General features: G+C 34.4%; 8 protein-coding genes and 1 non-coding gene across 14 annotated transcripts in view; 7 read left to right on the top strand and 2 right to left on the bottom strand.

The window, feature by feature from the left end:
* The first annotated feature begins 10,948 nt into the window (after window positions 1–10,948).
* On the top strand, window positions 10,949–13,364 carry LOC122282734. The gene is made up of 3 exons (XM_043094736.1): window positions 10,949–11,166; window positions 12,120–12,271; window positions 13,113–13,364. The coding sequence occupies exons 1-3, from the start codon at window positions 11,097–11,099 to the stop codon at window positions 13,128–13,130; spliced, it is 240 nt and encodes a 79-aa protein (XP_042950670.1). The 5' UTR covers window positions 10,949–11,096; the 3' UTR covers window positions 13,131–13,364.
* LOC122282733 (NAD(P)H-quinone oxidoreductase subunit S, chloroplastic-like) lies at window positions 13,287–14,406 on the bottom strand. Its single transcript, XM_043094735.1, has one exon. It carries the CDS (start codon window positions 14,162–14,164, stop codon window positions 13,448–13,450), a length of 717 nt encoding a protein of 238 aa, XP_042950669.1. The 5' UTR covers window positions 14,165–14,406; the 3' UTR covers window positions 13,287–13,447.
* Window positions 14,407–16,773: 2,367 nt separating this feature from the next.
* Window positions 16,774–23,271, top strand: LOC122281720. 4 transcript variants are annotated; one of them, XM_043093465.1, is made up of 8 exons: window positions 16,774–16,907; window positions 18,474–18,610; window positions 18,795–18,891; window positions 18,978–19,060; window positions 19,431–19,494; window positions 19,594–19,711; window positions 21,614–21,768; window positions 22,854–23,271. In XM_043093465.1, the coding sequence occupies exons 2-8, from the start codon at window positions 18,486–18,488 to the stop codon at window positions 22,935–22,937; spliced, it is 726 nt and encodes a 241-aa protein (XP_042949399.1). In that variant the 5' UTR covers window positions 16,774–16,907; window positions 18,474–18,485; the 3' UTR covers window positions 22,938–23,271. The 4 variants fall into 4 exon arrangements, with proteins under 4 accessions (XP_042949399.1, XP_042949398.1, XP_042949400.1 ...); XM_043093464.1 differs by having other exon boundaries at window positions 16,834–16,997; XM_043093466.1 differs by lacking the exon at window positions 16,774–16,907 and adding an exon at window positions 17,051–17,070.
* Window positions 23,272–25,256: 1,985 nt separating this feature from the next.
* Window positions 25,257–28,074, top strand: LOC122281722 (nucleoside diphosphate kinase 3). The gene is made up of 7 exons (XM_043093468.1): window positions 25,257–25,502; window positions 25,999–26,136; window positions 26,626–26,663; window positions 26,749–26,799; window positions 26,986–27,153; window positions 27,237–27,349; window positions 27,665–28,074. Exons 1-7 carry the CDS (start codon window positions 25,421–25,423, stop codon window positions 27,786–27,788), a joined length of 714 nt encoding a protein of 237 aa, XP_042949402.1. The 5' UTR covers window positions 25,257–25,420; the 3' UTR covers window positions 27,789–28,074.
* Window positions 28,075–30,870: 2,796 nt separating this feature from the next.
* On the top strand, window positions 30,871–35,112 carry LOC122281729. Its single transcript, XM_043093479.1, has 6 exons — window positions 30,871–31,065; window positions 31,758–31,886; window positions 31,984–32,073; window positions 32,166–32,305; window positions 34,094–34,148; window positions 34,606–35,112. The coding sequence occupies exons 1-6, from the start codon at window positions 31,051–31,053 to the stop codon at window positions 34,786–34,788; spliced, it is 612 nt and encodes a 203-aa protein (XP_042949413.1). The 5' UTR covers window positions 30,871–31,050; the 3' UTR covers window positions 34,789–35,112.
* Window positions 35,113–35,488: 376 nt separating this feature from the next.
* On the top strand, window positions 35,489–35,561 carry TRNAA-CGC. Its single transcript has one exon. It is a non-coding gene; the product is annotated as a tRNA-Ala (tRNA).
* Window positions 35,562–35,616: 55 nt separating this feature from the next.
* LOC122281727 lies at window positions 35,617–41,708 on the top strand. Of its 2 annotated transcripts, XM_043093476.1 has the most exons (13): window positions 35,617–36,184; window positions 36,770–36,933; window positions 37,162–37,239; window positions 37,416–37,495; window positions 37,879–37,963; window positions 38,374–38,793; window positions 39,481–39,588; window positions 40,257–40,324; window positions 40,481–40,568; window positions 40,687–40,758; window positions 40,840–40,893; window positions 41,062–41,142; window positions 41,251–41,708. In XM_043093476.1, exons 1-12 carry the CDS (start codon window positions 35,752–35,754, stop codon window positions 41,131–41,133), a joined length of 1,722 nt encoding a protein of 573 aa, XP_042949410.1. In that variant the 5' UTR covers window positions 35,617–35,751; the 3' UTR covers window positions 41,134–41,142; window positions 41,251–41,708. The 2 variants fall into 2 exon arrangements, with proteins under 2 accessions (XP_042949410.1, XP_042949409.1); XM_043093475.1 differs by having other exon boundaries at window positions 35,618–36,184; window positions 41,062–41,708.
* A 295-nt stretch (window positions 41,709–42,003) lies between these two features.
* On the bottom strand, window positions 42,004–47,541 carry LOC122281728 (RNA pseudouridine synthase 3, mitochondrial). 2 transcript variants are annotated; one of them, XM_043093477.1, is made up of 9 exons: window positions 46,923–47,541; window positions 46,455–46,526; window positions 46,018–46,176; window positions 45,651–45,698; window positions 45,477–45,557; window positions 44,168–44,284; window positions 43,930–44,031; window positions 43,667–43,825; window positions 42,004–42,517 (listed from the first exon to the last, which is right to left on the bottom strand). In XM_043093477.1, exons 1-9 carry the CDS (start codon window positions 47,223–47,225, stop codon window positions 42,143–42,145), a joined length of 1,416 nt encoding a protein of 471 aa, XP_042949411.1. In that variant the 5' UTR covers window positions 47,226–47,541; the 3' UTR covers window positions 42,004–42,142. The 2 variants fall into 2 exon arrangements, with proteins under 2 accessions (XP_042949411.1, XP_042949412.1); XM_043093478.1 differs by having other exon boundaries at window positions 46,018–46,187; window positions 46,923–46,993.
* Window positions 47,542–70,058: 22,517 nt separating this feature from the next.
* LOC122281745 (UDP-glucose 4-epimerase GEPI48-like) overlaps window positions 70,059–70,466 on the top strand; it is a 5,266-nt gene continuing 4,858 nt past the window's right edge. Inside the window, exon 1 of the mRNA XM_043093502.1 lies at window positions 70,059–70,357. Within this exon, the coding sequence (XP_042949436.1) occupies window positions 70,175–70,357 (183 nt within the window). The 5' untranslated portion in view covers window positions 70,059–70,174. The remainder of the gene's footprint in view (window positions 70,358–70,466) is intronic.

The following is a 70,466-nucleotide window of genomic DNA, read 5'->3' as shown; positions in this document are numbered from 1 at the left end:
TCACATTTTGTAGTTCTACCAATTAAATGTTAATAATAATTATATTTGTTGAAGTGAGAAAGTATTATTTTAATATTTGTTGAAGTTACTATAATCTTCCATATTTGATGAATAATTGTAGTTAATATCCAAATCCTTTTAGCAATACTCAATCTAATGCGGCCTTTTTTGGGTACATATTAACTAAATTTTAGTTGAAAAAATCTAGTTACAAGCATAAATATGCATTAATATATGCATCAATCTAATGTGATTGATTAAAAAATAAATTTTATTGAAAACAGTACAAATTTAAATTTTGAATATGAAAAAATTAATATTGATATATAGATTAATATATAACTTTACTTGTATGTAGAAAAACTCATTTTAGTTTTTTTTTTTTTTTTTTTTTTTTCTAATCAAGCTTGTTATATTATAGATAAAGGAAGTTACAAAGTTTAAGGAGGATCAAAAAGAATGTAAAGAAAAGAATTATCTAAGGGTATGTTTCCAAAAACATGATTGGTTGCTGCCTATTGCGATACAGAGTGCGCACATTGATTTGCAGTTCGATGTATTTTGACTAGGACCCACTGTTCATGAAGATCGAAGTAGTGTTGGATATCACTTATGATGGGAATGATTTGCCAATTTGGATAAAATGAAGCGTCTTCTACTACTGTAATTACTTGTTGAGAGTCTCCTTCAAAGATGACCCGAGTGTTGTGAGATGATTCAACCATTTTTGTAGCCAGGAAAGTTGCTCTTGCTTCTGCCACTAGAGGATGTGTTGAATTGATTTTTTCAGTCTATATTTTTAAGACTTTACCTGAGTGGTCTCTACAGACTACAGATATAGTGGAGAAGTTGTCTCTAACTGTAGCATCAAAAGTGTAGCTTAGGAAGCTTCTGAGTGGTGGTTACCATTTTTCAAACTTCTTGTTTTGCTTTAATTCCCAAGCGAATTGATAGTTGAGGTAGATTTTGTACAGTTGATTTTTGGCTGTCTCTAATGAGAAGTTGAGCTAGTTGTGCACAATGTCATTTCGTTGTTTCCAGATGAAGTCTAGAGTTATGAGTGCAAAGAGTTGAAAATGGTGGATCTCTGTGTTATGAAGGCCTAACTCTTCATTTGGATGGAGAATCATTCTAATCCAATCTGTAATTGAGTGAATTGGCAAGTTTTCGAAGTTTAGAGGCCATGAGCTTTGACTCCATAATATTCTCACTATAGGGCATTTAACGAAGAGGTGGAGTAATGTTTCCTTAGCTTGGTTGCATAATGAGCATTCATTTGAAATTATTCTTGAAATAACTTTATTCACTCTTGTCTTGGTTGGGAGAATGTTCCATTGCAGCTTTCATAGTAGTAATTTGTGTTTTTCATGAATTTTCAAGTTCCAAATTGACTTGAAGAGGTGTTGTGTTTGGGCTGCATTTGGGTTTGTCTCTGATTTTCCGTTGATGATCACTTGGTATGCCGATTTAACTATGAATTTTCCATTCTTGGATGGGGTCCAGATCATTTTGTCTTGAAGTTGAGAGAAGGTTGGAATATGGATTTTCTGGATTTCATTATTGCTCTCTCGGTCAAATAAAGTCTGCATTTTTCTTAGATCCCATTGTTTTGGATTACCTGTGATGATATCCGAGACTTTCATTTTTGGGTGTGCTTGATCCATTCCCTGTAGTGGATTTGGTCTGAAACTTGACAATGTTAGTATCCATGGTGAATCTCATATACTAGTATTGGTGCCATTGTTGATTTGGATGCATCTTCCTTTTCTAAGTGTTTCTTTTGTTTGTAGAATACATTTCCAAAAGTACGAGTCTGACTGCTTTTGTGTTGCCTGCCAGAAGTTTGTGTTTTTGAGATATTTTGCTACTAGGATTTTATACTAAAGGCTGTTATTTTGTTCACTCACGTCCCATCCTGTTTTTGTAAGTAGTGCCTTATTCACATCCGTCATTTGCTTGATTCCAAGACCTCCTAGTATTTTTGGTTGGCATATGGATTTTTAGGACTTGAGGGTGAAGTTATGAGACTTGTCTTTTGGGAACCCTCACAAAAAATTTTTGAATTTTGTATCTAAGGTCTTGCACAACATTTTAGGGAGCTGGAAGGTTGACATAGTATAGGTGGGGATGGTGCTGGCTTCAGTTCTGATCAACATTGTTCGTACCGCTTGTGAAAGTATTTTTAATTTCCACCCTTCTGATTTTTTCTCCACTTGACCTAGTAGGTCCCGAAAATTTTCTTTCATATTTCTGCCAATAGATGTTGGGAGACCCAGATATTACATTTGTTCCGTAGATACCTTATAAGGAAGTAGATGATGGATTTTTGTTTTGACAGCGGGGTTCACGTTCCGCGTGATAAAGATGGTAGATTTATGCATATTGATCTTTTGGCTGGACTACTGTTGGAATGTTTCAATGCTTTCTTTGATTACTTGTGCACTGTTTGTTGTAGCTTTAGCAAAAATAATCGTGTCATCTATAAATAGAAGGTGTGATACTGGCAGGCTGTGCCTACTGATTTTTATTCCTTCCGATTGTCCTCTCGCTTCCTCTTTTAAAAGAATCCTTGATAGCACCTCTGTTACTAAAATAAAGGGAAAATGGGATATTGGGTCTCCTTGTCTTAATCCCTTTGTACTTTGAAGAAACCACAAGGCTTGCCGTTAATGAGAATCGAAAAGGTAGTTGTGGTAATACATTCTCGAATCAAGTTTATCCAACCTGTGCTATATCCCACTAACTTCATGACCAAGAATAAGAAATCTCACTCAACCATATCGAAGGCTTTTTCCAAGTCTAACTTTATTGCCATCTGACATTTTTTCCCACCTTTCTTTTTAAGATGATGGAATAATTCGTGAGCAATAATAATAGGGAATAACTTAAAACCAGACAATCCTACAACTCGTATTTATCGGAGGCCAATAGGTGATAGACACGTTAGTGAGACAGAAACAGGTTCTGACTGCCGCAATGCAGGGAAACAAGTCCCCCTTCTCAACCTCTCTCTTTACGCGATTCAGCTGCCATCACTCTTCTCTGTTTCCCCAGGCTTCCCTTCCGAACCTTTCTCCTTTCCGAAACAAGTCCCCCTTCTCTCTTCCGAACCCAGGCTTCCCTTCCGAACCCAGTCTTCTTTGTTTCGAACCATCTTCTACGTTTGATCGAAGACGAGTTCCATCTTCTACTTTGCAGCCATCTTCTATTTTTCTTTGCTTTTTCTACTTTGCAGTACACATCTTTCTCTGGCCACCGAAACCCATCCATGAAATCATTTCCCATAAAAGTAGTTTTACCCTAACCCCTAACCCTCCCCCTCCCTCACGATCTGTATAAAAACGAAACCCAAAAAAAGCACTCCCTCCCGATCTCCATAAAATCGAAACCCGGAAATCACCTCCCTCTCGATCTCAATAAAACCGAAGAAGAAATCATGAAAAACATAATGAAGGTAAGTTTACTATTTTTTAGCTTTTTGTGGGTTATTTCCGGATTGTTTGCGTTGGAGTTGCTCATTGAATTATTTTTTTCCAATTGCTTGTGGAATATGGTTAACTTAAATATAGGATGAATACATACGGCATAAATATTTCCTGTCCAATATTCATTTACTTTAAACGCTTTGAATTTTGGAGATAATTTATTTTTAATTTTTATTTGTAATTATTATACTTCCTTCTTTGAATCTCAACTAAAAGGATTCAATATTCTGGATGAATGATGGCATATGATGGTAGGGAACAACAGTACGTAGTAATGTACTCCATCCGAAACAAATTCTTATATTGCACGACTTGTATGTTGCATTTAAATCAATATTGGCAAGAAATTGTGATAAGTATTTTGTCTCGTTTGACACTAAGAAACACTAGCCTATGCACAATCTTAAACAATTCTCATTTGACTAGCTTCCTATCTCACCCAGAAAATATTGCATGCCCCTTATCAGCTTTGCATTCTGTAAGATAGTAAAGATATTGGAGTTAGCACTCGCTAGCTAGGTTACGACTTATAATTCTGAGTAGAGGAAACATACAAGGTTAAAATGATGACACCAATAAACAAGTTTTCTCTCAAAATACATATTAGCATTATTAGCTTAAGTTAGCACTAAAAATACATAATCAGTCCTTGCCTTTTACTGATTCAGTCCTTGTCAAATGCAGTATGATTATGACAGCAATGTTAGTTCAAGTTCTTGTACTTGAAGAGCAAAACATGAAGCTACTATTTTGGAGAGACCATTTTGCCATTGTGGAATTCCTTCAAAGCTAAGGATTTCTGCCAAACATACTAGTTTTGGCAAACGGTTTTTTAATTGTCCGAACTATAAGATGAAGAAATAATGCTCATTTTTTCAATGGGTTGATTTTGAAATGGAATAAAATACTTGTTGCAAAATGACATTGGAGTTAACTCAAAGAAGAAATGACAGGATCAATCAAGAACGTTGGCTGGCTGAAGAAGCAAAGTTTAAAGCTATGGAAAAGAAGTATAAGAGGACATTATTCTTGTTATGATTATGTATTGTTGTACTTTGTGTTGTAATTATGTTGAAGTTTGAATGATAAATAGCTCAATGAATGTAATTCTTGAAAATGAGCTTGATGTATATTGGTTGATGGTTGTTGGTTGTGGTATGTATTTTGGTTAACTTGGAGATGTTTGTCAAACTGGGATGCTGTGAATATTGAACTGAAGTTATGAATATTGAACTGAGAAGTTGTGAATATTGATCAAAATAGGGGGTTCTTGAAAATGAAAAAAAAAAATCAGTTTCATTGTGTAGGGGGGACATCATGTCTGAGTCGCTTTTGTAAAACCAGAAACAAAGAAAAAGTAATCAATTCTTGGAGACCGTTGTGATTAAAAGTAATCAATTCTTGGACACAATCTAGTTTGTTTTCACTGTCTCAAACAAAATAACAAATATTTCTGCAAGCCATCAATAAAGCAACTAGAAGTGTCTACAGCTGAGTGGGTCGGCAAGCACAATCATTCTCATCTTGGTGTCACTTTTCTCAAAGCAACAAACATAAAAAAGAACTCAATACTCGGATGCACAGATAGGAATACTGGGAAGTTTCACGCCTCAAATATTATTGAACTCCCTTACCAAATTCACATAATAAAAGCAGAGCACCTAGGCTAAGAAAAAAATACTGAGCACAAAAAAACAAAGCAACTGGGTTCATATCTAATTAGATTATCACAAAAATACACTTGCTACATGGAAGCTTGCTGAATCACAAGTAGCAGAATTTCATACATGCTACCAAATAATTTGTACCAAATCCATAGAGGTCAAAACCATATATTACCAAGTACATACATAGCTCCAAATACATAGCTCCAAATAGAAAGTACCAAATACATAGCTCCAAATACATACTATCAAATAAATAGATCCAAATACATTGACCCCAAAAAATTCAACAGCACCATCACTTTCCATATTGAAGTCCTATAGCATTAAAAATATCAAATAAGTATACATGGTAATAAACACATAAATTCAACAACACCCAACTAATTCACCAACCTCATGTCACATGTTCTTCAAGATCCACCCTTTGTGAGCCAAGTTCTTCATTTATGTTTCCAAGATTCCTACATGGAAGACAATAAAAACATAAAAATCATTACTTATTAGATTAAAACAAAATCAAAATTTTTAGATAAATACTATACCCCAACGAAGGGCAATTATTCTTTTTATGGCCCTCAATTTTGCAAATGCTACAACGCCTTTTCTTCATTACTTGAGTTTCTTTTGGGTTCTTTTCTCAAAGATTTCGGTCTTCCTTTCGTTGGCACTCGTTGAGGATCTTGTACAGTTTATGAGAAATTTGAGATTATTTGTGATCTTAACATAGGAGAATCATTACGTGACATGTCTCCGGCTTCTAAATTTATTTTTCCAACATCTTCCATCAAAAGCAACTCTTTGTGTACCTTCTCTAAGGCAAGAGAAAGGTGGTTCATTTTAAAACTTGATTATGAGCCAAGTTCTGCAATATCGTAAAACTGCATTATCAACTTATTTTTTCGCATTACCGGATCTTCTTGTGTCATTACATGCCCTTCAAAAACTTGTATTTCAAGTATTGTTCGACTCTTAGCATTGATTGTCCATCTCTCTACCACATAGTGAGAAGGCAACACATCTAATTTTGATTTTTTTGGAAGGACACATAGGATATGCCTACAAACAATAACAAGAAACTCAAACATATGACATGTGCATATTGCCTTCGCTTCTCTACTCTCCAAATTCACATAATAAACACGTTTATCTTTGCCATTAGTTGCCATCTCATATATCTTACTTTCACCATCTTTCTGAACTTTGGTAACTTTGTATCGTTGGCTATTAAATAACTCATCTTAAAATATTTCAAAAGACTTCCTAGTATACACTTTTGCCGCCTCTTCTTCAATTGTCCAACATGTTTTCAAAACCGCTCTAGTTGACTTCGTTCTCACATCCTTCTATTTCTCCTTAAAATAACTTGCATCTAAGGCTTTATTGTATTGATGCACAAAGTCACTCACCATCGTGCTTGAACCAACATAATCCTTGAAAAATTTATTCATGCTCTCACTCCTTTGTGTGGTTGACATACCCGCACAAAACGTGGTTCGCAAGTAAGCTGGAACCCACTTTTCCCGTCAATTATACAGATTTTGCAGCCAATCATTACCAACTAGATCATACTTCACCATTATTGAACTCCATTCCTCCTCAAACTCATCACATGTTATTGTCTCATGAATACAATGATGAAATTCTTTTGAAAATTCAGGAAACTTGTTGTAGACATGTGCCAAATGTTCTGAAATTTTTTTTAAAATATGCCACAAGCACAACCGGTGAGTTGTATTTGGGAGTACCTCTGCAATGGCCTTGGCCATGGCTTTGTCATCATCAGTAATAATAGTTGAAGGGGCACGCCCAAGTATTGCTTCCTGCCATGTTCTCAATAACCATATATAAGATTCAGCTGTTTCATTAACTAACAATGCACGACCAAACATTATGGTTTGGTGATGATGATTAACTCCTGAAAACGTCACAAATGACATCTTATAAATATTTGTGAGATACGTCGCATCAAACGTCACAACATCACCAAAATATTGATATGCAGACCTTGATCTTGCATCTGCCCAAAAACAGCTTCCCATACACTCGTTTTCATCAACCTGCATGGAGTACACAAATCCAGGTTCTTTACACTGTTGATCAAGAAAGTATTAGGGCTGTACACCAAACCGAGGAACCGACCTCCACCGACGGAAACCTGCAGCCGGACGCCGGAACTGGCGAAGAACCGGTCGGCGTTCGAGGTAAAATATATAGAAACCGACGTCGGCCGGTTCGGTTTCGGTTCTTCTGTGCTAAAAATCACTGAACCGGCCGACCGGTTCTTATTTATACCTTTACCTTTATTACGTATAGAAACGACGCTGTTTCACTTATGAAAAATTGAAACGGCGTCGTTTTAGATCCAGGAAACACAAAAAAATATAAAGGAACAGCACCGTTTGGCGGCGCTGTTTGGCTTAAGCCAAATGGCGCCGTTCCAAAATGAGATTAAAATCGTCCCAGCCCCTTCTTCTTCCTCCCGTCTCCTTCTTCCTCCCTAGGTTTTCTGCAACCTTCCTCCGAGAACTTTCATGGTAGACGACGGCGCCACTTCCCTCCTTCGTCACAGACACGCCGACGGCAGATTGAAGACCGTGCCGACGCAGTCGAGACCGATGGCATCGGTTTTCTCTTCCCCAGTCGATCGGTTTCGGCCGGTTGGAAGAACCCCTCTCCCACGTCGGTGGGGTTTCGGTTTGGCATCGAAACCGACGCCGACACATCGGTTTACAGCCCTAGAAAGTATGCATACAATCGTTGTGCATCTCCTTCCTTAAATAATTTTCTTCTTTTATTTCCCAAATAATTCTCGACATCTTTACCAATACAACCAATGTTAAAATCACTACCTGATTCTTTGCTCAACACCGACATTATCTTCCTTGTCGATACTCCGGACTCATTCAAAGTGAGAATGAGTTTTTTTTTGCACATGTGTCACTCCTCTATGCCCATGGAGCAAGCTGGTACTTCTTGGTGTGAGTAGATCATGATTGTGTTCAGGCACGAACTTGCATGCTACCCACCTTTTACCATCCTTTTCTATACATATAATAGCTTTACACCCAATTTTTGTTTCAGCATGTTCGGGAATTTTTCTTTCTTTTTGTTTTAAACTTTCAAGCCTAAACCCTTCCATTGTACAAACATAGTGTACTCCTTGTAATTTTCTGTCCTCTCTCGATAATACAGTATGGTTGGTCCTCATTGTAAAACGTTTTCGTCTTGCATACGCTTTATAAAATGCTTGTGCATCCTCAACCTCATCAAATTCTTTCCCAACAAATGGTTCAAAATTTCCACTACTGAAAGTGAAAATCAAATTGACTCTATCTCCTACATTCACTCCATCTCCATCACCATCTCCCAAATTCACAACGTCTTCCATGTCCAATCCATCTCCCATGCTAACATCACATTGCTCTTCCATAGTTTCATCTTCAAATATTTCATTTACAATGCCTTGTGGACAGTTTCTACTCGTTACTATGTCAACGTCATCACTGTCCGAACTCCATCCAAAATCCTTCATCCAACATAAAACAATGTTATATATATTACATATTGAATATTATATGTATAATATTGAATCCAAATAATATTACCAAACAGATTTAATACCATAATTTTAACTGTAGGTGCATCAGTGTTTGAACCGTGGGAAATTGAAGCCAAAACCCTACAACAAAAACAAAGTGACTATTCTTCATCAATGGTACTGGTGAAAAAAACAATAGCCTGTTTCATAAGGTCCTATCAATTTACTAGCAACTTTTCAAGTAATAATAGTGCCTCTAAGTATCATACATTGAAATTATTCATGGTTAATAGGAATCTTTTTAATGATACATACAGGTTTAATCTTTAGATAACAAGACATAGACATTTACAATGTAATCGAATAAAACTCATTTTGCAAGATAGTGCACCTGGGCTAATTAATGCGGAAAACTTTTGCAACACTTTACAAGATCTGCACATTTGCTTTAACAAAAACACTTTTGCAAGACACTTTACAAGATCAAATCCCTTTTATGCGGAACACTTTTTCAAGTCATTACCCATCATGACCCATGGGATCTCCTACTGTAAACCTAGTGAATCTAATATTCACGCATAAACAAGCTTGAAAGAAGACAAATTAACACCAACTGGAAAATGATAGACGCGCGCGAGAATAGTAAAAATAGAAACCTTGATGAACTTGGGATAAACTGATTTTTCTACGTTGCTTGCTTCCGATTGAGCTTCAGATTTAGTTTCAGATTTAATGTTAGGGTTTCTAAGAGAGAGAGAGAGAGAGAGAGAGAGAGAGAGAGAGAGAGAGAGAGAGAGAGAGAGAGAGAGAGAGAGAGGTATCCGGTTTCAGCTCAACACAAAAACAACGAAGATGACTCGATTTATTCCCTACATCGTGCAGTACAGACTTTAAAATGTACCTCTTACATGGCAAACTGTGATTGGCCTCTATTATTCTCTGTTTATAGGACCCTCCGGTCCGAAGCGTTTCTGATAATAATATTCTCCCTTATACGACGACCTGGGATAAATACTATTTGAAGTGGGGATATAATGTCATCTAAAGTTGCTTTGAAACAGTTGGCCAATATTTTAGTAATGATTTTATAGATGACATTTGTGAGACTGATTGGACGATAATGACTCGGGTTATTTGGATTTTGAATTTTTGGGATGAGAGCTAGATTGATGTGGTTTATTTGCTTTAATAGCTTGCCACTCACGAAGAAGTTCTACACTGCTCCTATTACTTCCTTTTTGATAATATGCCAATAGTGCTTGAAGAAGAGCGTTGTCATACCATCCGGGCCTGGTGCTTTGTGGTTTGAAATTTGTTTGAGAACACCTAATATTTCCAGTTCATTTGGCACTGCTAAGAGAGTTTCATTTTCTTGATCGGTGATTTGCTTTTCAAATAAGTTTTCTAGATAGTCCGGGAAGCTTGGATTTGATGAAAGATATATGGATAAAAAATGACTAACAAAAGTATTTTCAATAATAAATTGGTCCATAGACCAATTACGAGCTAATGGTCCCTAGACCAATTAAACTTTGGTGAAGCTAAAAAAAGGTGCTCTTAATTGGGTCTATACCTTTGAATCGGGTCTATACCTTTGAATCACTAGGTCCATTAATGGTCCCTAATCCACATCTTGGCCCAGCAACTATTCAGATAGCCTTATTTTCAGAAAAGTAGATTTTATAAAACTAAGTTTATATTACATCTATTTTTATAATATAAATTATTTTATAATCTAATGTATTCATTGTTAGTCAACGCTGGTGGTTTTTTTTTTTTTTTAAATGTCAAGACGGTCGCTTAGAAAAACAGAAAATCCGAAATATTTCAACTATAAAATAATTAATTAAATATAAATTTATAAATTAGTATGATTTAATATGATATATTATATTATAAAATTATTTTTATTATAAAATAAAAAGAATAAATAATATTAATTTCTTTAATTTGTGATTTTATTTATATATATACTTTTTTTGTCTATTATAACAAATGCAGGATTTCGTGACGGAAAGTTAGTTAATTGGAAATGTCGAATGTGAATATAATTAAGAGACCGTTTAAATTTATAAATTATCTCATCTTATTTTATTATAATTTTTTAAAAATTTTAAATAAAATATAATAAATAATTTAATTTTTTTAATTCTAATTTAATTTTTAAAAAATTTAAAATAATAATAATATTAAAACATAATATTTTATTTAACCCTGATTTAAAAGCATTTACCTCCGTATCCAAACATTCCCTAAAGACCGGTCTTACTGTTTATTCAAGCACAAGTCGCCGCCATCTCAAAGAGACGTCTCTGTTCTGTTGTTAAAGTCTTTCTGAGTTCTCGAGAAGTCCCTATTCGTTTCGCGCACACAGACACACCGTAGAGGCTAAAGCCAGCGAGCGAGATGGGTGGAACCCAGATAATGAAGAGAATACCGCGCATCAAATTTCCTCAAAGACGACCTAAACCCTCGGGTCTGTTACCCTGCGTCTCTCCCTTTCTCTTTTTAGTTCTATACGTGCTACCTCAACATTTAGTTTTCATGTCATTTTCTTAGATTGATTGATGATTTTTACTTAAGTTTATAGATTTGGATATGTTTAGCTGAATTTAATAACTCAAGCACCACTTGGATTCTAAAGCGTCATATTTACGCTAGATGGTCCGATTTTATGAGCATTTTGCTTTTCCTTGATATTACTTTGACTCCATTGGTTCATCAAGAGTTTTATTTGAGATCAGATCTTGTGCGAGTGAGAAGATTAGAGCATTTTTTTAATATCTATAGTGTAGGAAAGATGCCCCATTGATATCTTCCTAACAGTCCATTCTTGTGAGTCCTAACGGACCTGAGATTTAGCCACTTATATTAGAAAAAATAAACTTAAGCGCCCGCGGGGGGGTGTCAGTGTAGGCAGCGAATTCTATTTTTCGTACAGTCTCTGATATCTCTGTCTCTCTGAAGATTTTATTGGCTACCCTGAAATGGTGGGGAAAGTTAATATGTTGTTCTTAGTTCATCTAGAGTTGGAGGTGTATTTGGACGTTTTTAATTCAGCAACAAAGCTTTAGACTGTGACTTTTTGGGGGGTGAAACATTAGAAGTAAATAAGATAGACATACTTTTGTTATCATCCATCTCCTTCGTCTTGCTCCTTTTGTGTCTTCATTCAGTAATTTTTCCATTTTAACTTGTCATATATTAACATTTCTTTTATGCTATGTGAGAATTATGTTATCTTATGGTGCAAAAGGGTGCTTCAGCACGTGTTCTTTGGATGATGCTGACCAGATACCACTTTGTTTACATTATGCATTATATAGTTAGAGAATGACTTGGTGCTTTAAAAGGCCCTTGTAATAATTTTTTGTCCACAAATTTTTTTCTTCTTTCAAGAATTATCATTATTGAGTAAATCACTTGCAGACTCTGCATCCCAGACTCAAACAACTTATACACCTGGTGATTCTGGTCAAACTTACTTCTTTGGTTCAAAAGTCTCAACAACTGTTGGAGGGAAAGCTTCTCTTCAGCCCAAACGAACACCAGTGTCCAATGAGGAGATTGAGACTATTTTGGTAGGCATAGAGCTCCTTGTTAAGTCGTTGCAGCGATTTTTACGTTTACTCATTGATTTGTCTCCCTTCTTATGCAATGAACTGTACTAACGTGAAGTGTGGGAAGGGATTGAACTAGAAAATTACTATTGTGCATGGTGGTTGTCTATTCTTTTCTCCTTTTTTTTTTTTGCAAATCACAAGGTAGTGAAATTGGATTAAGTTCTGGCTGTTTTTCTTCAAGTTTTGAGGCATTGAAGTATTGAAGTTCATCATTCCAACCAAAAAGGAAAACCCATCTTTCTACTGTTGTACTCTTCTCGTTTGCATATTAAGTTTTTGGAGATGTGATTGCTTAATATCAGCCTTGTTGTTGGAGTGAATGAGATCAAGAGGATTGGTATTTGCTCTTTTATTTTCAATAATCGACTTCCCTCTCATTATTAATTTACTAGCTGGAAAACTGACGAGTTCTTTAGTTATGAGACATTGAAGTATTGAAGTTCATCATTTTAACCAAAAAGGAAAACCCACCTTTCATGTTTGGAGCACTGTTGTTGGAGTGAACGAACAATAATCAGCTTCCTTTCCAGTTTACTAGCTGGAAAAATAATATCTTGATGTGTAGGATTACTGAACAGATCAATCTTGCTCTGTACATGTGCACGAATCATTGAAGCATTTTCAATACAGAAACAGAATCCTCAGTATTGTGACGATGATGATTATCGTCAATATTGTCACCAATTGAATATTAAAGCTTCTTATCTATTGTCTTCTTCTTTTTTTCTTACCATTCAATAAATTTTTTTCCTTTTTATCCAGTTGTTAGAAACTGACTGTTTTTTCAATCTTTTGGCAGTTGGGTGGCTGCTTCTGATATTTTGATGGAGCTTTGAGAAGGGATGACGAGGCGGAGATTTCTCCACCGTTCTTTAGTTTTTGAAATACTCAAAAGTTCACTTTCTACAGATTGTTGCATTGTAACGATTTTAAAGGAACAATGTCGTAATTAAAAAATTAAATACAGCGCACATAAACACAGCCGTGAATTTGAAAGCTGTGCTTCTTTTGTCTAATTGAACACCGTTGAAAGGAAGTGTTTACAGATGAAGTTACTCTGCCTTTGCCTATGTTGTCAGAACTACACATATGGCATATACATGAACTTGATACAACAGATATGGAAAGATGGAATCATTTTGAATCCTTTTTCTCAAGCAGAGGCTCGAGGATAGCAGACTTGGGATTCTTCAATGGAGGGCCCTTTTCCCTGCGTTGCAGCTCATCCAATCGGAAAGTAATTAATCTATCCCAGTTTCCTCCCTCGAAAAGAACCCCAGCCTTTCCATCCGTGATTCTCTGAACAATACCGCAGTACATGTAATATGGGTTGTTGGGGTTATTCACAATGGCAATCATACCAGGCATTAAGAGCGGCAATTCTGGAGCTTTTGGCTTCTTCGAGCTGGTAACTTCGAGTAGATTTGCTGAATCTGCTGCTGTTTTCCTTGGAGGTGGGTTTCTTTCTATGAATGTTATCAAACCCTTCTCCCCACCGGGAAACCCCCCAGTTAGCCCCATCAGCTCCTTTTCGAAAGCGTCCTCTGGAACATTGCCAGGTGTTGATATCGCAACGCTACCTGATTGTTCTTGCTTTGCATCAGAAGCTGAAGATGCCTGTTCTTCAATGTTTTTCTTCAGCTCCTGCTGAAGACCTTGTTCCCCATTGCAGAGCCCTCTGCCTCCCAGGATTTGGGATAGGTCAAATTTGGCACATGTGGTTAGGGGTTGGGTTGATGACTGTTTCTGAATCGTGAAAAAGGGTTTGAGAAAGAGGCGGTTTCCCCCAAGAAACTGGGATTTGAGAGGAGGGCCTGGAATGCTTGGGAGAATGATGGACGAAGAGGCCATGCTTTGTTCTGTGGCGGTCTGCCAGAAAGAAGAAAGTTAAGCCTCATGTTTCAATCCTGGCCACATGGGAGCTTTTGTTAGATAGTCCTATCTTCTTCAATTATTTGCTTCATCCTCTATTTTACACACACACACACACACACACACACACACACATTCTTTCATTGGAGATGCTACATTTTATCACGACAAGACACTCCAAATGTTCTGGCCTTTGAGGATGTCGAATAGCTGACTGGAATTGAGTGCCTCAACTCCCACTTGCAAATTTACCCACCATTTACCAACATAGTGGACTCTACTTTGGAACCAATTTTAAGAAAAGACATGGAGGAGGACAAACGCCATCCACAAATTGAAGGTGTAAAGTGAATCAGCTGAATTAGGTAGAAGCCAATTGGTCGTCCAATTCCAAAAGGCAATATAAGGGCAGTTGTACATAATTACCTAGTGGGGTATGGCTATGCTTTGAACATTATCACTTCCCCCACCTTCTCAACCCATACTGATTAGCAATTATTTCAGTCATATGGGTCACTCTTTTTCATTATGTGCTTGTTCTCTTGTAATTAGAAGGCTGGCAATCACGTATCAATCCTTTTGTTTCACGTATCCTGTGATTTGTGGCCATGGCCACCGTTTTGGCATCTTGCATCATCAAAACCTTTACAATGGGCAGGATTTTCGTTCACAAATTGTAAATGACCTCTCTCTTATTTATGTATATTATTTTTCTGAATTTAAAGATTGATTTTCGTATGGCAATCTTCTATAATCTCCCGTTGTTACTCAATGCAGGTAGAGATTCAGTGCTATATATACTTAGATTAGTGTTAATTCAAAAGACCCATTTTATCATTTTTTTTTTAGTTGGAATTATCAATTTCAAATTTTATAATTTTCAGCATATCAATAACTGACATGTCAACACCTAGGTTAGGTTTAGATAGTGAGTTGAGATGAAAGTTAAAAGTTGAAAGTTGAAAAACATATTGTTTGAATATTGTTTTTTAATATTATTATTGTTTTGAGATTTGAAAAAATTGAATTGTTTATTACATTTTATGTGAAAATTATAATGATTAAATGAAATATGATGGATTGAGAGTGTTTCTCAATCCAAACTAAATCTTATTATTACGTGAGTAAAAATTGTAACTATAAATATTATTTTCCTTACAGCTGTTATATATCATTTAATTAAATATGTTTTAAAATAAAGTAACACATTAATTAAAAGAAGTTACGTACAAAAGGGGTTTGAGAACCGTATAATCCCCAACACAACACTTTAGAAAGAATAATGCTAGGGTAATTGAGAAAAGTGACTCAATGCATGGTATCATAGGGCAAAATTACATTTTCCCTATTTTATTTTATTTTCGAATATTTTTTAAACCATTTTAAACATTTTAAAAAAAATTACAAACACATTACTAAATACTTCCTTATTTAATAAAAAATTGGTAGCTTTGGGAAGCATTTTCCCTTGGGAAATAAAAACCAAAAGATAAGATTTGGCGCACAAAAAGTTAAACCTCGCCCATCTCCATGGTTTCGGTCAAACCAAGGGGAGCCGTTTTGTTTGGCGGTTTTAATACACTTTGATCTGTAGTCTGTGATTCCAGAATTGGAAACTAGGACAAATGCATCTTGCCGCACTGTTCTTGACTGACCGATTAAGAGACATACTTTGCTTTTTCCTGCAATCTTTTAAAAGCGAGAGGACAAAAAGCTGCCTCTCAAAGAAGAAAAATGCTTGAAAAGGTGTATCCTTGGGATAGCAATGCGTTGGTCATAAACAGTACTGATAGTTTTGTGCCTTTTCTTGTACTGCATGCTAGATCAACAATTTCTGGTACTCATGGTGCCATGGGTGCTAGTTTTTGGAGGAAGCATGCATGGTGCTAGATCGGGCCACATCCTTCCTAAATACTTGAAAAAAAAAAAAAAAGGAAGAAAAAGGTTTCCTTGGTACCAAAAAAATCTTGAAGTAGGCTGCCATCGTATCTTCGATGGTGTTTGGGGGTAGAGACTTTAGTTTTCGAAGGAAGCGAGAGGTAATGTTGGTTTGTAGTAAAGAAATATTCTCTACACATATTCGTTTGAAACTATTCATAAGTTGTTTTATGTATTCTGTGAAGGAGGATGATAATATAGATTATGTTATTTCGTTAACTATAATAATGTTTATTCAAAGATTAATGACATATGTATAATTTTTTTTTTATAATTTTGTATATAATATATGATTTAAAATAAAGTATTTATATAAAATGATGTTATTTGTATTATCTCTTCATGTCAGAATTATTATCTCTTTAAAAAATAAAGACGAGTAATTTTATATATTACGAAGATAAAATGTTAGGCATATATTATTGATAGATACTATTTTAATATTTATAAAAAGGAGTCTAATAAAATGATATTACTTTTATTAATAATTTAACAAAACATCATTCGTTTATCGTTATCTTCCTCCAAAATCTAGTCATGAATCCGTAAGTTGATACAAATCCTTGATTCTACCTGCATACATGTACGCCAGCGAACCATTCATCCACTGCCACGTGATAGGCGTGAAAGCCTAAAAGGGTCTTTTTGCATTAACCACCACTGCTGAAACTACCGAACAGTCATACAATAGAACTACGCTCAACATTCGTGGGGTCAAAGGCCTGTCGTGAAAGGAAATCCCTCCGTTAATTTAACCCCTTTACAGTAAAGTTTCTTTCTACCGGTACGAGTTTATCCTCGTGATATTCTTATCAAGTTCATATCTTTTCCTTCTCTTTGCAAGTAGATCTCCATTCTTTCTGCAATTTGTGTGGTATGTATAAACTTTTTGACTTATTTAACTATAATATCATCTGTTATCATCAGCTTATGCTTGCTCCGGCCTTGTAAGTTTGTGCTTTTCCATCAATCTTATTTAGGTAGTTTTTAGTGTTTTTCTTGTTTTTGTTTTGAGGTCGAAGGAACACTTTTTTGGGTTGATATTATGATATAAGTTTAGAATCATGGGGCTTATTTTATGTAGTTTTGATGGGCCCTAGATTTTATTCGTATTTAAGTTCTCTAGACTTATACTTTGTTGTGTAATCGTGATCATGGGAAATTACGGGTTTTTTTAGGTGTAATTTGTGAGGGGCTTGGTTGATCTGGTCGAAGATAAGCTAGTTGGGCTACTTTCCTTCGATTTAATTTGAGGGTGCAAGAAACTATTAGATCATGAAGGGGTTCCTTTTGATGTAATTTGTTTTGGGGGTGGGGGGCATGGCTCTTCTTTTCGAAGATGAACTTGGACTATTTTCATTCTTATGTAATATTTTGTGCCAGAAAAATATTGGGGTTATGGAGGGGACGAAAAGAACAATGTTGGGTTTGTAAGTTTGCAAAAAACTATTTTAGATGGAGATGGTCTCATGGTAGAATGGAAAGGGTTTTGTGTACTTGACAAAGAAGTTAGGATGAGGTTTTCTGGAGTTGGTTTGAGTTGTATCATTCGGGTATGTTCTTTGTCCAAGTGTGTAATACCTAAGAAAATAACTGACTTGTGTATTAGGGTGTAGTGAAATAGTCAGATGCTGAGATTATAGAATATCCTGTCTGTTTGATGGAATTTTGGAGGTGTAGCAGTTTTTTCCGAGTGCAGAGGTAATATGTCATCGATAGAACAAATTAAGTAGCTAGACGTTGCAGCATTTTTTATGATCTGATTTCGTGGATTAGGCTACACTAACTTCTTGTGACTTATTGAAGAAACCGGCACAATGTTTATGTTCTTTTACCATTGTTGTCAGTATAGACTTCCCTTTAAAACCTGCACCACTCTCTCAATGGAGGCTGTCTCCTAAATATTGTAACCGTTCATGTTTGCTCAGTCTTCGTCTCTCATCTTTTCATTGCATTTACTTTTACTGCCAGCCACATGAGGAGAATCACTATATTTTCAAGGTTGCAGCAGTTGAGAGTCTTTTTCGTCTCACATAATCTCTTACATGGAAAACCAGGGATTCTGTTTTACTGCTTAATTATCTTCTGCTAGTGACTAAAGTGCAGATAAAGCTTATTTATCAAAAGAAAGAGTATCTATACTCCATTTTTGTTATCAATTGTGGCAATTAAGAAAGACATTTGCCTCTTACTGTATGAACATGTATTTTTTCTCAGAAAGTGTAAGTAAATGGTGAAGTGCTAATGTTCTTATGCTGAGTTGAATTAATGGTTTTAAGATTGGCTATCCATTACACTCTCCCCGTTTCTTTTATTCTTATTTATTTTTGCACCGTCGTCTGGAACATAGAAAAATAGCTTCATGGATGATAGTCGTGGGAAGATAAAGGTTATACCGGATCACTTCACAGCCTCAACAACCAGCGTGGATTCTCATCAAAGCGGAACGTCATTTGTTTCCCTACCACGATCTGACAGTTCTTTGAGGTATTTCATTTTTTTGGGAAAAAACTACTAGAAACTAAACATACAATTTAAGATTTTTAATCTAGAGTCACGGGGTCCACACGGGCACACCTCTGATATGAACAGTGCACACGTGAGAGTCCCGTGACTAGCATTATGGTTTAATCTATCGTTATTTAGTCCTCTTTATTTTGATATAGCATAGGTCTCATAGCTGGACTCGAAAGGGTGCCACTTTCATGTTGAACTTGTTTACCGTACGAGGGATGCCATGGGGTTCTAGCACTGATGGTCAGAAAAAGGTTGATTGAACGGATTTTTAGCAGGGGCCAATGGGTAAAGGTGAATTATCCATGTTTCCTGACTACCAGAATTTTGTTGATTGCAGGTTGAGCTACCTGCTGCTGAAGTAGAATCACTTAGATCAGCAGTTGCTGATTTAGAAGAGAGAGAAGCTCACTTGAAAGCTCAGTAAGTATGACTTGATTCCTAGTTTGTAACTATAATATTGCCAAGAAAATGAAATTTATTTGAGTTGATTATGCTATAGAATCTTAACTTTTTTTGTTGATTTATTGTGTCATGATTAATCACTCATAAGCTACAGCGAAAAAACCTAAAGATAAAGTTCTGGACTATGTGCTTGGGTCTTTAATTGTGAACTGTTGAGTGAAATGGATGTATATGTAACAGCTCCTACTACAAGAAAATCTTCTTCCCTTTATCTCATTTTAATTTCTAACTGTCGGCTTTTCGTAGTGAAATTGACACTAGGATTACATTTTTCGATTATTTTCTGTTTTCTTTATGTTGACACTTATTTTTCTTTTAACATATGCAGGCTGGAACATGTCGATGAACTTTTGCGGTCTGCTCGCCTGTCTGGTTATTTGTACATTCGTACTGTAATGACTATTTTCACTTATTTGCATTTGTTTATACTTCTATATTTCTTGCATCTCACCATCTTAATTGATGATTTGCCTGTTAATTCTACCTAACAGAGGTGGACAGCACTACCAGGAGAACCTCCCCCTTTAGACGATACTGAGGTTGATGACTGGCTTCCTCGCTTTGTTGTCCTTCATGGACTATGTCTATTCTTCTATTTATTGTCTACAGGTATTTGAATTTTAATTGGTACCCCTGTCTTTGTTTACTTTTCGTTTTCTTGGTAGTTTTTTGTCCTTCATCTTATTATTATGAAAGTGGCATCCAGGTTTCTCTATCGTACTGTTGTACTTGATTGGCCACTATAGTTCTTGACCAAAAACTGCAAGATTTGTATGCCTTAGAGTGGGGGAACCAGTCATTCACAGTATCACTGGCTAACCTTAATGGTGTAAATAAGATATTTAGCATTTGAAAACCTTCTTTTATCAGAAAACTGTTCTAAGTTTTTTTTAGAGAAGAATGATGGTACCCTTAAATTTTATTAATTAAGTTCTCACTTTTGGCTAAGGAATACCTTTTACATTGAGTTTACCCTAAAAAGACCAAACTAGTAAAACTAATGCAAATCTAGAAGAAAACTTACATGGCTATATCTAAAACCTACCATGAGTGGCTGTAAACTGAGAGAAAGCTGATGAGAAATATTCCCCCCTGAATCTTAGTGCAAAACTGGAATCCGATGATAACCTACCAAAAGAAAATGAAAGTATGCATATACGACTATTTACATCTACAATTGGGTAAGCCCATTCTATCAAGATTAACAAAACCAATGAGTTGCTTAGGAAGCATGTTAACCGATGAAATCATGAAAATAGCAGTCTTTACCTGCCACCCCTAAATTTGCAAGTCCTCTGCAAGCTAGTTTATTTCCCTGAAAATGGGTTTTACCTCAAGACTCAACCGATAATGCAAATGGATTACTTCTCCCCAAAGCTCAAAATAGGGCCAAGGTGGTTGCTGTTTATCATGGAACCATTTGGCCACAATGAGGGAGTTGGTTTCAATCAAAATATCATTGATAGTTAGCTGGTAGCACAGCAAACGTCCAATTTTCAGAGCTGAGATTAGACTGATAATGCAAATGGGTTACTTCTTCCCAAAGCTCAAAATAGGGACAAGGTGGTTGCTGTTTATCATTGAACCATTTGGCCATAGTGAGGGAGTTGGTTTCTGTGAAATCTCCACTTGTCCCAAAAGCTTAAACTGATGGGACTCTTAGATTTTATTATTTATTTTATATCTTAACACTCTCCCTCACATGTGGGCTAGACTCTCTCTCAATGGGTAGTCCAACACGTGGAATATTTAATTAAATGAGATTGAATGTAGAGTCAGGGTTTAAACTCAGGACCTCTGCTCTGATACCATGTGAAATCACCACTTGTCCTAAAAGCTTAAACTGATGGGAAGAGATAGATTTTATTATTTATTTTATATCTTAACAGTTTCAATCAAAGTATCATCAATAGTTAGCTGGTAGCACAGCAAAAGTCCAATTTTCAGAGCTGAAGTTTCTTCAAATGTGTTAGTGCCTGTTCCAAGATAGCAAGAGAAACCCTATAAAAATCAACCATGATGATCTAGGATAGCACCACCACATCCAGCATATCCTGGATTTCCCTTTGATGCTCCATCAATTGAGTTTCAATAGAAAACTGTTACAACCTTCTTCGTTTTTGTCATAAGTTTCTCGACATGGCTATGAATATTCTTTATTTCAGCTGCCAATTGCACCAATGATTTGGTGACTCTGACTAAGAGTATTGTTTACTGCTATCCAATTTCACTATAAGTTACTGCTTTATCTCAATCTGAAAGAAACACACAGTTTATTTATCAGATTGTGAGGACTATTGAAGGATCGAATATGATAGATTTTAAGCTTAGCAGTTAATAGACTTGCATGGAACATCAATTTAGAGTCTAATTTTGATTGTTTGGGTAAGTAATCAATTTTGCTGCAAAACCTCAAAATCAAATGCAGATTTAACCAGTGAATGATACTCAACCTTTATCCAGAACAACGTATGATTTCCTTGCTAATGAGCTCAAGGAACTTATATGCAGATCTAAGCCCTCAAGACTCCACTCTCCTATCTGACATTGTTGAAATAGGTCCTCTTCCAAGCCTTACACGAGAAGATGAGGAGACCCGATATGCCTTCTATATGCTAACTGGTCAAGGACTGAGATATGAGTGCTCAAGTATTTCTAAGATTCAGGTACATCCAGTTATTTCATGAGTATGGTAATTTGCTATTTCCTTTGCCAAGTTGAGTGTTAATTAGTGACATCTGCATTCCGTTGTCCATGTGAGTTTTGTAAATGGTTTTAGGTTGCAAACTGTTTCATCCAATCTTGTTTTTAAACCTGTATTTCTCACAAGTTATTGAGGATTGACAACCGATGACCGATGGCTTGTATGTTACCATTCCGACTGGTGAGCTGTGTAGAAGGTGAACAAGCTTTGAGAGAAGTTTTCTGATTTCTGTAACAGGCTGTTGCTGAGAGAAGTTTAGAATATGATATAAATTGAAATGAAAAGAGAAGAAGGAGAATGATAGAGAGACTTTCAAGACTGCATTTGTATTATTCTGAATGAATTGAATACAAAGCATAGGTTCCTATTTATAAGAAAATTATATGGAGATGCGATAAAGTAAACAAGTTGAAAATTAAATATCTTGATAATTATGAAAATAAAAAAAAAAATTTAGTTTGATTAGGATAATAATCAAATCAAATTACATTTCTTCATGATAAAGTGAGAATCTATGCAGGGGAAGGGACATAGCATTTAACAGGTCTAGGGTTGCAAAACATGTGTATTTATGTTGCATGCGCACAATTTTACTTGCATCAATGTGGATATGCTAACATGCTTGCATTTATATGATTCCTTATGGTTGTTCTTTTCTTATAATGCTTGTTCTTGCAGGCATTTATCTTGTCTTTTACTTTGGTTTATGTGTGTACATAGTTTTTTTGCAAGTATATCTGCTACCACCATCTGAATATTACGGGAATTATACCACGACACCTTTGGACATTAAATGTTTTTTCGTTCAGCTCCGGGATTAGTCAGGACATTGTTCTCAGGCACCCGATGTCAATAAAAAATTAAATGGTTTTTTGTTAGTGATCAGGAAAGAACTCTGCTAATACGTATTCTCTGTCTTCATAGATATTGAATTGTGGATTACCTACTAGGGTATTGTGGCATCTGGAAAATTTCACTTGAATGAACTTATTCTTCTGATAATCATTTTTTTCCTAATTTGAATTTACTTCCTGCCTCGTTTTCAAGGTGGACTCTTGGTTGTCAGCATTACGAAGTGACTGCAAAGTGGGTTCTGATGCAACAGTTCTAAACGGTTCAAGTCAGATTTAACATCATTTACGCATTTGAACCAGTAAGTAGTAGAAAGATAGAAATTAAATTTATACCTTGAAATCTATCAATCACTTCTCTGTACATAAGCTACACCTTCTTTTTTTTTTTTTTTTTTTTTTTGTATGAAAGATACGGTCTATTTGAATTACATAGAATGTTTTATTTCTGATTGAATTTATGCTGACTAATAACTGCATTGACCTTGCACCGGGCCTTTTCCCATGCAATAAACTGTAAAGGTCTTATATACTAAGTATTCATTCAAAACTTAATGTAAACGGCATAAGTAATTGGAAAGGCACTTGGTGATGATTCTCAGGTTCCCTCTTCAGTTTTGGAGCACTTTGAGAGGAGATGTTTGAGTCCACTTTATTTTATTTTTATTGTCCTTATCTCTCTTTGCACGGTTTTACATAGAAGCTTTTGTAAATATTGAAAGATCAAGCAAAAGGAAGTGGTGGAGAAGAATAGTTCACACATGATCCAAGTGTCCTTACAAGCAAATCAGGTTTTGGGACCAGAATAATCCTACTTATTATCTCCACACACCACATCTATTTTATTTTCTTTTATTTTTTTTATTTTTCCTATAACAAATATGTGGTGTATGGATAAGAAGTAGAACAACTCAATTAGTTTAACAAGAATAAAATAAAATAAAATAATAATATTAAAATAATCAACTAGCTCAATTGATGCTAGTATTTCTTTATTACAAGAAAGGTGGTGCAAGAACTTGATCAGAACGCTGGAGTAAATAGTGTATTCCAGAGGAGAAAGCTTTTTATTATATCAATATATAACACAATAGCTTTATGGGCACATGCCCCGGCTATTGCATCTCTTCTTATTTAGTGAAGAAAATGACAATGGCAACTTGACATGTTACCCCCTGATGATACAAATTCTAATTTCTCAATTAGAATTGAAAAACCAAGTTTAGAATCATGGTTAAACCCCAAAGTTGAGATGGGAAACAGTTCCTTATCATTTAAAAGTCTCATGCAAAAAAGTGAGATTGCATCTTTATGATAGTGTATTACTGTTGAAGAGAACTTCCAAACTATACTTGGGACCAAAGAATTCCTTTGTTCTCTTTGTGGGAATGCAAAACAACGTCTAGAGGTTGTGCACAGCTCCAACCAAAAAGGAATGAATCATCACCATAAGTTAAAGCTAATCTCAAGCTTAACAAGCACGTTGTAGTTTTTGTGGGTAGCACTTTCTTTTGTTTCATATATATTTCTGTGCGTATTGGACAACGGATTCTCGGCATAATGCTTTTACATACAACGTGAATCACGATGTCTCCTTTTGAAGTAGAGCTACTCCCGGGAAAAATGGAAATAGAGAGTGCCTCCTCTCAATTCTTGATAATGTGAAACTCAATCCATGCTCACATGAAAGGGTGCTTTTTGTCTAAGCCAGCTAGTACTAAAGTTTACTTGTACATAGAAAAAGACGAAGCTTCCTGATTCTATTACTCTTTCGCAACATTAGCAGAAAAAGAAGTTTCCTCCATTTGGAATATAAGCAAAATCTCCTTATCATTTCTTTTTTTATCTTTTCTATTTTTGAATTTAGTTTTTCAGTTAAGTAAGCTTATCTTTTCTTCCTCTTTTTTTTTATCAGGTTTTTATTGCATTGTTTAACAAATATTTGAGACGACATGCCCGAAAATAATATAATATTTATATATAGATATATAAAAAAATCATATAAAAGCTAAATAATAATTTTAAGAATTTAAGATAAAATAAAATGAAAATTTTAAAATCTGACAAAAATTGTTTTTCTATAAAAAAAAAAAAATTATTCCTTTTTTATATATAGTTATTTTCAAGTTTTATGTTTTTGTTTAATTTATAATATTTTTTAACATTTAAATCACGTACAAGGTAGGGACCCAATTGTCAAGATTCAAAAAATAAAAATTCCATGTAAGTCATTTTATCTAATTTTTTTTATATATTTTACTAATATGATTAGTTATATTATTTTTTAATAAAAATTAATTATTTTAATCACACTAAAAAATCCATTAAAAAAATCTACTCAAGATATCGTAACTCTTTCAAAAAAATGTTTTGCTACATATAAATATAGTCGCACACTAATTTATATACTAATACTGATTTATTCCTACTTAAAATTTAAATTAACATTATTTTTAATAAAATTTACTTTTTAATCAATCATATTATATTAATATACTGATTAATATATAATTATATTTATAAGTATATTTTTTCCTCGAAAAAAGCCAAACGGAAGTTAAGATCGGTTTCGGACTTTCGGGTAAGGGGTTTGACGTGGCCACCCAAATAGAGAACTCAAAATCTCTCAATCTTTCTCTTCCTCTCTCACGGTCATTCGTCACTACCTCTCTTATCATTTCAGCATCGCACTTTGCGTTTCTACTCGTCACAGCTCCCGGAAAATAGCTCCAAGCCTCCAAACTATTATTCAGTGTACCGAAAATGACCACTCAGATTTTCCGATTTGCTTCCAGAACCTCCAGGTCACTCCTCTCTGCCTCCAAAGGCTCTCGTTTCTACTCCGGTAATATTTCTTGGCTTCCATTTTGCTTTTTCAGTCCATATTTCACGTTGTCATGAATCTCCGATCTTTCTTTCCTTTTGTCTTTCGTAGAGTTCTGTCGCCGAGTATTTCTTCGAGTTGTTTCGTTTTTCCTACAACTCTTGAGCTTAATCTCCCATCTCTGGACCGATTATTAGTTTGTTTGGATGGAGAGTCTACCTTTAAAAACTTTTGCTAAGAAAAAGTCTTCCTTGAATGTGCTTATTTTGCGGATGTTTATTATCATTTTCTGGAAAGAAAAGGATTCAAATTCAGAAATTGATTTCCTTCCTTAAATAAATTGGTCTCGTATTAAAAAAGAATCAATGACTATCAAAACAAAACTGCCATAAGCACGCGTACGTTCTTTCTTTGATTTTTTCATGTTTTTCGTTCCTCTAGCTATTTGCGTAGTTTTTCCCGTCTTTGTGTTTGCAAGATTTCTCTTTGACGATTTTGAGTTGTGTCGTATTTGCAGAAGGACGAGCCGCAGCTGCCGCCGCTACAGTGTCATTGAGAGAAACAGTGCCGTTTCTAGCTTCATACTACAGGAGGGCCGGTTCTGAGAGTACATCTAGAGGATGGATTTCAGGAGTCCTTGCCATTCCTGCAGCAGGTTCGGACAAAAAACGCCCGTCTTTTCGCTAATTTTCAACGCTTTAGTCTGATGATACGGTTTTGACGACATATTTATTGGAAATTCCGCACATCATTTGGTTATTATCTTAGGTGAGAATTGGATAGTTAGTTGACTTTTAAATTATTTATTATATTTTGTGTGAAAATAAAATTGTAATGATTAGATGATATGATTTTAGATAAATTTAGGGCCTTTTTTAATCCAAACTGGCCTTTACTACTTGATTTCAAAATTTAATTCCACTGGTAAAAAAAAATTCCAATTATGACCGCTATGGTCCAGCGAGATCCGTTAACTAGTAATCACAGTCTCCACCTTTGGACAATACCTGACAATTTAAGGAATCTTTTATGGTAGCATGATACCGTTCTTTTGGTCACATGATACTAAGAGGACTTTGCTCCTCTTTTTCCAATTTCTGATTATGATATTTCTGTGTTTGTTTTTATTTTTTTATAATTGTAGCTTACATGCTCCAGGAGCAGGAGGCACATGCTACAGAGGTACTTCAATGACCTGTTTATTACATATCTATTTCACTGTTACCTCTACTCGTGGTGCTCAAATTATGTTCTATTCTCTATTCAGCTAGAGCGCACTTTCATTGCTATCAAGCCTGATGGAGTGCAAAGAGGACTGGTGAGATGCCATAGACTTCTTGCATACTGATTCAAAAATAAATAAATAAAGATACCACAGAGTCAGAGACTTCTTGCATCTTTTTTATATTTCTACTCTCTCTGTGCCCCTTGGTTGAGTTGTGCTCTTCTTTTTAAGTTGGGAACTGGACATTGATCCCATCTGATATTTATATTTGGATACCAGATTTCAGAAATCATATCTCGTTTTGAGCGGAAAGGGTTTAAACTCGTGGCCATTAAAATAGTGATTCCTTCGAAGGAGTTTGCACAGAAGCATTATCACGATCTGAAGGAAAGACCTTTCTTCAATGGCCTTTGCAACTTCCTTAGCTCTGGCCCTGTTCTTGCAATGGTTAGAAGAACTATAACTCTCGTCTTATTAACTAAAACAGCTTTTGATCTAGCTGAACTTAATACTTCTGAAGCTCTCTACAGGTCTGGGAAGGAGAGGGAGTTATTAAGTATGGTCGAAAGCTGATTGGAGCTACGGATCCACAGAAATCAGAACCTGGAACCATCAGAGGGGATCTAGCAGTTGTTGTTGGAAGGTATTGGTTCGAATGATACGCAGATTTGGATTCCTTCTTCAGTCTCACATCTTGATTGCTTACTTCACCCTATGGCCTATCTGCAATCTCTTTTTTTCACTTCTAATTTACATTTAAGTTACAAAGTTATAATTTTGAAGTAGCGCAGAACATAATGATGCCCTTGTTTTGCCAGAAAAAGAATCATGACCCTGGTTACGGTTCTGCTTTTGGTTTCTACATGCATACCGTGTTCATTTCTTAAAAGAGAGAGAGAGAGAGAGAGAGAGAGAGAGCTTAAAAAGAAAATTGACCCGACTGTTGTTTGCCATGTAGAAACATCATCCATGGGAGTGATGGTCCAGAGACTGCCAAGGATGAGATCAGTTTGTGGTTTAAACCAGAAGAGTTGGTTAGCTACACAAGCAACGCAGAGAAGTGGCTCTATGGAGAGAACTGATACTTATTTTTTGCCTTACTTTACTAGTGAGTTGGGTTCCAAGCGAAGGGCGGGGGGTTGGAGCACAATCTTTAGAATAAAAATGTCTTTTGCTGAGGTGAGTGATATCGTGATTTGCCACAAATACAATTGGCTGATCTGAATTTTTAGCAATAATTAGTTCCACCTCTTATCAAATAAAGTAGTGTTATTTATGCATTCATTCAAATGCAAGTTACTAACGGTATCGATGCAGTATTTATGTAAGTTCCAATCTTATCTCGAGCATTCATCTTTTATATCTTAATGAGACTTTGTATTTGAAGTTTTTTGGACTCCTAGCTACTCGGGGTAGAGATAATTGTGAAAAGAGTGCTGCTAGGGTGTCGTCCAGTAGTGATCACTGGGCATACCCCTTGGGCAAAATTCACTTTTTTAATTTTTTTAATTTTCCTTATTCATATATTTTTTAACCTGTTTAAATATTTTAAAAAAATATATAAAAAATATCAATATACTAATAGTCACTTCTTTAATCAATAAGTATAAAAAATTAAAAAAATTAAATGCTGATCAATCAAAATGAGGGGGCAACATAGAGGGGCATAGGAGTAGGGGTGAGATTCAGCTGGTCCGGACCGGCCATTTTTGCACCAGACCGGTCTGGTCTAATTTTGGGAGGACCGAAAGAGTTTGGTCTGGTCCCGGTCTAGGGGTTTTCCAGCCTGGACTGGATCGGACCGAATGAAAAAAATATATAATTTTATAAATTAATTATATAATTTTTTACTAATACTAATATTTATAATTATATACTAATACTAATATCTATACTAATACTAATAGTCTAATATGGTATTAAAAAAAATAATACTAATAGTCTAATATTATAATATACTATAGTTATACTTATATTAATATAGAATATATAGTTATATTAAATACTATAAGTAATACTAATACTAATATATAGTTAAATCACTATAAGTATAACTATATATATTTAGTATGAATGTATTATTATATTCTTTAATGTATAACTATAATATATAGTACTACTATATATTAATATATTAACATATTATAAGAGTTATAGTATAAATTATAATATAAAAAGTATAATATACTAAATCACTATAACAATATAACTAATACTAATATATAGCTATACTATTAGTCTACTATTAATATTATTATATAGTTATACTTTTCACTATAATTAGTATTAATATATAGCTATACAGTTATACTAATACTATTAGTCTATTATATAGTCCAAGGCTCTTAAGTCTAATATAGGCTATATGGCTATAACTAATACTAATATTATTAATACTGATAATTTAGAAAATAGTTATACTAATTGATTGATTCAACATAATTAATATTACTAATATAATATAGCTATACTAAATTACTAATAGTCCAATACCAATACTATTATATAGTTATACTAATCGTAAATTTATAATAACTAAATCATTGTAACTCTATAATTATATATATTTAGTATTAATGTATTATTATATTATTTAATATATAACTATTAACTATAATATATAGTACTAGTATATATTAATATATTAACATATTATAAGAGTTTTGGTATAAATTATAATATATTATATATGTATAAATTTATAATGTATTAGTATAGTTAACTTAATATGTAATATGTTAGTATTAAATCACTATAACTACATAGAGTATTAGTAATAAGAGTATTACCATTATTTAATATAATATGACATAGAGTATTAATAAACGTGTGGTGTTTGAAGAGATATAGTAATACTAGTATATTACATATAGTATTACTATTATTACATATAGTTATTAGTTATAGTATTAGTACTAGTGTATTATTAGTTATAATAAATAAGTTAATAACTATTACTAATTTACTATATACAAATAAACTAATAGTATTAGCATATTACTAATATATATATATTTATTAATATATATAATAGTATACTATATATATTAAATATATCACAATATAATTATATAAGTATTAAACAAAATGTTATAAGATTAAAAAAAAAAAAAAAGTCAACCGTGGATTGACCAAACTGTACTAGATCAAATAGGACCGGACCATCCCAACCTTTAGGGAATTCGGTCCAATCCAAGATGAAAAAATTCTATCCGGTCCACAAAACCTCCTTGGACAGGACGGAACTCACCCCTACATAGGAGTATTATTCTTATCCAAATATCTATGGAAATGTAGTTTTATAAAAGCTTCAATTTTATGAAAAAGTGATTTTCCATAAATTCAGAGTGATTTTCCAAAAAAGCTTCTAATATCTTTAGAGTTTTGTGAAAAGTTATTTTTTAACCCTTTTTAATTGGTAAAAACACTTCATATAAATTTACCAACCTACATGTTTTCCTTAAAAATAATTTTTAAAGAGATTCAAACGGAACAACAAGCAAGTACTTCAACTGTAGAACAGAAAAGCAAATAAATGCACAAAATGATTTCTATGATTTAATATTTTTATTCAAGTATTTTTTTTATATAATTTTAAATCATAAAAATTACTTTGTGAATTCTATAGTCCATATTCAATGTGAATTCTCGTTGTAATTTAGATTAAAAAACAAAAAAACAAATTAATAGGGTTAATTGCAAAATAAGCACTTGAATATTAACGTTTTTGTATTATGAGACTGTAATTTTTTACTTTTACAAAATTGATAGATGAATTTTAAAAAACTTGCAATTATGTATCTCCTTCTATAGTTAGAAAATTAATGGGAGGCCACATGATATTAATATCCACATCAATCCATTAAAGGTTAACACATGATATATTGATGTCACGTAATAACTATGCTGTAAGTCTTTTATGGAGATAATATTACGAATTTATTGAAATTTATATATAAATTTTATAAACATTATAAGTTAAAATCTCAAATTAAAAAAAAAAGAGGTGAAAATTTAAATAATAATCATACAATTAACTCAAAATATAATATAAAATATCTTATGGTCACGCGTTATCCGTGGTTTATCCAGCGAAGCGGAATCCAAACCTAATAATAAAATACGGTTAATTCATGAGAAATCATTTTATTTTCGCCTTTTGAAATCCGCCGCTCGCTCACACCGCATCATACAAATACGCGCTTTCGCTGTATACCCACGAAGAGTATCTTCGTCTCGAAGCATCTTTGTTTTAGCGACGCTCAGGAGTTACCGGCGTTCTCGAAACCTAGCCCTAAATTTCGGTCGTTATCTCCTTCATCGATCACGATTTTCTTCGGATTTATGCCCTCTAAAGAGGTGGGTTGATTTTTTTTTTTTTTCTCCTTTTGTTTTTGCCATACTTGCACGTGCAAATCCTCTGTTTGCTTGGTGAGAAAACGTGGGATTAAGATGTTAAAGTTTTAATCTTGACTTAGCATTCGCATGGAACATTCAATTTAGCGTATCTAGATTGGCTAGGTTTGGCTGCTGTGGAGCGTTAGGTTCTCTATGGTTGAAAAGGGGGTCAAATAGTATGAGATTCGAGTATATTGCTCGTTTTATATGATCTTGTTTTTAATTAATTTAATCGGTGCTTAATTTTTAGGCTCAATCAGTATTTAGATACTCGAGAAATGTTCTCGGTTTTTACAAGTCCATAATTGATAATTGATTAAAATGGTTTTTTTTTTTTTTTATAAGCAAAGGAGGATTAAAATAGCTATTCTTCTTGGTTTAATTGAAACGTTATGATGAATTTTATATGTACCTTATGGTTAAATATTTGTGGAGATAATTTATTGTTTTTGAATGAGAGTCTGAAAGAGGGATACTTTTTTTTTTTTTGGCTTTGGTTTATGTGATCTCCATTAATATTTCATATAATTTATTGTTTCTTTTACTTATAAAAAAAATATTTCATATAATTTATTGGTTATTTGTTAATGATTGCTACATTACTTTGATTTGTTAGTTTATCTTTTGTGACTGAGCTGCATACTCTCTTTCAGATGGCTGCTAAACCTCTTACAACGGAGGCAATTGCTCTTACAGAGAAGAAAATGGACATGGCATTAGAAGACATTATCAAAATGTCTAAAAACCCCAAAACCAAGGCTAAGAAGCCACGAAGGGTTCCAGTAAGATTTACACGCCTTGAAAGTGTGCTCACCACTCATGATTTTATGGTCATGTCTTTGGTTGTTTTTGTGATATATAAATGATATGTCCTAGCAGAACAAGAGTCAGAGATCTTCAAATACTCTTGCTCAGGATAAATATATGAAGGTGAAACGTTTTATGGACACAAGATCCTCCCTTAGACAGGTCAGTTGCTGCTAAATTGCATTGCTTGCTCATGCTTACGCATGTTGTTTGTGATATCATGTTTCTTTGTCTAAATCAAATATGGTAAGCAGGGAGTCCTAGCACAGAGAAGGTCGAATTTTCAGGGGAACCATTTTCCTCTCGCAATTGAGGTTGCACGAAAGGCTGCAGCTGCTACACTTCGTAACAGAGCTTTCAGTCATAACAGGGTGGCTAATTGGAACAAATCAAGGTCTTTCATCTGACAGTTCTATTTATTTTTTCCATATAAAAATTTTTACTTCTGAATTTTTTGGGTAGTATGGTTTGAACCTCAATTCTGGTGTTGGTAGCCACAATTACCATCTAATGGCATTAATTAATTGTGGAATTGTTCCAGGTAATTGGGTAAATCATGATTCTTCTGTAGTATTGATCAGCTTCCCATTAATGTTTACCAAATCAAATAGTGTCATGGAAGTCCTGCATATGATTTGTTTCAGTGGGAATCAGTCAATTTGGGAATATTTTCAAGTGTTGATGGTTTCCGTCATGCCAGTCTTTATAACTGGCTTGCATCATAACCTTTGTTTATGTGGTGCGCAAAGGAAGTTGTAGTTGAGCAGTGCGTGTCTAATTTGATTATGGATATGCTTGTTTGAAAATCGGAGGTTTGTTATTTGGATTGGCTGTTGAAGCAGTGGATTATAAGTGATAAAAAGGGACATGACTGGATGAAGATGGGTTAATGAAAATGTGAAATCAAGTGTGATATGGAAGTTCACGCAACTGTATTATTTGAAGAAAGCTATCACGTTTGCACTGTACAAGTTAACATTCTGCATTTTAAGTGGCTCATTGCGTAAAAAATTTATATGATTTGTGGTGTTGTGGATGTTTTCTATTAATTGAATTCAATGCAGTAGTCTCCATCTTTCTATAGCCTATCTGAAGCTTTCAGTCATCTCATTACATGTATTGGTATTCTTCCATATGATCCATGGCGAGACCTGCTGCTTTTCCTTGATCAGTCAGATTGTTCATTCTTGAGGTGTGATAGGTTGTGCTGGTCCATACATTTTGCTCTGGTCCTCCATTCCTGAAGCATTGTTGGCCTCCATACACTGATAATTTTTCTTGGAAGATACTGCTGTGGGATCGACACCCTTCAGTCTTAACGCCTCTTAATCTGGAGATTTCTGCATTTTGGAACTTGTCTGGGTTTTCTAGTCCATCGGACTGACACCTCATCTCTGCTTTTCTTGTTCTTTCTTGCCAGCTGCCTGGGTGATGGGGTTGTCGTCTGTTTTATCCCAGGGGATGCAACTAAAATGGATATTTATGGGTCAACTAAACACGAGTCATGTGTTTTGGGTTTTTGTATAGTGAATTCCCCGCTTGCGATATTGGGAATTTGGATAGCTGAATGTCAAGGAGTAGAGTTGTGCTCGTGTTATTTACTTTCAAATTCTTTAGTGGTTGGCGCAGCTGTGTTGGCAATGTAGTTTTGTTTTATCCTAGTTTTACTAGGTGTGGAAATTGGATACTCATTGTTCGGCAATAGTTACCATGAGTGATGCAATGAAAGAGTTTTCAAGATATCAGATTTGGAAGTCCCTTGGCAGAGTCTTCTATTTATTGAACTACATGCTGAACGAGCCACTGTGGTTTTTCAAGTTCTGCTCCCTTGTGATTGTTTTACTTTTTCGTTTCCACTTGACCATTGTGTGAGGTCTGAACTCTAGATCATGCCCTTTTTGGTAAGGGCTGTTGTATCGAAGAATCAGTACTGCAGTTGTCACTTTCTTGGAGCGACTACTTTTTCTGAAATGGTTTGTATTAGCATTCTGTTAGTTGGGCTATAAGACATGATGGTAAGTCACTAGACTCAATTGAGTGAGCATAAATCTGAGGGTGGTGGTATAATTATTAATCATCCATATTTGGTACAGTGTGTTCTGAATTCTACCTCGTTGGTCTTGCCTCATGATGATACGTCCTATTTAAGTTATCCAATCATTATTTCTATCTCTCGGTGCAGGGGTGGTGCTCCAGTGGTCCCAAGGAGGGCTCCAAATGGAGGCTCTTTTGCTAAGGTATTCTTTTATGATGCTGCCTAGGACTTTCTCTCCTTGAAAGTGATTTATATGACATTATTAAGTAGGATTGGCAAGCGTTAGTTGTTGTAATACACTGGAGAAAAGAAGGAAAGCTAAATATTCTTTATTTCTCCATTGTTTGGCATCAGGAGAATGATTATTGTACGTGGTCTTCCAATACTTTCTTTTCAAAGCAAATGACATTTGGGGAGAGAACATAATACCTTTTCTTTCATGTCATCCCACTTAAGCCAAAGAAGATAAAATATAACCTTCTTTTATCAACAAGAAGGATGTTAGTGGCTTCTTTGGAGTAGTTATACATTTTTACGATGTAATGGATTTTGCAAGGATTCAAGTCATTCATCAGACTGCTATGTGGCTATTAATCCCACTGTTCGTCATGCCATGCAAAGTCTTTTGTGTTGACGAGATTTATATGTTGTATGTGCAGTCACAGCTCCTGCAGCCGCAGGAGGGAAATGCAGTACCGAAACAGAGGTCTACACTGGACTCGCTGTTTGCAAACATGAAGGAGCAAAGGATGAAGATCATGTCACAGCAGAACAATGTTGCACAACGTAACGGTGGTGCACTGCGAAGACCCCCATGGGCAAGAGGCCAAGTGGGCAACTAATTCAACTCCCTTTGACATCTGGAACGGATATCTTGGTGTGAGAAGACAAGTCATGGTGGTCATGTATACTGGGTCTGCCTGCACTTCTAGTTGATCCGAGTTGGAATAGCCGAGAGTGCCCGAGTGCAGAATCTTGGGGCGTCCTCCTTTTCAATTTCTTGTACTACCATTTCCTTTAACATCTTGACGATAGGTGATTTTGTAATTCCATTTAGGCTTGCCTTGCACTGTCAATGTATAGCACTTTTTGTACGGATTGTGGATCCTTCGCTTGATTTCATTGCCGACTCTCTTTTTAGAATGTAAGAATGTAAGATTTTGGCCTGCTCGTTTTGACCGTTTGGAGTCTATTCTTCTGTGTCGTTTGCCTGGGTTTGATGGATCCAGTAGGTGATAGCCCCGCTACTTTTCCAGTGTTAAATGGTTTTGAAACTGCACGTTGAAAGAAGTAAGGAATCATGTTCAATGGAAATTATGCGCTCAAGGATGCTGCACTTCTGGAGAGTTTGCCGTAAAGGTGAACTGAGTCCTTCAAACCTCGATGGTCTTGTACTGAACTCGTATAATCCTCGTAATTATCATTTTAATCACTCAATGCCCACCAAAAATAAAAATGTTTTAACAATTCTATTTCTGGGTGTGATTGTTCTATTCAATTGATTAATTTTGAATAATTGGAAAGACGCAGACTTTCAGAAAAGGGGGTGTAGCTCATATGGTAGAGCGCTCGCTTCGCATGCGAGAGGCACGGGGTTCGATTCCCCGCACCTCCATTTTTTTAGCACCACCATGCACGCGAACAAACCTTCATTCCTGACAGACACCCGGCCTATCTCTACTTGTCCTCACGGCCTCTCGTTCCTAATCTTTATCCTTCAAAACTGCCAACACCACCTATATTACCAAATCCATCAAAACTGCCAATCTTAAGCTCTCTTTGGTTTCAACCTCAAACCCCACCAAATGACACTCAACTTGGGCTCCCCTTGGCTTTCTCTCTTCTCTCACCCCTCTGCTTCCCTCCCCAAAGTCTCCGAAACCTTTCCCAACAGCAACAGCACTTCTGTCTTTCCTCTCTTACTTTGCAACACCAATTCCTTGACTTTTGCTAGCTTCTCTAAGGCCCTCAAGACTAGAGCCTCCCTGAGTGAGAGCGAAAATGGAGTGTCTGAGGACTCGTTCGTTTCGCAGCTGCTGGACGGGGAGTTGCTTGCTAAGGTCTCAGGTGCTAAGGATGCAACTGAAGCGTTGGAGATTATTGCTGACAAGTCTGGGACGAGTGGAGGTGTTGTGGAAGTTAACGATTGTCGCTTGATTGTATCGGCCGCGCTTGAGCGGAACAATGCGGAGTTGGCTTTGTCCGTTTTCTATGCCATGCGTGCTAGTTTCGATAATTGTACGTACGAGGTTTATGTGGTACAACTTGTGTTGAATATATACTCGTTATTCTTTAATGAAAGCTTCGGCCGTTACTTGGATTGTTCAATTTACAATAAGTTTTTGATTGATTCCGGATCTTTAGGGCTGCATTGTTTTGCTACTGATGATATATATCTGATGCTCTGGCCATGATTTTGTAGTGATAAATTACCAGTTGTTCTGAAAGCCTAACCTTAGATAAAATGTGAATTTAAATGGGAGATAGAATTGAGTAAGATCAAAGGGGTCGCTTGCTCCAATACATGATAACCAGTTTCGTAAAAGCTTAAGAGTAAATTAATCGCTCAATTAATATTCTAACAAATAGAACATGATACATTATATGTATCCCAAGGTAATTGGGAGTCACAGCTTGCGGTATTATCTGACTTGGAGCCCGTCTAAATGATGTTGCTGGATTATAGAATATATTTGTTTCATTCGGGTTGTTATAAAGAATTTCCAGTACAAAATGTCATGTTCAGGTTTTCAGCATTTCATATGGTATCTCTTATTGTATGATTTATATTTTTTTACATTGTTGATAAGTATGCACGGGCAGGTACTGATGAAACCACACCTTTTGTTGAGAGATGGAGGTGGACCAGACCAGATGTGCATGTTTACACATCATTAGTTCAGGGTCTTGCACTGTCATTGAGAGTTTCGGATGCTCTTAGGATAATTGAAGATATTTGCCAAGTGGGAGTATCTCCTGGCGAGGAGGTATGAAACCAATTTTACTTTCATTTTTTTATTTTTTGCTTTTCCCTTAGCTAATTCATAATTGCTGGCTACTCCCATCTCTCTAGTGCATTTAGCATTCTACTGGAAATATCCTTGTTATTAACTCAACTAAAAAAAATGGCCTTCCCCTGTTTGTAGCCTGGAAATGGGAGAAGTCCCTGATTGTAATGTCATTGACTTGACGTGTCTGCAATTGATGCTTTTCAGGTCCCTTTTGGAAAGGTTGTGAGATGTCCAAGTTGTACGATAGCTGTTGCTGTTGCACAACCCCAACATGGAATTCAGGTAATAGACAGAAAAGATTCAATAATGATCTGGTTCTCACTTTATGGGGGAATGCCCAGTATTGAAGAGTTGGTAGAAAATAATTCTACCCATGCCACACATGCTGCGCACCTATAATGTTAAGAGTTGATAACTGAATGATACTTGTTTAAGGTACACACTGTACATCTATGCAGATTGTATCTTGTTCAAAGTGCCGCTACCAGTATGAACTTATTTCTGGTGACATAGTTAGCATTGAGTCAGAAGAAATCAGGTTGGTTACATCTGGTTTGTTTATTTATTATAAAGTCTATGCATTTGTTTCATAATTCTAGTGCTGCCGTTGTTTTTTTTTATATTGGTTCCATTCTATCACTCAATTTACACAATGGATTTTGTATTCCATAGATTAGCACTGGCAATAGCCAGGAAATTTATTTGGATTCCATTTATTTGTGATGGCAATAAATCATTATTTTCAATTCCAACTGAATATGGCACCATATTCACTTGTAAATGAGACGATTTCTTGGAATATTATAAGCATTAGATATTTTGGCACATTTTAATTCTACGTTGATCACGGAATATAGTTGTGCATGATGTTAATCCTGGGATATTTCACTGCTTCTAAGGATATCCTCCTCCCGAACGCAGCGTGGATGTTCCAGCATGGAAAAGAGGGCTAAGATTGCTGCAAATAATGAAGCAAAGTAGTCCTTCTGCTGTTCATTCTATCGTGGTATAGATTCTTAATTTAGAATGTTTAACTGGATATTCTTTCCAAATTCTTTCCAATTTTCAAATTGGTAGTCATGTGTTGCTTTTATTCATTATACCCATGCAAGCCTGGCCTTTGCTTACCTATTTGTTATTTGCAAGTTGCAAGAAGCTAAGCCAAAACAGAATTTTTTTGGTACAAGAACTCATTGCCAATCACTGAATATGCTAGAGACTGTCAGTGCAATATGCTGACAACATTTGAGTTTCTCCCTCTAGTACATATGAAAAAAAAAAAAAAAAAATACATTTATCAAAAAAAAATATATATATGAAAAAATATCATACCCATCGATGACACCCTTAGCTGCACTTGTGTTGTTCTTCCTTCCACGCCTCATTTGATAGTTACTTTACCCTTCCAAATCTCAGGTAGAGACTCCTTCTGGCATGGCACGAACGCACAGATTTGCCACAGAAACTGTTGATCTCCCCGCACAACAAGGAGAAAGGGTTACCATTGCTGTAGCAGCTCCATCCAATCTTTATAGGGAGGTAGGTCCCTTTAAATTCAGTCCAAAAGCTCCCAATTTCTACCCTGGGGAGCCTCTGTGTCTGACCAACCACAAAGATGGCCGGGACTCACCATTGTTAAGAGCTCCACTAAAAGAAGGAAGCTCATCATTACTTAACCCATCCATCCTCTTTCCTCTTCTTGCTGTCTTGGCCACTGGTGATGCTGCCTCTGGGATTATTGACCCCAGCTTGCCCCAGTTCCTTTCAACTGCTGCGGTTGCATCACTTGCTGTGGGAGCTACTTTAAATGCTTTTGTTTTCCCCCAGTTGAATCAAGTAAGCTTGTCTTATTTTGTCAAATATCACATTTCCCTCTCAGATTCTTGTCCTTCTTGAGATTTCAAGTTTCTATGAAGGCCACCATTTGGCTCTTTCATTCTCTTTAGGGCATTAATAACCTCTAGTTACGTATGTATCTGCTTTTCTTTCCCCTTTTCCTGTTTCTGGCATTTGAAACAAGTGGATAAAGAATTGGGAGTACACTGCTCCATATTACTTGTATGTTTGTCGTGAAAGAACATCAATATTTGTGATAGAAATTCAGTATTCTTTAGTTTGACTAAAGATGATTCTTTTTAGTTGAAATCTGTGCATGAGTGCCTCTTACATATCATATTGTGCAAATAAGTTTAAATATAGCATTAAACCTTCCCAAATCATGGGTAGCGGGTTCCTTTAAATATACTCCTCTTTCTCAGATTTCAATTCTGTTGAAACATATGGAGCATAGCACCAACCAGTTTATTGCATATTTAAAATCAAGCTAGCAACACATCTTCAGATGGTAAACTGGGGTATCACCGTATCAGTGAGTGTAGACAACCTTTAAAATGGTTTCATTTCCCCTTGTTTTTTTTTCATTTCCATTTCTGATGTGCTTTTGTCTCTTTATTTTTGTCCACCTCAGATTTTTCTAATGGAATGTATTAAAAAATTCATTTACTCATTCTTCATTGATGTCAGCTTCCTCAAAGATCTGTGGATGCAATTGCTATCAAGCAGCAACTTCTATCCCAATATGATGTGCTTCAGACTCGCATCAAGGGCCTAAGAGAAGCTGCTGAAAAAGAGGTATGATTCCATGCAAGTTGTTGTCATTGCAACTTTTATCTCAATATGATCTGCATGTAAGTCCTGGCAAGCCTTGTAATAAATTCATTTCAATTCCAATTTGTATTCAATAATCATGTTTGACATGAAAGAAAATTTGGCTGGGTTTTAAAAAATGAAGAATGTCTCCGGTTAATAGACATGCCTCCTGTTAAGCAATTATATTGTGAAACAGTGCTCACTCAATTAGTCTTAAAATTGTGACCAAACAGACTAGCAGGCATATCAAGATTATGTACATGAAGTCCATCCACTCTGATGCTTTAAATATATTTGTAAAATTAAACTCTACAAAAAATTTAGCTGCACTGACTTGTTCCATACATATGTGCTCAAAAGGTTAACTGTATTCACATGTAAGTTATGCAGCGTCTCATGTAACACTGTCTCAAGATGGTGGTGCGATTGGGTACAGCTTATGAGCTCAAAAAATCATTCAAACTAGTAATAGATCTTAAAGTATATTGAAAATATCTAACAACTCAGTTGAAGAAAATACCAAAAATAGTTATCATCCTCCTCCTGGAATCTTCTGAGTTAGGTTAATTAAGAATCCTGCAAGGTTAAAAACCTTTTTCACCAAAGTAGCTTGAAGTTCCATTTGAGAGATTCATTCATTTTCTGTGTAGGTTTGGATGTTGGCTCGGATGTGCCAACTGGAGAACAAAATTTCTGCCGTGGGAGAACCTTCTTATCGGTGAAACCCTCCTAAAATTATTTTTATTTGCATAATTTTAATCTAGTTGTTTGATGCATTATTTCTTGAGTTTGATTTGATTGTTTGTGTAGTATAGGTTTGGAGATCTCCGTTATTTGAAGTGTGATCTCTGAACTATTTTTGGTTATATTTTAGCGCTCGAAGAAGTAGAGTCAAAAGAGTGCGAGAAGGCTTGGAAAACTCCCTTAGGGGACGGATTGAACTAATTGATAGCTTTGCAAGAGTATGTTCCTATGTGACAGAAACCATAATCCCACCCCCAGTCTCCCATCTAATTATCTCTTTAATGTTTGTTTTTCCAAAGCATAAATTGATGTGTGATGATGCCATCCATTTTTCAGATTTCTTCTATGATTGAAATTGAAGTAGAATTGGACTCTGATGTACTTGCTGCTGAAGCAGCAAGCAATGCGGTACGCAAATCCTGATTATCTACTACTATAACTTGATCTGAAAACCGTAATCTAATCCAACTCCATCATTCTTATTTATAGGAAAGTATTGCAGAACAAATACAACAAATAATGGAGCTAGAAAATCTTGAAGAGGTATTTTCTTTCCACTTAGAAATACCTTTTTTATCCGATTGTCAAGGTTAATTGAAATTAATTGAAATTGTTATTGTAAAATTTATGTAGAGAAGCCCTCCACTGTACATCGTAACCTGCATGCCTTAGTTTTTTTTTTTTTCCTTATATATTTGGTTTTCTTTTCAGAGATGGAGACTGCAAGCTGAAGCAAACGATGAGGCAGAAAGACTGCTTTCCCAACCTGCAGAGCAGATTTAAACACATATGGTAGGCTATTTTCCTCAAGTACTCTCCTCGTGGCTTGTCTGCATTTCTGTATCCATTGGATGTCTCCACTCCAAAAGATAATTTTTGCTTGGATCAATCGAAGAGCAGTCACCATTCACCTTACATATCACCTGAACGATGCCAAACATTGTACTACGTTCAACCATCATGAACATGCCAGGAAATTAACTTCATCTATGCAAAGATTGTGGAAATGGTGGCATCAGAAGGTCTGTATTGGGTGATTCCACACAGCTAAAGACTGTTCCAGGAATTTCGGGCAGCTCATTCGAGGATTAAGCCATTATGATGTAAATGCTGAATCGGATTTATTCTTTATTGAGATTTCCATATTGACCACTTTACTTCGCACTTTAGTGTCGTAAATTCTCTCTTTTTGTGTTTTTTGGGTGTAGATAGACTATAGTAGCTATCCATTGCAACGCATGTAAATGAACGACTCTAATGTTACTCCCGTGGGTAGGAGGGATGGATCATCATGCTTTGTTTAGTTTGATGCAGCCGTTAATATTCATTTCGTATCAAGGGGAAGAATAAGTTGGAAATCTCCTGTCCCGTGCTCTTTAATTTTTCAGGCCAGTGCACTGTTGATGGCGCCATGTTATCGGGCATCGGTCAACTGATTACCAGAACATGAGAAAAAAGAAGAACGAGGACATGTAGGCCTCGTAAGTCTTGTTACAGTGATCCCCCAAAATTCAGTTATGAGTAGTTGATTATGACACAGTTCATCCAGATTGTAGCATGTATCTATGGATGCCTAATTAATGACCCTGGCTCCGCAAACTCGTTGAAAAACGAAACCATTCATGAGGGTAAGGAGAAACTACTCATGTTACGTGCATGAAACTTCTATTGAAATCTAATTCACTAAATCATAATGTCAACTTATAAATTACAGAAACAGTAGGAGTTCACCCCCAAAAATGGATCTGTAGTAACATAGATTGCTCTACAGAATAAAAACTTTCATGCCTCCTTATACCAGACAGGAGGACATGAGATTCCAACTAATTTTCATGTGGGATGGCATTGATGCCACAAACCGGAGGAGATCTGGCTTCGAGCTAAGTTCAGGATACAGGTTCTCTGACTTTTGATTCAATGCCGGAAGGAACTTTGCGATGTTGGGAAGTACAAGCTCTCTACAGTGCAGATGTAACAAAGGGACTTTAGATAAAACACTTCCCTTCTGAACATCCAGCCCTTCTGGCCTTCGCAACTTGTAAGGTTTCCCAGTTGTTGGCTCAATATCAGTCCGAGGCATTTGCTTCCATCTCTTGTGAACAAACCAACCATACTTATAGTCACCAACAATTGGAGTGCCAAGAGCTTCAGCACAATGGACACGGAGCTGTAATGAGATGATTGAAATTAGATCCTCCAGATACAGAAGTCAAGAGCTCCGTTAGCAGATGCTGGCACATAGCATCACGTAAAGAGAAAAGGAAGGGGGAGGGGTTCGTTCCATAGAGTAGGTGAGAGCGAGTGTTTGGATAATGGTTAATTATGCAAGGTTGAAAAACACCCATGAATCTCTAAATGTTTTATCGTAAATCAACTCCAAAACATATTTTGAACAACTGGAATTTTAAACACCCTAAGTTGCCTCACACTTGAACGTCTTTTTACCAGTCTATATGAATAACAGAAATCAACTACAAGGAAAAAAAAAATAATTGTAAGTGACGCAAGTTCAACTTCTAGGATCATAGAAAAATTAAGTTATCAGGTATACCGTATGCTACATCTTCGATGTTGAAACCCTCTACAAACATCTTCTAGAAAAACATCAATAAAAAAACTTAGTAATATTACATAAACAACTGGCACAAATATACATGTAAAAACCTTTTAGTCTCGGTTCTCTGACGATTATAGACCCTTACTCTCATGAGCATAACATATAAAGGGTGAAAAGTGTATTCCACCCTCCAACTACTGGGTGATGTACGCTTCACCCTACACTACCAAAATTGAGACATTGACCCCTTCAACTAGCAAAAAGCTACAACGCGCACTGTTAAGATTCAGCAGTCAAGACTGTCACGTCCCCTATTTTCACTTATTTTTCATCCATCACACAAACTACTAAAAAGTCAAAACACGCAGGGTTAAGATTCAACTATCATGATTATGCCACGTCACCTATTTTTAGTTTTTACCCAGTTTTCATTCATCCTAACGGTTAGAATTTGAGGGGGTGCTATTTAATATTTATCATTGTTTGCTAATTGAATGGTACAAAGGGGAAGTTTTGCATAGAGTATGTTTTGGTAGTCTAGGGTGAAAAGTGTAAAATGCCTATTAGTTGAAGGGTAAAAAATGAAAAAGTATGTTTTCCCCATGTGTAAATTTAATTAATATACATGGCCAATAGGATGTTCCACCTTAAAGAAATAAAGACTAAGAATTGGCCTTTGAATTTTAATATTTACTTGAGAAGTAAGGGCACTGCCCTATGTGTACTTGAGAGAGACCAAGATGGAATGTGACAAGGTACCTGATGCTTTCGGCTAGTAAGTGGACGTAGTTCAATCCATGAGCACCCATTTATTACTGGACCAAGAACACGGTATTCAGTTATGGACTCTTGACAAGCTTCCAAACCTGATTGATGAGCCAAGATGACCCTCTCAGTCTTCCCATCATTAAGAAGCACCTGCAATTGATAGCAATAGAAATACATTCAAGTTGTTACATCTTTTAGATGAATCCATTTCTGAAAGTATAATTGTTGACACAGACAGAGAGGAAGACAGAGACCTTTGTAAGAGGAGCACAAATTAAGCCTTCCTTTTCCCTGGGCGAGCCTATGACCAAAGCCCAGTACCTCTGATATGTTGCTTCGCATGCATCATTCCAAGCCTAAGATTAGGTATAAGCGTATTAGTCTTTAGACTAAAAAACTATAAGCATTAAACTATTTATCCCCATCATATTCTAGAAGTCACATTCACCACCCCTGCTGTACGTATACAATAAGTAGCTCGGGTCTTAGTACCTTACAGGAGGAATTTGCTTTATTAATGTCACTGAATAGCCACTGAAGATGATCTACACTTTCTTTTGTTCTCCCCATCAAGAGAAGGCCACTCTGCTCTCGGTCAAGACGATGAACCTTACAAAATAACTCTATGGAATCAGCAAACAGAAAAGCTGCTAAAGAAAACTAAAGATTTGAAAAATATCTATTTGCAATGGTAGTGGAATCGTAAGCAGCAAGCCAGAAAGATTCTAGAAGAAAACAGAGAAAGTATTATCACAGCAAAACTTTTTAAATGTCCTGAAAAAAATTTAATGTCCTGCTTTAAATGGCATGATTATTAATTAAAAAAACAGTAACACTGCGTAGAGGACTCGAGTTCAAATGAGTAGTGGGTGATTAAACATGAGTTGAGCTTGAGCTTATCACCAAGTTATATTTTATGTTTACAAATAATTCATTTATTTATCGGACAAGTATGAGCTTGTTCACGAGCTATTTTAATTTTGACTATATAGATTACTTATATTATATTCTATAACTTTATCCATAAAGTATGACAAGCCAACTTTGAGTTTTTGCAAATATCTTAATTTTTATTTATTCACGATTAAACTCATAATTCCTTTTTGTAAACTTATATTCTTTTACTATAAAAACAATAAATACAAAGTTATACAGGTTGATTTGAGTTTTATACAAGTTGGATCGTTTAAATAATCGATCATAATTTTGTATTCACAAGCAACTTATTTAATAAAACAAATAGTCTTATTTATTTGCAGCTTAGTAAAGCATATCTAATGAACATGTTTTTTTGACCGGTGAAACATGTGATCTTTATAAAATGTCTCCCAATTAATATCAAAGGTGACACAATTTTCATTAAGAATCTTGTGCTTTTAAAAACGCAAATATAAGAAAGATATCAGAACTGGAGATTTTCAGAATTGGACATTTATTTTAGACATTCTAAAAGTATTAAAAATATCTAAATGGGGCCAGTAGCACCTTTAACATATCAGATTCACCCCTCAAAAAATGTGTGCATGAAATGAATTCAACCACACAATTGAAACATGGAACATTCTTTTGTTCCTAAACACCAAATATAGCACATATCTTCTTCCTCAACTAGTCACTACCCTATTCAATTAACTTCCTTACTAACTGAAGCAATTGCATATGGACCATCATTAACCAACAGAAAAGCAGCAACACTAATAATAAAATAGATGCAGTCTTTTTTTCAAATCTTATTTACAACATTCTTACACCGTAATAATTTTTTGATAAGCAAAGAAATCATAACAAACTAAAAGCTTACCAACTTCGGACCCTCATCATAATCATAAGACAAAGCAGCAGCTGCCAATGCATCCATGCTGTTATGAACTGGCAGATTCCCCTGAGAAAATAATTACATATAAAATCAAGTGGCAACAAAATATGCTTAAACAACAATCTAGCACCATAAAGAATAGGAGTGCAGGATACAAACCTTAACTGGAAGTCTTGGGGGCTTGTTTAGCAGAATTATAGCATAGTCCTGAAATTCCAACCACCAAATAACATATATCAATACGAGCACAACTGCCCAAACAATACAGAACCAACCAAACGATGTAAACATACAGAATTTCAAAGAAGAAATCAGAAAAAATTTAGAGTGAGATGGAACATCATATCTCACCAAGGTTGAAAAAGAGTCAAAATAATAAGCATAGGAGATAAACCCACAAACAAACCCATACGCATCTATATATAATCAATGGAATCAGGGATTGAAAACGCAAACATCAGGACTATCCGTGAATCAACTCAAATAACATGAAAGGAGACAAGATAGGAGCTAAATGTAAACGTGCCTTGTATTTGACAAGCCGTTGCAAGTACTGTATCTCATCCGCATTTGGATATAGTGTCCCACTTGGTATAGTGTCAAATCTCTTAGAAATCCTGGTCTCAGCAACCGATACGGGTATATAAACTCTTGCCCCGGCCTCCATTACCTCATTATGTTTGATCTGTAGGTCAGCTGTATGTTTGCAGATGAAGTTACCCACATAAAATTGCATACGGCCAACAAATAGAATTGAAAAATAAAGTGGGGAGAGAGCAAGATTAATGTATTTAAGTCCACAGTTTATGACTCTTGGGTTAGGATGGTATTCTAACGTATTGTATCAATACTCGTATCAAGAACTTCCCCAAGTGATAATTTACCCACACAAAGTTCATAATGAAATTTTTTTTTTTATAAGAGTTCATAATGAAAATTATGATTGGCTTTATGCATCCGCACTTTTCTCATCCGTTTCATTTGTCCTTCCTCGTCATCATAGGAGTCTTTCGAACATGGGCATTCCATCTGGACCTGAAGAAGAGGAAAAGCATACAAGTCTGTGAATATACTCGAGTTGAGGAATCCTAATAAAAGGCCCCCCACATGCATTCGATTACATCCCAACTCAATATGAATAATACTTCATTCGATCAAAGTCAGCACAGATAGACAGTATATGATTTTAAATCAGCCCAACCCCAACAAGATTAATTCCATCGTCATAAATTCCAAATCAAAACAAATGGACACTCCACATTTTCCTGTCTCATTCTTTTTCCGCAAATTTAGTTGTGGCGTGCTCGTCCGAGCTTAAAGCATGGGCAAAATATACATTGAAGCATAAATTTGACGACTTTATCATGATTCCTCATAACCCAGAGTAATAAAACACAGAAGTTTTTAATAAGACATTATCACAATACTCACAAGGCCTTTGTTGAAATGAGACGTAATTGCAGAGCCGGGGATCTCGTCAAAATAATACTTGACCCAGCTGATAGCGGTGACGCGACCAGGATGACCGCTGGCCGAATTCTTTACGGGCAAGGGGTGAGCAGGAAATGGAGGCAAAGACAGGAGTTGCCGAGGCTTTGGACCCTCTTTTGGTCCGCCCAACTGGGCTATGTTGTTGGATACCCGGATTACTGGTTCGGCATAAGCGGGTGGCGGAGGAGAAATCCTAGAGTAGTGCCTGATAATAGCAAGCCGATGAAAAATAGTTTTCCACATTTCCTCACATATGCTAAGCAGCTTTTAGAACGTATAATTTTAAGAAACGGTGTCGAATCTTTTTGGAAACCGTGCAATCTCTTCTACGACAGTTATGGGTTTCTTTGACAGCTTACTGCACCGCACCGCTGCATCAACGCTTTGAAGGCTAAGGGAAGCCTCTCCGGCGCCGAGTTCTTTCGATGTTGCCAGAGGAGGGAGACCAAGAGAGAACAAAGAGGGAAAGATGAGAAGCGGCTGTTAGAGAAGCATTCCGCAAACAATTTTGCACTTACCGCCGCAGTAGCTCTGCGTTTGCCGTTAAAAGTGGGCAACCTTCTCTCTTTATGCAACATTTCTGAAGACAAAATTATCATATTAAAAATGTTATAAACCCTATCATTCACTTGCGCTTGTGAAAAATAAAATTTTTATTTTTAGGTAAATATGTGATTTATAAGAAAAAAATTATTTTTTAATAATAAATTTTATGACATTTTAAAACTGTATTTAATTTTACTTTTTTTTTTATCTTGTTAATATGACACCCTCCATTGCGCATCTTAATTTTGTAATTTATTATTTTAAAATGTAAAAGCTAATTTAAGAAGTAATTAATAAACATGACCATATCGACACAAGTATAGTAAGAATAAAATGTGGAATGACTTTTAATTTAAAGTTATTTTACTCAGTAGGAAGGAAAAATATCAAAATTTAAAAAATAAAAACATATGTATGGTATAAAATTGTTGAATATAATTTATCTTTAATTTAACTCGCATATTTTCCCTTTGTAATAATAATGTTAAAGTGTGAATCGCAATTTTTAATTCTCAGTGTTAAGAAATCTAATTTCTAGAGTAAAAGAATATTCTGTCGTATATTAAAATTGTGATTACAGTAGCTTTATATACAGAGCTGTAAAGCTGTTCCCAAACATATTAAGCAAAATACAATAATAGTAAATTAACTGCCTTTCTATGTACACATGTAAAAACAGGAGAATAAAAAAACTTCTATATTGTAAAACTTATTACTCAGAATGTACGTCCTTAATCTTTTATATGCGATTATAAACATCATTTAGTAAATTTTAAAAAATAAATTACGATGGGATATAATATATGGATATTTATTGTGTAAAACTTTCTAAAATAATAATTATTTGTAATTAGTTAACATGATAAAAAAAAATATTTTTGAGTGTAAATTTTTTAAAATTATCATTATTTTTCAAGTAAAAAGAAAAAATATTAACTTGGTAGAATGTTAAACATTTGAATTGAAATTTGTTGTTTTTCTACTAGGAATGGTAAATTATAGTAGATAACCTTACAAAACCACGTTTTAGGTTAACGAATTTGTGTCCATCAAATAAATAATGGGCCTTTTAATAAGGAAAATGATAGTATGACTATCAAACAAACACACTCATTTTTTTTTTAACTTAATAGTTGTAAGAAAGGGGATTGCTTTCACCTTCTATTGGGGCTTATGAAGTGGCTTAAGAGCCACTTAATGAGACTTGATGGCTAGCCCTTAATGGCCAGCCATAGGATTACACTAGCCCCTCCCCACTTTGGATGAGGTGTGTGGATTACAAATAAGTTATCTCTCTCAAATGATTCTCTCTAGTCCCGGTATTTAGATTGTGAAATTTGTAGATATTACTCTGGTATTATCATGTAATACACTCCACCATCAATAGGATGATTTTGGATAAACAGCGACACCGGAGAATCCGTGGAACAACTGCACTAGATCTAAAATATTTTCAACAAGGTAATATCGTTTCCGCTGTGTACTTTGATCTAGTATTTCTAACATTGGTATCAGAGCAAGATCGGTTGTTCCTGATTTAATTTTTGCTCACATTGTTTGTTTGATCAAATTTGTTTGAAATGAACTGCATGTTTTTGAATAATTTTCCCAAGTGCATGAAGTGATTCTGACCATACCACCATGAGAGGTGGTTCGGATTGGTTCATGGTGCAATGCACACTGATGCCACGCTGCCTAAATGGGCATAGTGAGATCTCATTGCCCATGCTGCTCGCTATGAGCACCACTAGCCACACAAAATGCTGCACGGGGTGTTGCGCGACAGCAAGATCCACGCGATCTAGGTGTAAAGTCGTGTACCATTTGGGTGCTACTAGGTGCTGAGTCCACCACCATGGCGCTATACTATCTAGGCCAAGCAGCAGTTTCTGCTGGTGTGATGTGCGTTGATGGTTGATGGTCTATGTAAGTTTGCATGGCTGTCCCAGGCAACTCGCTTGCACGAGATGCAGTGCACTAGTGAGAGGCAGAGAGAGGACACACCACCATGGCGCTGCGAGCACCCTATGGTGCAATCCGCAACGCGGTGCTACGCTCACCACCTACACACTACAGTAGTGTCGCGCGCACTACCTGTGCACTGCAGTGGTGCTACCAGCACCTCTGTGCGCACCACTACTCCCCAAGGAGCAATTGCCGAGGTGCAGCAATGCACTTGGTGTGGCTAGGGGTGTAACTAGTCCGGTTCGGTCCGGTTTTGGACAAAATCTAGGACTGAACAAGTAGGCACCGGTTTTACATTTTTCAAAATTGATTACACATCGATTTTCCTCCTAAACCAGTATTCTGATTTTACTGGTTTTCGGTCTGGTTTGATCCGGTTTTTCGATTTTAATAAAATACAAATTTTTCATAAAAATTCTGTTTAAAAAAAAAAAAAACTGATTTAAAAAATTTTGTTTTATTAAAAATCTATTACCATTTACAAAAATCTGCTTTACAAAAAAATTCTGCTATAAAAAATCTGCTTTATAAAAAAAATTTGCTATGTAAAAAAATTATGATATAAAAAATCTGTTTTATAAAAAAAATCTGTTATATAAACAAAATTCTGCTATATAAAAAACTGCTATAAAATAAAAACTAAAATAAGAAATCTAGTGTAAAAAAAAATCTGCTATAATCCTATATTAGACTATTAGTATTAGTATATATATATTAGTATTAGTTATAGTTATATAATATATTAGACAATATAATAGTATTAATATTAGACTATTAGTATAGCTATATATTAGTATTAGTTTTGATGATTTAGTATAACTATATTAGTATGAGTATAACTATAATCTATATTAGAATATTAGTATTAGTATATATGTGATTATTTTTTCTGTGGTTAAAAATTATATATAATATAAAATATATTATATATAATATCAATATATAAATAGTACCGGTCCGGTCCGGTTAGTTGAAACTGAAACCAGACCGGTTCCGACCGGTTTTTCATTTATAGAAACGGGTCCAAAACCGGTGATTTTCCAGTTTGCCAGATTTTTTTTACACCCCTGAGTGTGGCTACGCACGAGGTGCAGCGACATGCACAAGGTGCTGAGCACCTGTGACCGACGGAGAAAAAAAAAAAAGGTGCACTAGCAGCGCAGGCAATAGAGGTTCACGTTGAGCCGAGTGAGGTAGTGCTGCTGTGATCTTCCGTAGTCGCTAGGAGCTACGTTGGTGGTGCTTGAAGGGTGGTGGGCAGTGGTGTTGAAAGGGTGGCGTCGGTTACAAGTTTTTCCGTTACAAGCGCTGTAACCGTTTGGTGCTTTGGGGAAGATGAACAATGCCCTTATCTACGTTAAGGAGGAATAAGAAGCAGTGAAGCACCGTGTGGTTTATTTTGGGTTAAAAGCAGACGAGCTTGGGCGAGGGCTTGTTTTAAAATCACAGTTGGACCTCTTTTTTAACCAAGCTATGGGCTATTTTTTAAATCATCTTTTTACTCGTATGTTACCATTAAAAGAAAAATTAGGCCCGATTGTTTTCCTTTTAAAGAGGAAAAAAAAATCGTCTAGGAGGATTGGGCCATCAGCCTAACAAGCCGAAGACTGCTCTGCAATTGGGCGCCCAAGAGGGTGCAACCCAGTGGCTGTTTTAAAACCTAGACTTCACTCACAAAGGCATTGATCTCAATATTTGGACTAAACTTATTCTTGGTAAGTTTGTTGTCGTCATTTATTCAGCATATAATTGTGGCATAGAATTCTTTTTTCTGAAATATTTTTGTATGTTATTATGGTTATCGAATACATGCATGTCATGATATTATGAAATGATTTTTGTCACGTTTGTTAGGCATTTTATTTTACGTTATAAAGTGCCTAGATTTTTTTTTTTTTTGGTGAATAATAATTATTTAGATGAAATGTGATGAATTTCTTTTACATGTATTGTGTTTACATGTAATTGCATGAGCTTATTTTATCACATGTATTGTTGGGCTAATTTTAAGAGTTAGTCATTTTTTTTAATGTGATAATATAGAGGATTAAGTAGCCTGAGTTTTATTAGCACATGCTTATGGCTGGCTTAAACTGATTTCTTTGATTTAGAAATAAATTATTTTTTCATGTGACTAACTCGATAGATTGCTTATCCTAGTGGGAGTATAGTTGAGATTGATTTGGAAGTAATTTCCTATACAATATAAATTTACGTGAAAATTAAGTTAGAAATTAATAATTAGACGTTTGACAAAATGATTAGGAATCATAGCGAATTTTTTATTTTGCAACGTGTATTAATGTTTTTTGTTCTGATTTAGATTAACGCGGCAAATTACTTAAATGTTTGTGCAATTAGATGCGTATAGGTTAATAACTTTGAGATAACCGAAAAGAAAGTCTCGAGATTATGTACATGACTTAAGTGTCTCATTAATTTCCTCCATGAGCAATAATTGGAAAGAAATAAGATTATTAACAGGGTTAAATAATCTTATATCATCATTATAGTAAAAATCTCTAAAAGATTTAGAGTAAAATTGAAAGTGTGCGTGGGACGCATGCACTACAATTTTTTATAGAAGTTAATGGGATCAACTGTCATATAGAGCTAAACCAATATTTTGCATTTGAAAATCTTATGGGTAATAATAGAAGTTGCACATTATTTATGTAACACAAAGATTAATTGCTCCTATATTTGAGGTTGGGCATTATAATCTTGAAGCAACTCAAATTAACTCACGGATAGGAACATACTCTCTAAAACTTGCTAGTATGTTTGGCGAGTAAGGACATTAAAATTTGAGTGTGTAAGAGTGTTAAGGACATTCTTGATTGACACATTCATTTTAAAGGTTCTATCAGTGCACCTCCATGTGGTATTAGCACTAGTCATATTGCTCAAATTTTATTTATCTATAGTAAGAACAAGCAGGTTCTTGTAGAAATATGAACTTAGGAGCACCTATTGAGAATAATACCAAGCACCTTGGAGGTTTGCATGGTAATTGTAGCAGTCTGAATAATTAGGTATGACTTAATTAAGCCTAAAAAATATTGCTCGTGATTGCACTGATACAAGATAGGTTTTAGGCTAAGATAATTTCTTGCAAAGTTTTCTTTTCTCTCTTGTAGTGAATTTGAGAATATGAAAATATTGTGTAAGCGAGAAATGGGGATATATCGCTAGTTAGTGGCTGAAACGTCACATACTGCATTTGTTGCACAAAGAGATATTTTTATTAGCGCTTTTAATGCGATATTAGAGAAGTCTAGACCTAATTTGATTTTAGACTTGTTGAAAGTAGTGATGTTAGTGAGAATTCCTAGAGGTTTAGAAGTTGAATAGTCACTCGTTGACTCTGTAATATTATTTCTCGGGTGGGGAACTGATATATTAAAATATGCCTTTGCGGCATAGGATGATGGGTGTGAAGTTTGAGAAATTTAAGATTTTCTCACTAATGAGAATCCTCTCCTTTATTTTGAAGAGCCAAAGAGAAAAAGGAAAATATGAGCATTTCTATATAGAAGTTCCTAGAGATGCACAATAAAGACATGGAATGAAAATATTGTTTCATCATATAAATATGATCTTTTTTTTTTTTATAAGGAAAATATTTTTTAGGTTAAAATATTATTTTTCAAAATCGAAATCGTATGAGTTATATGATGAGAACAATTATCTCGCAGTTTAATGACTTACTGAGAATGGAGTTCTAAATGAATTATGGCTCGAAAGCAGTTGCAACCTTAAGTTTTGACTTGTTGTCCTTAAATCAAGTTCATTTGTCATTAAGCTAGCTCGAGTGACTACTTTGTGCAAATGTGAATTCTATTTAGAGGATTTAAGCTTGATTATTTTTTATTAAGTCGATAAAATTACTCGTATTTTCAGCGAGGGTAGGGTATCCTTTTTTTTTTAACACTTGTTTTTTGGAAAGAACGTTTGATTATGTTCCATTCCATATTACCTGGTACCTTAAATTAAATTTTTTTTAGAAAAAGATTGCCGAAGATAATGAGAGTAATTCAACAACTAGTGGGAGTATACCTTTGAGTTAAGGTGTACCATTAGTGATAGTGACTCATAAAATTCATGAAATATAAAAATCCTCATAAATAACGTGGAAGCAATGTATCAATATCATCTCATCGTTTAGAGACTAGAAGAAAATATTTGTAATACAGCTTCATTAAAGCTATAGAATTCACATAGTAGGAACATCAATATAGAATCTGATATTCACTTTAGTTATATGATCCAGCCCAGGGTTGTTGATTGGTTTGATACAGAAAAAGTGGAGTTGATAGAAGTATAGATCCATCTATTGGCACTAATCGAGTTGCTTTTAGATAACCATTGATCAAACATTTATTGGAGTTTTTCTTGAAATAGTCAAATAGCTGATTCTCGTAAGAAAATTAGGTGGTTAAGTTTTTTTGTGATATTTAGGTGCAAGTACTGTGAGTGCATGATTGTTGCTTGTACTGTTTTAGTACAAAAAGTAAATGAATGCTGCAAATACTATTTACATGCAGCCTAAACGAACCATCTACTCAAAGATACCCAATATACCTAGTCGTTTTTACTAACGATCTATTGAATAAAATGGGGTTCTTTGAAAGCTGTTGACGGTCTTAAAAAAATGTCTCTACTGAGAGAGATGATGATCTGGTTGTCTTAGATTATTAATTATCGCCTAATGAGATCTTATCCACACTATAAGGTGATGGATGTGGGTTTATAAAAAGTAACTAAGACTTTACGTCTTGTGAGACTGTATATGAGAAAAACAGTTTCTATGAGCTTTTGTTCAAAATCCATAAACAATTAATGAAATGGAAAATACTAAAGAATCTAGTTTTGCCTTGTATACAATTTGGTGTTTCCATTATGGTTTGCTCATGGGAGTTAGAGGTTGAGATCTTGTTAGAGGGTAAATATGGCCTACTTGATTAAGTGAGTTTGTGATGCGATTATCGTTAAAAGTAATGACTAGACTATTGTGATTGTCTTTGTGGGCAAAGGCCATAATCGCTTTACCCTTAAAAGAAAAATAAATGATGGTTGTTTTACATTTTTTTTGTTGAGTACAATATATTCATATGAAACCTTGAAATCACAAATTTAGTTTGCTGAATAACATTTGAGATCACATTGAAGATTATTAAAAGTCGCATGTGGGACTTGCTGACCGGTGCAAAACTGTAAGTGCACAATATCGTAGTTTTATAGTAAAATGATAAGAAGAGTATCGTCCTCAAGGATTGGTACCTTACTCTTGCCAAATACCAAAATTATACTAATCTCAATTTTATCTAGAGGAATCACTAAGGTTTTTCTGTAGTTGCAAATTAAACTAAGATCAACTCAAAGGGAAATATGCAAGAGAAACAAAACTGACGTTCGAAGATCAACTTAATGGGGAAGAAAACTTCTAGGAAATCGATTTCACCTAATTCTTCACTATGCTTTTCTCATCCAGCTAACTTAATTTAATTCTTTTTTATCTATTAGCAAATCTCTAAATCATCCAAAAGCCTCTTTCTATAGTCAATTGGAAATGACTCTTGTTTATCAATTCACATAAGAATATGCAAATTTAATAAAGTAAGAAAGCAATAAAACCAATGATTTAATTACTACATAGGTTCGTACAAGTCTTTCGATCTCTATACTTACCTATGCTGAAATATTCAAGATCTACCCTATGATTCCCTCTTTCGATAGCAAATCACAAGATTAAAAATCATTTAATCAATGGCCAGTTAATTAGAAGCAATAAATTCAGAATAAATCAGATAAACAAATAGAGAATTGCATTAAATTAGCGTAGACAATCAAGCATAGTTCGGAAATAGGTTACATCGTTTTCCTAGAATAAAGAAAATTTAGCTCATGTTAGAAATGGAATTCAACATAAACGAATTCACCATAATTATTCTGAGAAGATTGGAAGAAAATAAACACTGAAAAATCCTCCTTGCAGCCGCAATTCGTCTTCAAAAGCTCAAGGGAATGATTCAACGCTTTTCTCCCGTCCGTACTCGTGTATGATTCCAACGTACGTGCAATAATTGGAATTCCCTCTCCAAAACAGATGATTTGAATCCCTCTAGCTATGTTTTTCTATCCCAAAAAGTGTTCTCCAGTCAAAAAGTACGGCCATAGGGTGAAAAATCCATTTTTATATCGTCTGACGGCGAAAAACCCTGGATCTGTCAAAACACGATGTTCGCTCGAGCGGGATGTCGAGCGCACGTCGAGCTTTCGACTTTGCCTGAGTTCGCTCGAGCGTCCTATCAGGCGCACATCGAGCGTTTGACTCTGCCTGATTTCGCTCAAGCGGCCAATGTCTCCGCTCGAGCGATCTTTGTTTTTCAGCAACCCGCTTGAGCTCCCTGTCGAGCGGCAGTCGAGCGTTTGAATCTGCCTGAATTTACTTGAGCGGTCAAAAGTCTCTGCTCGAGCGAACTTGTAAAATCTGCAATACGAAATTTTTGCAAGTCATCACTTGCTAACTAGAATCGAAGATTTAAAATTGTGAGTTTGACCTTAATGAGATTCGTGATGAGTCTTTGTTGACTTCATGGTTGTGCTAATGACTTTTGAATATAAAAGTAGAGTCACTTGAAAGGTACATGTTTTGAAGAGTTACTATACATGAGAATGCGCACAAAGAGAAATAGTCCTAAAACTTCACTTGAGAGTTGTGATTTGATTATTTTTAGTTGATTATGTGATTTCCCTCCGTCATGATATTGTTTATCATGCACATGACACTGATGTGTTTTAGGATCATGTGGCGTGGCTGGAAGTATTTTTTGATAAGCACACACATTCACCATAAATTTGGTAGTTATGGTAAAAAAAAGTATATCGACTGGTTTAAATCGGCTCACTCACACGAGTGATCGCCTTTGGCACTACAAAGGAGTAGCGAGCAAAGATGAGACAATATGTCATTTGGAACTTGTTCAGAAAAGGATAAGTTGTAAGACACATAAAATATGTCATCTTAGTAGGAGTTAAGATGAGGTCTAAGGACTGTATATGGTTACTCACAATCCATGTAGCCAGTGGTTTAGCCAGATTCAAGATTCTCTTTGACGTTTTGTGTTGAACTCAAGGTTTCAAGTTTCATGTGATTATAAATCTACACATGGATTTTGATGATAACAAATGAATTCAAAGAATAAAGAAGTCTCAAGCTCAAGTTGTCTACACAATGGAGTCAAGCACATCAAGGAAACAAGCATGAGTAAGAAGAGAACAAGTTCACATTAAAATTATGGAGTAATGTTGTAAATCTCTTCAAAATTTGAAATTAGGATTAATGCTCAAAATTAATATTTTATCATAAAGCATTAAAATACATTTTCCACATGTGCATGAATATTTTTGAAAATTAAATTTGAAAATTTTGAAAGATGATTGATTGTCATCTTTTGCATGTGCATGCCTTGATTAAAGGGTTGAACTTTGAAAATATTAAAGATGATTGATTGTCATCTTTCACATGTGCATGTTTTATTTGAATATTTTCAAAAGTGGTTGATACTTTTTTAGACTTATACAAAAAGTAAAAGATTAGGTTTGAATTTTTTGAAAATGAAAGTGTGCTCATTTTGTCATATGCCAAAAGTAAAAGATTAGGTTTGATTTTTTTGAAAAAGTGAATGATGTTATCTTTGACAATTGAAAAAGAAGAACCTTTTATTTGAATTCTTTGAAAAAATGAATGATGTTGTCTTTGACAATTGAAAAAGAAGAACATTTTATTTGAATTTTTTGAAAAAGTGAATGATGTTGTCTTTGACATGTGAATCTTTTTAAATTTGAATATGAAGTCTCATATGCCTATAAATAGATCAATTGAGAGCTTCACATTCACAACACCAAGAGCATACAACATTCATTCAAAGCTTTCATTCTCTCTTCTCTAAGTATTGAGCCTTAATCCTTGTTCATTTTGAGAGATATAGTTTGGGCTGTATTGTTCTTATTTCACTCATTGAGGAGTGTTTTCTGATAACCTACCCACTATCAGCTCTTGTATCAAAAAAAGGGTGTGTATAACCCTTGTGTGTGTAGAAAGTATTCTACACGGGGAATAGTTGAATCACCACGTGTAAGGTGATTGCAAGTGTAGAGGGTGTTCTACACGGATCCTTTGTAGCGGTATTGTTCAAAGGTGTAATAGGTTTCTATCTCCACCTGAAGGAGGTTGAATAGTGAATTTGGGAATCCTCAAGGGGTAGCTTGAGGCGAGGACGTAGGCAGTGGGGCCGAACCTCGTTAACATACTGAGTTTGCTTCTCTCTTACCCTTACTCTTTATATTTATTGTTATTTTATATTTTGTTTATATTTTATATTATATATTTGATTTATAATTGTTATTTTTTTTATACAACTCAATTCACCCCCCTCTTGTGTTAGTCATCTGGGCAACAATTGGTATCAGAGCCAGATTGTCCTCTGCTAAAGAAAGATTCAGGTCCATTTAACAATCTTTCTTCAAGAACCTCTGAATTCTGATAACAAGAAGAATTCAGAGGTTCTTGAAGAAAAATAGAACTCCTCCGAGGAAATCTTTCAAAAAGTTTTCCAAGAAAGATTCAGGTAAAAACGATACTTTAATTTGTTATAAATGCAATAAACCTGGTCATATCAAGCCAGATTGTCCTCTGCTAAAGAAAGATCGAAACAAGGGCAAGAAATCAATGAAAGTTACATGGGATGATGATTCAAGTAGCTCAAATAGTGAAGCAAGCAATGAAGAATCAGCAAATCTTTGTCTTATAGCTAAAGATGACATTGAGGTAACAAATCTTGATAATATTGAAAATCCTTCATATGAAGAATTGCAAAATGTTTTAGAAGAGATTTATGAGGAATTTGAAAAATTGGGTATCAAGTATACTGCTTTGAAAAAGAAAAATTCTTCTTTAACAAACGAAATTGAAATTTTAAGAAAATAAAGTATCATTTTGAAAGATGAAAATCTTGAATTGAATAAGAAGAAAACCGATTTAGAAAATATTGTTGAAAACTTTACGAATGGAAAAAGAAATTTTGAAAAACTTCTTGGTAGTCAAAGATGTGTTTTTGACAAGGCAGGTTTGGGATATATGCCAAAACAAAAATACAAACCTTATAAAAATTTTTTTGATAATCATTCTACCTCAAAGACTAATATTCAAAATTCTTTTCATAAAAATAATTTTTTCAAAAAAGGATATTATTATAATCATTCAAGTTTTTCATATATGTCACATGCTATTTGTAATTTTTGTAATAGAAATGGTCATAATTATCATACTTGTCCTATTAGAAGAAATCATACAATGACTATTAGGGCCATATGGGTACCTAAAAATCTTGTTTCTTCTAATACTAATAAATAAAGGACCCAAAGAACTTGAGAACCAAGAAAAATCATTTTAATTGTTTTTATAGGTATGCATGAAGTCATCCACAAGCAAAAATAAGTGGTTTTTAGATAGTGGATGTTCAAGACACATGACGGGAGACAAGACTAAGTTCTTTGATCTTAGATCTAAAGAAGAAGGACACGTGATATTTGGAGACAACTCGAAAGGGAAGATCGTGGGAATAGGTAAAATTGGTAATGAATCTTCTCTGATAATTGAAGATGTTCTACTTGTTGAAGGTTTAAAACATAATCTTTTGAGCATAAGTCAATTATGTGATAAAGGATTTACAGTTACTTTTAAAATGGATAAATGCATTATTTTGAATGATCATGATTGTAATATTTGTTTTATTGCTTTTAGAAACAATAATGTTTATACAATTGATTTTGAAGAAATTACCTCACAAGATGCTATTTGCCTGTCAGCTCAAGATGAAACTAGTTGGTTATGGCATAGAAGATTGGGTCATGCCAACATGGAACTTATTTCCAAACTTTCAAAAAATGATCTTGTGAGAGGTTTACCAAAAACATATTTTCTTAAAAACAAAATTTGTGATGCATGTCAATTTGGTAAACAAACAAAAACTTCTTTTAAAACTAAGAAACATATTTTCACTACTAGACCATTGCAACTGATACACATGGATCTTTTTGGACCAAATAGAGTTGCAAGTCTAGGAGGAAAATATTATGCATTTGTTATTGTTGATGATTTCTCTAGATATACTTGGGTCATCTTTCTTGCTCATAAAGATGAGGCACATAATGCCTTTACCAAGTTATGCAAGAGAATTCAAAATGAAAAGGGCTATACTATTTCAAGTATCTGAAGTGATAGGGGAAAAGAGTTTGTTAATAAAAATATTGAAACATTTTGTGATGAAAACGGTTTTGTACATAATTTTTTTGCTCCTCGAACTCCTCAACAAAATGGGGTAGTAGAGAGGAAAAATAGATCTCTTCAAGAAATGGCAAGAACAATGCTCAATGAGAATAACTTGCCTAGTTATTTTTGGGCCGAAGCGGTAAGTACTGCATGTTATGTTATAAATAGAGTTATGTTAAGGTCTAAATTAGATAAAACCCCCTATGAGCTTTGGAATGAGAAAAAGTCCAACATTGGTTACTTTCATGTATTTGGATGCAAATGTTTTATTTTGAATGACAGAGATAATTTAGGCAAGTTTGATGCAAAATCTGATGAAGGTATCTTTCTCGGGTATTCTACTAATAGTAAAGCTTATAGAGTATTCAACAAAAAGATTTTGACTGTACAAGAATCTATGCATGTAGTATTTGATGAATCTAATTCTTCACTCTCCAAGAAATCTATTGATGAAGAAACAGAAGGTATAAATAACACAGAAAGTCTCAATCTCAACAAAGAGAAAGCAATAGAGGAAGTTCAACATGGAGCCATCAGGAAAGATCATCAAAATTTAATACAAGATGCAACCAAACAGTGGAAATTTGTGAAAGATCATCCAGTGGAACAAATTTTGGGAGAACCTTCACAAGGTGTAAGTACTCGATCATCTCTTAGAAATATTTGTAATCATACTGCTTTTCTATCTCAAATTGAACCCAAAAATATTGATGACGCACTTCTTGATGAATCTTGGATTCTAGCTATGCAAGAAGAGTTGAATCAATTTGAAAGAAATGATGTTTGGACACTTGTTCCTAGACCCAAAAATCATACTATTATTGGAACAAAATGGGTTTTTAGAAATAAGAAAGATGAGTCTGGAGTCATTACTAGAAATAAGGCTCGACTTGTAGCCCAAGGTTTTAATCAAGAAGAAGGAATCGATTATGATGAGACATATGCACCTGTCGCAAGATTAGAAGCTATTCGAATGCTACTTGCATATGCTTGTTATAAAGATTTCAAACTTTTTCAAATGGATGCTAAAAGTGCTTTCTTAAATGGTTTTATAAATGAAGAGGTATATGTTGAGCAACCTCCAGGTTTTGAAAATCATATTTCCCCAAATCATGTTTTCAAACTCACAAAAGTACTATATGGACTTAAACAAGCTCCTAGAGCTTGGTACGAGAGACTCAGTAGTTTCTTGATTGAAAAAGGTTTTTCAAGAGGAAAAATCGACACAACTCTTTTCATTAAATATGAAAATGATGATATTCTTTTGATTCAAATTTATGTTGATGATATAATATTCGGTGCTACTAATGAAAATATGTGTCAAGTTTTTGCTAAGACTATGCAGGAAGAATTTGAGATGAGCATGATGGGTGAACTTACATTCTTTCTCGGATTGCAAATTAAGCAAGCAAAAAGTGGGACATTCATCAATCAATCAAAATATATTAAGGAATTACTGAAAAAGTTTGGGATGGAAAATGCTAAGGAAATTGGAACACCAATGAGCCCATCAACTAAACTTGATAAAGATGAATCCGGTAAGCCAGTTGACTCGAAGATATATCGAGGTATGATTGGTAGCTTATTATATTTAACAGCTAGTAGACCAGATATTATGTTTAGTGTGTGCTTATGTGCACGTTTTCAATCATCTCCAAAAGAATCACATTTAATTACAGTTAAGCGCATTCTTAGATATCTTAGTGGTACAATTAACTTAGGGTTATGGTACCCTAAGCACACATCTTTCGATCTAATCAGCTACACAGATGCAGATTATGCTGGCTGTAAAATAGATCGAAAAAGCACTAGTGGAGCATGCCATTTCTTAGGTCATGCATTAGTTTCCTGGTTTAGTAAAAAATAAAATTCTGTTGCACTATCTACTGCTGAGGCAGAATATGTTGCTGCGGTTAGTTGTTGTGCTCAAGTTCTCTACATGAAGCAACAACTTGAAGATTTTAAACTCAAGTATAATCACATTCCAATCAAATGTGATAATACAAGTGCTATAAATCTTTCAAAGAACCCAATACAACATTCTAGAACTAAGCATATTGAAATAAGGTATCATTTTCTTCGAGATCATGTGCAAAAAGACGATATAATATTAGAATTCACAAACATACACGATCAGTTAGCAGATATTTTCACAAAACCTTTACCAGAAGATAGATTATGTATGATCAGAAGAGAAATAGGTATGATGCATGTTATGAATATCTCTTAAAAGATAGGCCAGAGTCAATAAAAATAGAGATAGATTTTTTAAATACTTTTACATAAACTTGAGATTCTTAGCCTCATGTTTGAGACGCTCATTCTCTTTATACAATATCATGTCATTCTTATTCATGGGAACCGGCAAGCGAAATGAAGAATCTAATAAAGATTTTAACTTTTTATTCTTCTGCCGAATGATTCCTTCCCTTGTATGAGACTCTTGAACAATTCGTTGAAGTACAACAATTTGTTCTTTGAGCCTTTCAACTTCATGATTTTTGGCTTGTAGCCGCTGAGAAAAAGCAACAATAGAGGAAGAGTAGCGAGTCCCAAGACTCACCAAGTCATAAATAGCATCAGAATCTGACTTATTAGTCAGATTATTATTCTCTTGCTGCAACATGGCACCAATGGCAGCTGCAGAAAGGACAGGAGGTTGAGATACAGAATGCCTCATGGATGGATCTAGAGAAATGTTAGAAGAATGAGCCATTGAGAAAAAAAAAATAGAAGGCTTAAAACGAGAATGCTGAAGGAATGCAGATGAGTTATAGAGATGAGATGAAAATTTGATGCGGATTGAATGAACTTCAGGACTGATTTTATAGAGATAGCATAAAGAATAAGACAAACTATTTTCTCTTCAAATCTTATTTAGTCAAAAGAAATACAAGATATGCTGGACACATATTGTCAAAAGTTTTCTTACTAACCCAGCGAGATTAACAGTAGATTGTCCCTATTTTTCTAGTAAACGGTGAACCTCTGCTGTTATCTGCCGATGTTGACCTTGTATCTGAACCCTTTCTCGTTCCAGCTCCTCTATTCGTGGTTGCAGATCATGAGCATACCACTCTGCAAATTTTTTCAACTCTTGGTTTTCTTGCTTTAGCCTTTTATTCTCACTATCCTTATTAGCAAGTTTCTGTCGTAACTCAGATATTTGCATGTTAAGATGATCAATCTCACTCACCCTCGCCATTAACCTTCGAGACAAGATCGTAACAGAGGCAACATATTGACTACTGAGCATTCTTGATTCTGCAATAATCTCAGAATCAGCCTTACTAGAAAAACGGTTCACTGCTCCTATCATGGTATTGACGGCCTCAGGAGAGAAGATTGATGATTGATGCGTCAATGGTTCCTAATTCAAGTCTGGAACATTAGTGGAAGAGAATTGCTCAGCCATTCTATCGTTGTGGAAAAACAGAACTCAGGTCAAGAAACGATTATTTTTTTGGCATCCGATAGATGAAAATGATCATTTTTTTTTATAGAAACTCAGAGCCTTCAATCCCGTTTGTCAACAACATCAGGCGATTGTTTAAATCTTCAGCCGTATTAAATTCATAGAGTTAGACCTCGAGGCTTTGCAGCACTTGTCGGGTCACGGACGGCTCCATTTTTCAACTATCTACAGTGACTATTAAACGCATCGTTTTCTTTAGTCCATTTATTTGCTGCCGATCCTTTTTAATGATGCCAAAAGGGGGAGAAGTTTTAGATTAGAACATTAACATTGTTTAAATTGCTAAACTTGTTATATATGCTTGGAATTATATTTATACTTTTGCTTGAAAAACTAACGCATATTTTCAGGGGGAGCTTAAGTATTAATACAGGTTTCAAGTTCTATCAAATATTTGTCATCATCAAAAAGGGGGAGATTGTTGAACTCAAGGTTTCAAGTTTCATGTGATTATAAATCTACACATGGATTTTGATGATAACAAATGAATTCAAAGAATAAAGAAGTCTCAAGCTCAAGTTGTCTACACAATGGAGTCAAGCACATCAAGGAAACAAGCATGAGCAAGAAATGAACAAGTTCACATTAAAATTATAGAGTAATGTTGTAAATATCTTCAAAATTCGAAATTAAGATTAATGCTCAAAATTAATATTTTATCATAAAGCATTAAAATACATTTTCCACATGTGCATGAATATTTTTGAAAATTAAATTTGAAAATTTTGAAAGATGATTGATTGTCATCTTTTGCATGTGCATGCCTTGATTAAAGGGTTGAATTTTGAAAATATTAAAGATGATTGATTGTCATCTTTCACATGTGCATGTTTTATTTGAATATTTTCAAAAGTGGTTGATGCTTTTTTAGACTTATACAAAAAGTAAAAGATTAGGTTTGAATTTTTTGAAAATGAAAGTGTGCTCATTTTGTCATATGCCAAAAGTAAAAGATTAAGTTTGATTTTTTTGAAAAAGTTAATGATGTTGTCTTTGACAATTAAAAAAGAAGAACCTTTTATTTGAATTCTTTGAAAAAATGAATGATGTTGTCTTTGACAATTGAAAAAGAAGAACATTTTATTTGAATTTTTTGAAAAAGTGAATGATGTTGTCTTTGACATGTGAATCTTTTTAAATTTGAATATGAAGTCTCATATGCCTATAAATAGATCAATTGAGAGCTTCACATTCACAACACCAAGAGCATACAACATTCATTCAAAGCTTTCATTCTCTCTTCTCTAAGTATTGAGCCTTAATCCTTGTTCATTTTGAGAGATATAGTTTACACTGTATTGTTCTTATTTCACTCATTGAGGAGTGTTTTCTGATAACCTTCCACTATCAGCTCTTGTATCAAAAAAAGGGTGTGTATAACCCTTGTGTGTGTAGAAAGTATTCTACACGGGGAATAGTTGAATCACCACGTGTAAGGTGATTGCAAGTGTAGAGGGTGTTCTACACGGATCCTTTGTAGCGGTATTGTTCAAAGGTGTAATAGGTTTCTATCTCCACCTGAAGGAGGTTGAATAGTGAATTTGGGAATCCTCAAGGGGTAGCTTGAGGCGAGGACGTAGGCAGTGGGGCCGAACCTCGTTAACATACTGAGTTTGCTTCTCTCTTACCCTTACTCTTTATATTTATTGTTATTTTATATTTTGTTTATATTTTATGTTATATATTTGATTTATAATTGTTATTTTTTTTATACAACTCAATTCACCCCCCCTCTTGTGTTAGTCATCTGGGCAACATTTTGGATAGCGAGCAAATGGAGGGACTCGAGTTAGGCGCTGAGATAGCGACTACAATAAGATTTGTATGGTGTATTGAGATAAGATATACGCTCTTCCTTTGGAAAGAAAATTCCACAGTAACATGTATTTCATACTACATGTGCTTTAGCGATCAACAGTAGAGGTGAGTGAATGGATTCCTGTTTTCTTATCGTGTGAGTCCTGAAGGTCATAATTGACGACCTTAATTTATTTTTGTCCTTAGGAGACCTTTGACTATGTCACAAGATTGATGTTTTAGTGTTAGCTAATTTGGCATGTTATGTATGGCCATGAATGATGCAATATAAAAAGACATTGCTGGGAAAACGACTGAACTGAAACTGAATGACATAAGGGCAAAGGAAAGACTACTTGGTAACACATCGATAATGGTGTGTACTCACTGCCGACAAGTTATGTTACTTCTTAGGAGTTGCGATGTAATTGTGAGTACATTATGTCTTATAGAGATTGAGCATTACTCTGAGTCATTTGGACTCGAGATAGATTAGGGATGCTTAGTCTAATGTGACCAAATAAGTAGGGGCATAACGAGACACTTTCAGGGATGTTGCTATGCCAGTCTTCTTTCAAAGAGATTTGGTATAATGCTCCCATTTTTCTTTTACAGTTGTGCTCGATGGTTGCACGGGCTATTTGCTAGTATAAACTAGATTGAGAACATATTGAGATATACAGACCTAGGGTCTTGTCTACTATGTACGAGTGAGAGATGTAACAAAGGGGCACCCATAGTGGGCACCCCTTCACCTTCTATTGGGGGTTATGAAGTGGCTCACTTCATGAGACTTGATGACTAGCCCTTAATGGCCAGCCATGGGGTTACACTAGAGGGGCTATTTACATAGGCCCTCCCCCATGTGGATGAGGTATGTGGATTACAAACGAGTTCTCTATCTCAAATGGTTCTCTATAGTTCGGCATTTAGGCTGTGGAATTTGTGAATGTTGCTCTAGTATTATCATGTAACACACTCTACCATCGATAAAACGATTTTGGATAAACAACAATGCCAGAGAATCCATGGAGCAACCGCACTAGATCCAAGATATTTTCGACGACGTAATATCGTCTCTGCTGTGTACTTTGATCTAGTATTTCTAACAATAGTTAAAGAAGTGACTAATAAGGCCTCGTTTGTTTTCTCAACCATTCTCATCTAATCATTATAATTTTATTAAATTTTCACACAAAATAAAATAAACAATCCAACCTTTTCAAATCTTAAAATAAAAATAATATTAAAAAAATATATTATAACAATATCTTATTCGACTTTCAACTTTTATGTTAACTCATATCATCTTATTACATATTTATTGAATTTATATTTTATTTTTATTTTTAATGGTTAAGTATGTTTAAAAAATGATTAAAAATAAATAAATAAATAAATAAATTTTAAAAGAAAATCATTTGTACTAGTTAATATATTTAGTAAACATATTTGGTAGTCACCCCAACAATATCCTACCTCGATAAAATGACAAATATGTGCTAAGGTATAACTTTCAGCTCCCTTCACAAATTAGATTAGACTTTTTCTTATTCGAAAAATCAAAATCGGGATATGACCAATTTAATAAATCGAATAATTCATGATAATTTTAAATCGGTTATTTGAATGTTAATAAAAATAAAATTATTAAAAATTCCATAGAATGCAATTTAAACATTTTATATAATGTACAAAAGAATATAAAATATAAATTCATTGACTATAGTTTCAATAAAAATATTATATAAGTCTAAATAATTTTAGTAAATATGTAATTTATATATTTAATCTTAATTGTTCACATCATTTTTCCTCATATATGAATATCAAGAAAATAAAGACCATTAAACTATAAGCACGTTGCAAATGTAATATTTTATGCCCAACCATAAATTTAATATAAAATACTAATTCGTCTCCTGATTTATTTATTTAACTAAATAAAATAATGAACTACATTTATTATCTTCAAGTTTTAATGCGATTCTTATTGAATACAATAAAGAAAGTTTTAATATATATTTAGTTCTATCATATATTTGTACAATAACAAAAATAAAAATAAAACTTAGTTGTTAGATAACATAAAAATAAATACAATTTTGAATCGGGCGATTGGGGCGATTCAAAGAATAATTTAAAAAATTCACTAAAATTAGTTCAATTTCTTACCAAATTTGAATTGAACTGAATTGAACAATTTTTTTAAGCTTTGATTTGCACTATTAACATATGAAAAAGTAATAGATTGGATTAAAATACATTATGTTATATGTGTATCAAGATTCCATTGTTACATGAGCTTGTTTGGCAATGGAGATAAGACGAGAAATTCTTAATAATTTAATTAGAAATGCGTAAGTGTCGTGTAATTCTTTTAAAAATGAGTAAATATAAGATTCACATGGAAAAAAATTTGAATAGTAGATCTTACTCTTTTTTAAAATAATTTTATAATATCTGCACACTTCATAACTGTGCATAACATAACTCATTTCTATATAACTTTTTGATGAGTGGCAGATGTTGCTTAAGCTTATCTTCTAAGAAGGGCTATGGAATTATGCGCTGAGATGGAGATGCCAAGAATATCATTCAAGCTAACTAATGGATTGGAAGAGAATTGGACAAAGTATGGACTGGTTATTGTAGGGAAAAATCTAATTGTAAATATAACTGTGCATTAATATGTGTACCAATTTAATGTGATTGATTAAAAAATAGATTTTATTAAAAATAATATCAATTTAAAATTTGAATATGAAATAATTAATATTAATACATAAATTAATACGTGACTTTTCTTATATGTAACAAAACTCTTATTTCAGACAACAAAATACTCATTATTGTAACCAGAGAGCTAATTTTATATATAGGGAAGCAAATGTTGTGGCTCACAGTTGAGCCAAGTTTGCTTTATCACAGATAGTGTTTGGATGGAGGATGTTCCGTCGTCTATCATCAGCATTGTTATGACTCATAAAATGTGTATGTAATGTTTGCTAATCAAATATATATATATAACAATTATGTCCACAATTTTTGTACTCGTGAACATTAATTTATAACTCTTTATTGTCTTTACTATTATAAAGAGATGTACATGTCACATGAGTTACAGCTCTAAGGTACAATCAAATATGAAAAATGCTAAAGCCACCGATGAATTTTCTTGAGAATTTCTACCGATTTGTTTTTTTGTTTTTATTTTTATTTAATAGTTAAAGAAATGTTATTTAATGAATTTATGAATATTTTTAAAATATTAAGAGTGATTTAAAAGATATTTTAAAAAACACATAAAATAAAAATATATATATTTTACATTTATTGTTGGAAACTCTCAAAACCACTTCCGGCCCACAGTTCTCATAAAATATGCTATCAATATTCAATATAAAATTTAGTTATACAAAATTAAATTATCTCATTTCATATAATTATTATAATTTTTTTTAAATTTTTACATAAAATATAATAAAAAATTTAACTTTTTTAAATCTTAAAATAAGATTAATATTAAAAATTAATATTATAATAATATATTATTTAATTTTTAATAAAATATATAATCTTATTTTACAAGAATTGCGTGACCAAACGACCCATGCAATATTTTGCTTACGCAACGCTGTCTAAATATTAGAGATCAAATATTGTTTTCTCTAATTAAAACAGAAAACACTGGAATCCGTTGCTTGGACGGCGAACTTTTTGGGCGGAGCATTCACGAAAGCGGTACCCTTTTCCCCTTCCGTGTTAACGACGTTCACTACAAAGGATGGAAAGTGGCTTTTCTTCCTTTATTACTTTCCCATACGTATTTCACTTTCCAATTGAGAATATATATATTATTGGAAGTAAAACTCAGATCTGTTCCCATTTTATCTAATATTTATGACAAATATTACCGTAATAAAATATTTTATACAAATAAATTTATAAGTTAACGTCATTCACTTTATAATTTAACGTATAATATCAAATTATATTAATTTATAAATTTATTAATAATTTAAAAATGATATATTTATAATTATTTTTTACAATTTTTATATAATTATATTTTAAATAAAGAATATTTATTTAACATCATTCTATATACTTATTTTATTTTAATATAAAATCATATAAAAATAATTGTGCATGTATTTATGGCCATGTCAATAAGTGGGGCATTATGATTCTTGCGTGGTCACGAATGAATTGACGGCTGGCTGACAGACAATTCATGTTTTAATATTCGTCGGTGCGTATATACTATATATCATTATTTGCGAGCCATGCGTGCGGAACTCTCTGATCATTAAAACCAATACATTACATTTTTAAATATATATATATATATATATATATTACAAAATTCTGATTTACATAAGGAAATTCTTTACAAATGTACGTCCCATAATTTAAAAATTATTTAGATATGATGATTTCTAAAAATTATTTACATTACAAAATTCAAATCAAGTGTTTAATTCAGACTAAAATACTTACCAGATTAAAATTTGTATATAGCAGAATTCTTAACTATAATAAGATTATTTACTAAATATTATCATCTATTATATAAAATGTGAGACTTTTTTTTTTATCTCTTTTAAATAATTTTTTATTTTTAATAATGCGTAGTAATGACATTAAAACGGGGTATATAGATTTATCCTTGTAAATATATATATATATATATATATATGTCACATGCATGAATTTATGTCAATATTGCACTAATGTTGTCGGGCAAAATATCACATAAATAATTTTACGTGAATCTTATGTTACGAGTATAACATTATTTTCATTTAAATAAAGTTTTGTGTTATCAAATAAACAAAATAATAATCCCATTTTTTATTAGTTTTTTGAGTTTTTCTTAATTAAATTCCTTAAATTTTCAGCATTTAATGTGTTGTTATTTAAGAAACGGCAATCCTGGCAATAACAAAAGCAGTCAATTCCTATAAATAGCAACCTCCTCATCCTTTTCGTGTTCCTGTTGTAACCGAAACTCGTTCCGTTGCGAGCTTCGTTGTTACCGTATTGCCTTTCGTAACGCTTTGAATCGCCATGCCTAAGAACATCCTCGTCACCGGTGGAGCCGGTTACATTGGCAGCCACACCGTACTCCAGCTCTTATTCGGCGGTTTCAAGACCGTCGTTGTTGACAACTTGGACAACTCCTCCCCCGTCGCACTCCAGCGCGTCAAACAACTCGCCGGTGATTTCGGCCAAAACCTCTCCTTTCACCAGGTTTCGAGTCCAACTCTTCCCATTTCGATTCCCTGAGTTTATATTCTCTTTCACGAAAGAATATATCTGAACTCTAGACGAAACTTATTTATTTTGTATTTGTTTTGGT

Source organism: Carya illinoinensis, chromosome 11 (genome assembly GCF_018687715.1).
Source record: "Carya illinoinensis cultivar Pawnee chromosome 11, C.illinoinensisPawnee_v1, whole genome shotgun sequence".
In the NCBI taxonomy this organism is placed as follows: domain Eukaryota; kingdom Viridiplantae; phylum Streptophyta; class Magnoliopsida; order Fagales; family Juglandaceae; genus Carya; species Carya illinoinensis.
Note: the sequence above shows the minus strand (reverse complement) of the source record. Positions and strands in the feature narration are given on the sequence as shown.

Excerpts from the sequence above, each read along its gene's own strand:
- LOC122282734 (XM_043094736.1), top strand. The coding sequence starts at position 11,097 with ATGGGTGGAACCCAGATAATGAAGAGAATACCGCGCATCAAATTTCCT. Across the intron at positions 11,167-12,119 it reads AAGACGACCTAAACCCTCGG|ACTCTGCATCCCAGACTCAA; the intron begins GTCTGTTACCCT and ends AATCACTTGCAG.
- LOC122282733 (XM_043094735.1), bottom strand. The coding sequence starts at position 14,164 with ATGGCCTCTTCGTCCATCATTCTCCCAAGCATTCCAGGCCCTCCTCTC.
- LOC122281720 (XM_043093465.1), top strand. The coding sequence starts at position 18,486 with ATGGATGATAGTCGTGGGAAGATAAAGGTTATACCGGATCACTTCACA. Across the intron at positions 18,892-18,977 it reads GCACTGATGGTCAGAAAAAG|GTTGAGCTACCTGCTGCTGA; the intron begins GTTGATTGAACG and ends TGTTGATTGCAG. Across the intron at positions 21,769-22,853 it reads CAAGTATTTCTAAGATTCAG|GTGGACTCTTGGTTGTCAGC; the intron begins GTACATCCAGTT and ends CTCGTTTTCAAG.
- LOC122281722 (XM_043093468.1), top strand. The coding sequence starts at position 25,421 with ATGACCACTCAGATTTTCCGATTTGCTTCCAGAACCTCCAGGTCACTC. Across the intron at positions 26,664-26,748 it reads AGGAGGCACATGCTACAGAG|CTAGAGCGCACTTTCATTGC; the intron begins GTACTTCAATGA and ends TTCTCTATTCAG. Across the intron at positions 27,154-27,236 it reads CTGGCCCTGTTCTTGCAATG|GTCTGGGAAGGAGAGGGAGT; the intron begins GTTAGAAGAACT and ends AGCTCTCTACAG.
- LOC122281729 (XM_043093479.1), top strand. Across the intron at positions 31,887-31,983 it reads AGAAGCCACGAAGGGTTCCA|AACAAGAGTCAGAGATCTTC; the intron begins GTAAGATTTACA and ends ATGTCCTAGCAG. Across the intron at positions 32,074-32,165 it reads CAAGATCCTCCCTTAGACAG|GGAGTCCTAGCACAGAGAAG; the intron begins GTCAGTTGCTGC and ends TATGGTAAGCAG.
- LOC122281727 (XM_043093476.1), top strand. The coding sequence starts at position 35,752 with ATGACACTCAACTTGGGCTCCCCTTGGCTTTCTCTCTTCTCTCACCCC. Across the intron at positions 37,496-37,878 it reads ATTGAGTCAGAAGAAATCAG|CGTGGATGTTCCAGCATGGA; the intron begins GTTGGTTACATC and ends TCCCGAACGCAG. Across the intron at positions 40,569-40,686 it reads TAATTGATAGCTTTGCAAGA|ATTTCTTCTATGATTGAAAT; the intron begins GTATGTTCCTAT and ends TCCATTTTTCAG.
- LOC122281728 (XM_043093477.1), bottom strand. The coding sequence starts at position 47,225 with ATGTGGAAAACTATTTTTCATCGGCTTGCTATTATCAGGCACTACTCT. Across the intron at positions 44,032-44,167 it reads AAGCAAATTCCTCCTGTAAG|GCTTGGAATGATGCATGCGA; the intron begins GTACTAAGACCC and ends ACCTAATCTTAG. Across the intron at positions 42,518-43,666 it reads TTACTAGCCGAAAGCATCAG|CTCCGTGTCCATTGTGCTGA; the intron begins GTACCTTGTCAC and ends ATCTCATTACAG.